The sequence below is a fragment of the Carya illinoinensis genome, chromosome 14 (assembly GCF_018687715.1).
Source record: "Carya illinoinensis cultivar Pawnee chromosome 14, C.illinoinensisPawnee_v1, whole genome shotgun sequence".
Lineage (NCBI taxonomy): Eukaryota > Viridiplantae > Streptophyta > Magnoliopsida > Fagales > Juglandaceae > Carya > Carya illinoinensis.
In genome coordinates, this window is record NC_056765.1 from 7,624,030 (window position 1) to 7,696,118 (window position 72,089).

The 72,089-nt window shown below is 33.4% G+C and overlaps 4 protein-coding genes across 18 annotated transcripts in view; 1 reads left to right on the forward strand and 3 right to left on the reverse strand.

The window, feature by feature from the left end:
- The window catches only part of LOC122294733 (DEAD-box ATP-dependent RNA helicase 52A-like), an 8,454-nt gene extending 7,233 nt beyond the window's left edge, over positions 1-1,221 (reverse strand). The window contains exons 1-3 of the mRNA XM_043103657.1: positions 878-1,221; positions 289-381; positions 36-200 (exon numbers count right to left, since the gene is read on the reverse strand). Coding sequence (XP_042959591.1) covers positions 36-200; positions 289-381; positions 878-1,090 — 471 coding nt within the window. The 5' untranslated portion in view covers positions 1,091-1,221. The remainder of the gene's footprint in view (positions 1-35; positions 201-288; positions 382-877) is intronic.
- A 10,428-nt stretch (positions 1,222-11,649) lies between these two features.
- Positions 11,650-15,830, forward strand: LOC122294360 (trans-cinnamate 4-monooxygenase). The gene is made up of 3 exons (XM_043103026.1): positions 11,650-12,569; positions 13,506-13,639; positions 15,033-15,830. Exons 1-3 carry the CDS (start codon positions 11,785-11,787, stop codon positions 15,629-15,631), a joined length of 1,518 nt encoding a protein of 505 aa, XP_042958960.1. The 5' UTR covers positions 11,650-11,784; the 3' UTR covers positions 15,632-15,830.
- Positions 15,831-39,378: 23,548 nt separating this feature from the next.
- Positions 39,379-46,352, reverse strand: LOC122294064 (putative disease resistance protein RGA4). 11 transcript variants are annotated; one of them, XR_006237471.1, is made up of 7 exons: positions 45,955-46,097; positions 42,890-45,869; positions 42,679-42,759; positions 42,299-42,596; positions 42,107-42,231; positions 40,013-40,929; positions 39,379-39,920 (listed from the first exon to the last, which is right to left on the reverse strand). XR_006237471.1 is itself a non-coding variant. In XM_043102521.1 (2 exons), the coding sequence occupies exons 1-2, from the start codon at positions 46,258-46,260 to the stop codon at positions 42,744-42,746; spliced, it is 3,387 nt and encodes a 1,128-aa protein (XP_042958455.1). In that variant the 5' UTR covers positions 46,261-46,352; the 3' UTR covers positions 42,678-42,743. The 11 variants fall into 11 exon arrangements, 1 of the variants encoding a protein (XP_042958455.1); XR_006237468.1 differs by having other exon boundaries at positions 40,013-40,091; positions 42,890-46,351; XR_006237470.1 differs by having other exon boundaries at positions 39,379-39,927; positions 40,013-40,091; positions 42,890-46,351.
- Positions 46,353-51,964: 5,612 nt separating this feature from the next.
- LOC122294066 (disease resistance protein RGA2-like) lies at positions 51,965-57,720 on the reverse strand. Of its 5 annotated transcripts, none has more exons than XR_006237476.1 (4): positions 54,211-57,719; positions 53,924-54,004; positions 53,526-53,841; positions 51,988-52,498 (listed from the first exon to the last, which is right to left on the reverse strand). XR_006237476.1 is itself a non-coding variant. In XM_043102522.1 (3 exons), exons 1-3 carry the CDS (start codon positions 57,628-57,630, stop codon positions 53,697-53,699), a joined length of 3,597 nt encoding a protein of 1,198 aa, XP_042958456.1. In that variant the 5' UTR covers positions 57,631-57,720; the 3' UTR covers positions 53,526-53,696. The 5 variants fall into 5 exon arrangements, 2 of the variants coding, with proteins under 2 accessions (XP_042958456.1, XP_042958457.1); XR_006237478.1 differs by having other exon boundaries at positions 51,988-52,505; XR_006237479.1 differs by lacking the exon at positions 53,924-54,004 and having other exon boundaries at positions 51,965-52,498; positions 54,211-57,720.
- Positions 57,721-72,089: the final 14,369 nt, after the last annotated feature.

Sequence of the window (72,089 nt, forward strand, 5' to 3'; positions counted from 1 at the left end):
ATCATATGAGCATATCAAATGTCATGACCTAAGACCTGTATCATCGGAATGGAAAATGCAGCTGTTTTGCCACTTCCTGTTTCAGCACAACCCAACAAATCCCTTCCACTGAGAGCAACTGGCATGGCCTGAGCTTGAATCGAAGTAGGCGTGGTGTATTCATGAAATGCTATATCCTTCATGATGCTAGGATCCAAACACTGAAAATATAGAAACACATATAATTTCTTAAACTCCACGTGCACTAACTAGACCGGTTGGAGTGAGATGTAAAAACACAAATATTACCATATCCGTAAAAGACTCAACGGGTGCAGGAGCGGGAGAGGAGTCCAAAGCGACAGTAACATCAACGTTGAGCCGCAAACGGACGTTTTCGACCTGTATATGTAAAAACGGTTTCAGCAATCAACTTGAGCCATTTGTGAACATTTCAAAAACCAAAAAGATTAGAAAGAAGTATCAACGTATTACTTGCAATGTCGCGCACAAAAATGGAAAAAATACATTTATTCAAACAAATAAATACGAATCAATTGAATATAAGAAATTTCGAACAGTTTATCATTATATTTCGAAGCCATTACACATATGATATTTAATAATGATGAACCTAAAGTTCGACGCTTTAGAATGAATAAAGTACATTGATAACATGCACATTGTCTATACCTCAACCAAAACAGTGACACAAGTGTTGGAAAAATAAACAACCAAACAAATGAATTACAAAGGGAAACACTAAACAAATTAACGCCGATTCGAAGCGTTTCCAGCTAAAAGATAGACTCGGAAACAGCAATTCACTATAAAAGCTACGGAAGAAGCACCAAATTCCAAAAAGGTTAGGGAAAATGAAGCAAGAAAAGCAGAGAACCTGTTCCGGCTTCATGCGTAGAACACGTTCGGAGGGATTCCAGTGAGGGAAAACGGGTTCGGGAACGGCGAGACGGAGAGAACGTGAGCTTTGACGAAAGTCAGTGGAGGACTTGGAGAGCTTGCTCCGGTCAGCGTCTAGGGTAAGAGACGAAGTTCCGGTGGTACTGGCGGTCGAGCCCAAGCTCCTGAGGTGAGGAGGCACGTACGACATCGTTCTTCTCTGTTGCCTGTACGGAAGGTTTCTCTCAGAGAGAGAGAGAGAGAGAGAGGAGAGAGGGAGAGACGGTAGAGTGAAGTCTCAGGTTACGGTAGTGTGAGGTGTATGTCAACGAGAGGTTCGTCTCAGCAACAAAAAAGAGATATACCGATTTGAACTTTGTCTCTGAACTTGGGCCAAGGCGGACTTCAGATTCATTTTGGTCTTAACGGGCTTTAAGCAAAGGCCCGACTATGTGGCCCAAAATAGCTAACTATCTCTCTTTTCTGATCCAGCAAACGAATTCCGTTAAAGGATTTAGGCTTGCATCCTCATTTGAATTTGAAAAATATTTTATCTTATTTTATTTTATCTTATTATTAAAAAAATTTTAAATTTTCACATAAAATATAATAAATAATTAAATTTTTTCAAATCTTAATTCAACTTTTTTAAATCCCAAAACGATAATAATATTTTTTTAAAAATTTTAATAATATTTTATTCAATTTTTATCTTTTATCTAAAATTATTTCATCTTATCTCTAAATCCAAACCAATCCTTAAAAATGTAATATTACTATATTTATCATCTCAAAGTCTCGCGATTGACACGTTACATTTGAAGTAGTTTCTGATATTAATAAATTAAAGAAAAACAACTTAGAATTTCATTTAAATTAGTATGATTAGAATAATAAAATTCATATACAAATAACATTTATCAATTAGGGAAAATGTGAATGGTATTCCTCACCACTATCAGTCTATTTAAAATTGAGTCGAAAAGGGAGATGGAAATGAATGCGTATGCAACTATAATGAATATACTACTTATAAATAGTGATTTATTGGGAATGGCTACATTATGTTTGTGCTTGTTTTGGTTGTTACCAAATATGCAATGAGAAAGATGGCTCCCTACCTTGGTTGCTGCATGGAATCAAAAGGTAGGTTTCACCTTCATGGACAGGGAAAGGATGTCCCATTGAAAAGGGACATGAATTTCAAAGGATGAAGTTAGTATTTCTATTTAGGGGTTGAATTATTGTTAATATTTGAGTAAGAAAAATGATATTTGTAATTATAAGGCGTGTAAATTTCGTGTATTTTTTTAAAAAAAAGATGGGTCTACTCTTTATCAAAAGTAATGCACGCATTACAAGAAAAACGACCTTTTGAAATTGGTTGTTAATAGTCTTTTCATCGCTATAAATTAGCCGTAAAATGCCATTTTTCTTGTAGTGACGGGATTTGCATATTCTAAAACTAAATTTAACATTACTCTTTAAGTAATGATATAATCTTTTCTCAAAAACTATATATCCAAAAGAATGAAAAAGAAATTATGCTAATTATACTCGACGCTCTTGTAGCGAATGTAAATAATTAATTATCATATTTACAATCACAACTCGAAATAAAAATTTTAATTATGATTAGATGACATAGCTTCATATGTCAATTACATAATATCTAAAAATTTAACATAATCTTCATAACTCAAAAATAATGTTAAAAAAAAAATCTTTTTTTAGTTATTATATGATAATCAAAATATTAATTACCAACAATACAACAAAACGAGTTGTACTAATTCTGGAATAATAATAAGTAAAATTAAATATAAGAATTAAGCAAGTAAAGAAATAATAGAAAAGTCCAAAGATATTAAAAGGAAAATCCATAGTTTTATTCATTTTTCTTTCTTATGTCTTTTTAGGCTGTTACTGCTTTCAGCTTTACTTGGGTACCTAAGTATTTTTTTTTTTATAATTCTTTTATTAAGAAGAAAAATTCTATTCATCATCCATATATCACACATTATTTTTAAATTTTTAATTTTTTTTCCTATTAAATGTATAGTGTATGGATGACGAGTAGAATAACTCAATTAGCTTAGGATCAATAAAAAAAAAAGTGCGGTGTGTAGTGTGATGAGTAGCAAAACTCTATTAAGAATAACTGGTGGCCGGCCAGTAAAAGTAGATTTAAAAAAAAATGATAAAATTGGTTTTTAAAAGTTATATACAAACTCTTTATAATGCGAAATATTTTAAATATAAAGAAATTCGATAAAAGTAAATTTATAAATTGACGTAGTTTGATATGATACGTTGGTTTGTAAAATTGCTTTTATTATAAAATAGACCTAACATGTTATGTATTATATAAAGTCATATTAATTGGTAAGTTTATTTTTGTATAATTTCTATATAGTTATAGTACTTTTCATTTAGAATAATCATTCCTTTTATCTATGGAAGTAATATCTATTCCTCATGTTGAAGGTCAATATTTATTTCCATAAAATGATTATTCCTTATCTTAAAAAATAACCAAACAAAGACAGAAGGGTACTCTATTTTAGTGGGAAATATTGATTATGGTACGATTTAAATTAAGTAGAATTGGGACTTTAGTTGACGGGTCCTCTCTCTTTTGGGGTAAGGTTGTTTCTCTCTAGACAGAGGAGAGTCTACTAGCTTGAAGAGGGTATCATGGCGGATGACTTGACAAGGCAATGGGAAAGTTTCAAGCTTACATAATATGAGAGTAAAGAGATGGTTCTACCATTTGTTACCATGGAGAAGGCAAGTACTGCTTACTAGCCATGATCATAGCAGAGAAATCTATTAACAAAGAGGCTTTCAAAAATACTATGATCAAAGTTTGGAGGAGTGAGAGTTGGATTCAATTCTCTGAAGTTGGTGATAACAGATTTTTGATCGAGTTCAATAAGGATAAGGTAGACAACAAGTGATCAAAGGAAAGCTTGGTCCTTTGATAGATGGCTTTTGTGCCTACATGCTTTTGAAGGTAATATGTCCATCACTGATATCTAGTTCACTAGGGAGGAATTTTGGCTTCAAGTGCATAACATGCCTCTGGGCACTATGACAGAAGATATAGGTAATCAGATTGGCAGAAATGTGGGTAAGGTGGTGAAAGTTCATTCTGATGAAAGAGGCATTGGATGAGGTAAGTTCCTGAGAATTAGATTCGAAATGGACATTATCAAGGCCCTTATGAGTGGTATGTTCCTTTCTGTTGATGGAATGAAGACTTGGGTGAAGTTTAAATATGAAAGGCTCTCGACTTTTTGTTTAGAGTGTGGAGTTATTAAGCATAGTGGTAAGTCATATCCGTCCACATCGAATGAGACCTCACAGAACCAATATGGGGTTTGGTTAAGGCACTTGCTACAAAAGAGGGTGAAATAAACCAGAAAAGATATGGTTCATATCCCTTTCAATAGTCGAGTAATGAAGATCATGCATGGAGGAAAGGTGGAGAGGTCAGCGATGAAGTTATTTAGGAAAGGCAGAATCTCAGGAAGGAATTATGGAAGCTATCAATGCAAGTGAGCCAATTCAAAAAGATTTTACGTTTATGGCAGGAGTGCAACCTTCTTTGGTAACTGACGCACATTTAGTGGAGTCCATATGGCAACCATTGTTAAGTCTCAAAAGGAATATGTCATGCTTATTGCATTGGAAGGAGGCATGTGTCATCCAAAATCAACGGCAGATTCTGTCTCTACAAGGAAAGGCCAACATAGAAGTCCACCTAGACCTAGTCGACCCAAAAGATACAGCTCACCTAAGATTCTTGAGTCTAATTCTGATTTGATGGACCAGATTAGTTCTCTTGATCAATTCCTCATATAGATCAGGCCCAAGCTTTGGCAACTTCAAAGAAGAGGGCCTCTTGGAAAAGAAGAGCTCAAGAGAAGTGCTAGGATGCTCTTGTTGAAGACTGAGGGAAGGGAGGCAGCTCCTAATATCAGTAAAAAGAGAGGCAGTCTTTGTTTAAAGGAAAATGAAGGCATTTCCCAAGGAATTGGGACTTTAGTTATATAATCAATATCTAATAGTTTAGATCGTACCATTCTACTTATTTTCCAGTCATATTAGTGTCAACCAGTGCAACATCAAGAGCACAAAGTGATTGATAACTTAAAAGAAAAATTATTCGTATAAACCCTAAACAGACAAATTTCGTGCAATCTATTTTATAAAAAAATTGGATACTATTCTGCAAAAGTGAAAAATATTTTCTTTTTTAGTGGGATTTACATTTTTACAAACAGCCATTGTGTGACTTGTCTATTTATAATTTGTACCTAGTATTACTAAATCTAAAAAGACCACGTGTGATTTCAAAGAAATTGATATAATCCAAAGTAATTGTTTTAATTAAGGTTTATCTAATGTCCAACATAGAAAAAGAAATCATGAATGTCCAATATATATCCCCTAGCACATACAATTTGGTGAGGCAATAAAAGGGAACAATTGACACAAAGGTGACGTGGAGAAATGTGGACGAAAGAAGTTGGGGGAGGTGGAGGTAGCTTTAACGTTAAAAATCAGGCTAGTTGTGGTGGCTTTGTTTGAGGGAAGGTTGGTAAGTGGTGGTGCCATGTGTTCCACGTCCCTTTTCATGGTAGTAGGTAAGGAAGGTTAGCCTTTTGAACTCGTCTTTCCCTTTCATGTTCCATATCCCTATCCCTAGGATATTTTGAATCTTTTACGTACCTTGATTATATTATTATTTATTTATAAATATTTTATTCACAAAAATAATTATATAAAAATAATTTTATAAATAAAAATAATTTTATGTAATTTATCAGATTATAAAATTATTTTTATTATAAAATGGATCTAACAGATCACATGAAATCATAGTATTTATAAATTTATTTTTATAAAATCTTTTTGTGTATGTAGTCATCCTCTATTTTTATTTTTTTTTAAGAACTTAATTTATTTCAGCCTTTTGGCTTGTACTGTTCATCTCTCTAAAGAGAAACAGTCATGAAATGGCAAAAAGTAGACATTTTAGTGATGTCATGGATTTTGGACGACATGGTTCCCTATTTAAGATTTGGCTTTAAAGGATTTATTGGATATAAAACCTTAGCGAGATGTAAGCTTTACTATTCTTTTTCTTTTAATTTGTAATTATTAAAATTATAATAATATTCCAATGAAGATTTGGCAATAAGTCAGTGTCATGTTATTTTTTTTATTATATATAAGAAATGATAATGTGCTGTCCCAAGTGTACCGCTCAATTCTTTTGTTCATTAATTTAATTTTTTTACTTAATGATTAAAGAAGTGAATTTTAATATATTGGTGTATTTGTTTTATTTTTTAAAAATATTTAAATTTATTAAAAAATAGAAAAAAAAAATTTAAATTGTATTAAGCGATCAGTTGTCATTACTAAATGGTAGCCTAGCATGACCCTTTTTTTATATCTTAAAAAGTAAGACTAACTAATAATGCCACGCATAAGGAAAATAATAATTGAATAGTATAGTGGGCTGATTTTAATGATTAGGATGTAAAATATAAAATTGAAAAATATTGGAAATGCTCATTCTATATCTTGTAATTTTCAGTCAAATTTGTTGATGCAGCAGCACACGTTAAGTGGTTTCATATATCAATTTTAAGTAAAAAAAATAAAAAATCACTTAAAATATATCTTAAGAAATAATAAAATTGAAGATGAAAAATAATATTATTTTTTTATTTACCGAATGCGACATTTATTATATATAAATTTAAAAGAAATTCATATTGTTAGATACATGAGTTTTGTAGGGCACATCTAACATGAGTTTAGATATATTTAGATATTAAGATGAGTTTAATATTATTTATGAAAATTTGAAAAAATGTTGTAAGTCTCAAATGTAAGGAAGTTTTGAATTGAAATGAGTTTACTAATTTGAGAGTTGTATGTTTTGATGTTAGACTCAATTTAAAATTAGACTGAACTCAATTAATCTTAGTGTATTCCAACAACTAACTAATCCTAAATCTTATTTTTTTTAAAAAAATATGTGATACTTGTATATTATAGGAATATAAATGTTATTTCTAAAAAGAAATTCTTCCCTAATTTTAAAACCAATTTGTTTTTTAATATTTAGTGTGGGACCAATAAAATTATTAGGAAAATTAATATAAAAAATAATAGTTACAGTCATGATTGTACAAGTATAATGTAATATTTTTAAAAAAATAAATTAATACAAGACTTATATAAAAAAATAATTTTTTAATTATAAACTTAACTCTTTTTTAAAATAATTATATGATATTTATATATTTCATGACTATATAAGGTTCTGCTTGGCCCCAAAAAATTTTCATCTCAAACATAAAATTCTCATCTCATCATTACAACTTTCTCAAATCTCTATATAATATATAATAAATAATTTAACTTTTTTTTAACTTTTTCAAATCTCAATACAATAATAATATTAAAATATAATATTTTAATATTTAATTTTAAAACTTAAAATTTTTATCTGAAAATTCTCAGTGGCGGAACATAACCTTAATATTATTCAATTAATATATGCAATGATACGGTGGTCGATGGTCCGAGTGTGTAAGGTGGAACCAACACGTAGGACGACTGATACCGGGATTATTGCGGGGTAGGTAGCATGTGAGAGATCTAACTCCAGAAGACTCTAACGACGCCGTCAGACATAACGGTATTTTAAGCCGGCGAGCTGAAGCTAAAGCTACCCATTCCTTTATAAAGCTCAAGCCACCCTGCAGAATTTGAGAATATCTAGGATTTGACTTTTCTCTATTTTTTTTTTCATTTTTTATGATGCAACCTTTTTATTTTTAAATATTATCAATTAAAAAATATTACGACTGCGGAATTTACGGGCTGAATTATCCACCACGTTCATGAAAATTTGACTTTTATGTTTTTTTATGTTGTCCTGATCGATGTACTTTGAAAATAGCCATAGGATCCGGTGATAAAGTAGAATAATACTGATATAGTTATAAAATAGGATAATATTATATATAATTATACAGTGCGTAATTATCATATAATTTATTTTAAAAAGAATAAATTTATTATTAAAAAAATTAATTTTTTTGTGTTATTATTGTATTTATTCATTTTTTAAATGATTACGTAGTATTTATACACTTATAATTATAACTATTATTTCTCTTTAAAATATGTATATCTCGTATATCTTTTAAAAAAAATAAAATCTATTATTAAAAAAAATAATTTTTTTATATAAAATTTATATTAATTTAAACTTTTTTAAAGAGATGACGTGTAAAAAAAAAATTGCTTTGTATATTTATTTCTCTTACATTAAACTATAGAGTTTAGAATCTTCAAACCTCTTAAAATCCGTTAAAGTTGCACTAATCTTTTGATTTTTCTTATTGGCTCGTATTTAGTCATATTTACTTCTTTGACATTAAATTTTTAGAGAATTGTTTTACAATATTTTGTTTTTACCGAATTCTCCTTAATATTTAGGAGTAATATCTAATATTCTTTATAATTTTTTAAATTCGATGGATCTTCCATGTCATGACCAAAATGAGAATGAAAATCTAATTACAAGTATAATTGTACACTAATATGTGTACCAATCTATTGTGATTGATTAAAAAGTAAATTTTATTGAAAATAATGCTAATTTATATTTTGAGTATGAAAAAATTAATATTAATATGCATATTATTACGCGACTTTGTTTATATATAGTAAAACTTAAAAGAAAATGATTTGACATCTTATAATTCTTTATTTTATTGTTGCATATATGAAGTTATGTTACGTTATGTATATTTTCCGGTAATTCAAGACTCTATTAACAAAATTTATGCGTTCAGTTATTTTTTTATATTTTTAATGCATTTTATTATTTTGATTGGGTGTATTATTTTTTTATTATAAAATAATTATTTTGATCAATCACATTAATAAAATATATAAAAATTATACAAAAATAATTATATGTAATAAAACTTAAATTGAGTTTTACAATATATAAATTCATACGAATAACAATTAATATAATACAACCCAATTTATATAACATCTATTTCTTTTCAAAAAAATCTTGGTCAGTAAGACTTTTGCCTTCTCTTCTTTTTCTTTTTCCCAGTTGTCCGTTAGATTAGGAGGATAGTACGGACTAGAGTTCCTTCATCTACGATTTTCTTGTATCTTTAATTCTTTCATTTGAGTCAAGATCCGATCATAAGCGCTTACGTACTCTCTTTAATTTATAAATTAAATAATATTATATATAATCATAGAATGTGTAAATATAGCGTAATTATTTTAAAAAAAATAGAGCTTACGATTAAAGATTTAATTTTTTTATATGAGTCTTATATTAATTTTTTTTTTTTAAAAAAATTACGTAACGCTTCCACAACCACGATTATAAATATCATTTCTCTCATAAATTAGAGTAATGTAAAACTTGAAATACTTGAGACATGGGAAAAAATATAATAATCCTGCAGGAAGCTTAGTCGGCAGTACCGTGCCCCAGCTCGTGGCCAAGTTGCAGATACAAGAACATTAACGGGTCATTAAATATATATAATAAAGTAATGTTATATATGAGTTTTAAATAAAGAAGCTTAAAGTAGGCTCATTGTGAAAATGTGAATTCAAGAATTCATTTATATATTTAGAATTTTGTACAAATAATTTATCTTATATATGAGAACAAGTAGTACATTCTCTACCACCAACAGCTTCAACCTCAAACACAACAATCGTTAGATAATTAAGGATGATTTTATCGTTGTTACATACATATATATATATATATTATATGATAAGATCAAAATTGCTACAACTTTAAAGAAATTTGTTAAAAATAAATTTAAAAATTGATATAATTTCATATAATACGTTAGATTTATTTTTTCTTTAAAATAATTTTACAATTTAACATACAACATCATTTTATTTTTATAAAATTTTTTATAATAAAGAAAACATTTAGATAATATGTATATATCTATCATTATCAATGAGTAGTTTTCACTTCTCAAACTGAAAAACCAATAAACAAGAAAAATTTCTGCAAGGAACGTCATCTATTCGATAATTAGTGGCTAGCTAGTGCTCGCACGTACGTTGATCTAGCAAGTTGACCAGTACCGCAAGTTAACATGTTTGACAGACGTTTATGCTGGAAATTAGTGGTCTTAAGAAAGGAAACTTGCACGTGAAGAAACAAGAAACAGCAAAAGAGACAGCTTTGTGGGTATTTGAACTTTGATATAAACGATTCTTTGAGAGGTTCAAAATTCTGAAAAAATGGGGTTTGTTTTAGCAGCAGCTGGGATGAAATTAATAGCATGAATGCAACGGGCGTGCCTGGTTTTCCAACCTCTATGGAAACTTAAATTTTATTAAAAATATTGGGGTTTTCTTCTAAGAAAAAATATAATTATAAGCATAATTATGTATTAATTTGTATACCAATATGATGTGGTTGGTCAAAAATTAAATTTTATTAAAAATAATATTAATTTAAATTTTAAATATAAATAAATCAATATTAATACATATATTAATATGCGATTGTGTTTATATATAGTACAACTCTTCTTCTAAATTAAGAAAGTGACGTTACGATCCGTTTGACAAAATATAAGGGCTAGCTAGCAATATATATCTCTCTGTACGTACTGTGATTAACTAAACTGATCAGTACCCATCATGCATAAGTACAGACAACATTATACGAATAGTCAACATCAATCGGTCTGAATTTTTCTTCGACGTCGAGAGACGTTTGGTATACATACGAATTAACTATGGTTGGTTTGGCTGAGCAGATCAACTAACGATTGGTTCGAGTACTGTCGTGGAAAGAAGATCAGGATGTATTTAATTTCAGTAATTTATAATAAACTAATATTGGGATTTTGAACTTTTCTTCGTGAGTTGAAACGATCAATTACTGAATTGGTTTGGCTAGCTGATCAACTGAATTTAAACGATCGATTGGCTCCCTTTTTTTGGAGTTGGATATATTATATCGATCTAGCTACTCTTTCAGAAACGAAGTAATTAGAATCTGAGCTAAATTTTCATTGGTCTTGAGTTTTATTTTTTTATGGGATTTTGTATAAAGTGCGTTTTGCATAGTAAAGTTGAGATAAATTAAATTAAGATAAAAATTAAATAAAATATTATTAAAATATGATTTTTTAATATTATTATTATTTTAAAATTTTAAAAAAATTGAATTACTTATTATATTTTATATAAGAATTTAAAAAAATTATAATAATGAGATTGTACATTTCTTATATTCAAACAAGATCTAAGACTAACATATACTATATGTGTATTTAGCGTTATTTAAAAGATGGCGAACTTGTTTATTTGAATGGAAGGCATTTACATCACATATTACCTATGTAAGATAATTTAATTTATAAGATTTAATTTCTAAAGTTTATTTTTTAAATTAAATTATACTGGTAGGTCATCTTGTGTGATGGAAAGACGAATTCAAATGAAATTATTTATCTGAACATGATACGTATGGAGAATCAGGACGCATTTGACATTTTCTCATCTCACCCAACCCACACTCACCTACTACGCAAAGTGCCTTCTGCGTTTGTAGTTATACCAGTTCCGAGCTGACGTTACATCTGACTCACGCCGTTAACTCCCATAATCCTTCGTCCACTTCCCCTTCTCGCACATGCTCACCAGACATTTAAACTCTGTTCCATAGAAGAGCTGCTCGCCTCGCCTGCTTATAAATTACACCCTTCAACCACCTCCACCTCAGCCTCAGCACCATCTCCACCTCAACACTCCTGCTCTCTGCCCTCTAACTTCCCTTCTTTCTTCATCACGAAAATGGATCTCCTCCTCTTGGAGAAGACCCTGTTAGCCCTGTTTCTAGCCGCTGTTGTGGCTATAACCATTTCTAAACTCCGTGGGAAGCGTTTTAAGCTGCCTCCGGGTCCCATACCGGTGCCGGTTTTCGGAAACTGGCTCCAAGTCGGCGATGACTTGAACCACAGGAACCTCACCGACATGGCCAAGAAATTCGGTGACATATTCTTGCTCCGGATGGGCCAGCGTAACCTCGTGGTGGTGTCGTCGCCGGACCTGGCCAGAGAGGTCCTGCACACACAGGGGGTGGAGTTCGGGTCCAGGACCCGGAACGTGGTGTTCGACATATTCACCGGGAAGGGCCAGGACATGGTGTTCACGGTTTACGGCGAGCATTGGAGGAAGATGCGGCGGATCATGACCGTCCCTTTCTTCACCAACAAGGTGGTCCAGCAGCACAGGTTCGGGTGGGAAGACGAGGCGGCGAGCGTGGTGGAGGAGTTGAAGAAGACTCCAGAAGCTTCGACGACTGGGATCGTCATTAGGAGGCGGTTGCAGCTGATGATGTACAACAACATGTACAGGATCATGTTCCACAGACGGTTCGAGAGCGTGGACGACCCTTTGTTCGTGAAACTCAGGGCTTTGAACGGAGAGAGGAGTAGATTGGCCCAGAGCTTTGAATACAACTATGGCGACTTCATTCCCATTTTGAGACCCTTCTTGAGAGGCTACCTCAAGATCTGCAAGGAAGTCAAGGAGAGGAGGTTGCAGCTTTTCAAGGATTATTTCATTAATGAGAGGAAGTAAGTTCACTCGTTAATTACTCTAAAATTCCTTTTCTTTTCATTTTTTTTTCCTTTTACTTCTGATTAGTCTTAATTAGCCTTTAAGTTTAGTTCGATGGTGCCCTATTTTTTTTTGATATTGGGGGTTGGGGAGGAGGATCGAACTCAATACCTTTCTTATAGAGGTTGAGTCTCATGCCATCTGAGCCACATATTCTTGACATCGATAGTACTCTATTGGTTGTCATGATAATGTATAAAATTCTAAATAAACAAGTTTTTTTTTTTTTTTTTTGTAGTTTATTTGTAAAAAATTTATTTTTTTAATGAAATTTTTTATATATGTATATATGTATAAAAGACAAAATTTATCTATTTAAAATTTATACTTAAAATTAATTATGGGTTATATATGTGTGATATTATCGAGTGACGTGGATTTCTTTGTAATTATCGAAGTCAATATTTTATAACACATATGATGTTATCATTCGTGTATATGTCATATTATATATTAGAAGAAAAATAGTATTTACAGTTGTGATTGTGCAAGTAGTGTGTAGTCATTTTGAAAAAGATGAATTAATATGGACTACAAGAAAAACAGGCAATTGCGACCAATTTATAGCAACGAAAAGAGTATTAGCAACTAATTTAAAATTAACTTTTTAATCGTGAACTCTACTCTTTTTCAAAGCGATTGTGCAGTATTTATAATTCCACAACTGTACGTAGCATTGCTCATATTATAATAAGTGATAAATAAAAAAATTAAAAAAAATACGTAAACTTGTAGTTTAGATGTTTACTTTGGCTAATTTAATAAAATTTTAAAGAGTTATTCTGATTATTAAATAGATATTTTCGATGTAGCAAGTGGTTTTGTAAATAGATATTTTTAAAATAGAAGGATTAATATAAAGAAATTAATATGGTAATTGAACTGCGTGGCAGGAATCTGTCGAGCACAAAGGCTACGGACAACGAAGGATTGAAATGTGCGATGGACCATATTCTGGATGCTGAGAAGAAAGGGGAAATCAATGAAGACAACGTACTTTACATTGTTGAGAACATTAACGTTGCTGGTAAGTTCTGTTCTTTGATCTGTCCATATTTACTCATAAATATTTAGAAAGGCTAATTATTACCAATTTACCATCCCTTTCTATATATATTTGCATGTTCTGGTAAGTCTCATGCTATTGATTATGCTGAATCCAGCTGGGAAAATAAATTAACTTAAAAGTCTATGATTTGAATTCAAGAAATTATAAGTTTTGATATTTATAATTTTAAAATGTACGAGTCTTGTATATTTTATTTAAAAAAATAGATAAATTTGGAACATAGATAAAAAATATATATATATATATATTTTAATTACAAATTCTATTTTTTTAAAAGGAATACCGGAGAGATATATAGCCTAAGACTATATTTAATATTATTCATCTTACTATTCATCGTATTTTCGTTTGCTTCCAATTTTCTGTGTATTAGAAAATGAAAACAAAAATCATATTTTATTCTCCTTGATTATTGCTTATTTGTATATATTATGATTATTAAATTATTAAAATCAAAATATAATCAATCATAAAGATTGAAGATTTAGATAATTAATAGGATTTTAAGTATTCGAAGTAAATGGAAATACGAATTGTTAAAAAAAAAATAATTTGAGATATAAAGTGATTGATCTTTTGAATTAAAAGACAAACAAAGTGTAGAACTTTCGACAGTATTTATATTATTATATAAAAAGGTAACCGCCTGAAGTTTTGTCTTCAAAGAATTCTCTATTCTGTACGACCTGATCTTATCCAAACTTAACATGACGAGGGCTGAGTTAATCGAATTGTCATCTTCCCTTGGAATTAACTGGTTTTAGTCTAATGTCAAAGTTCTGGCCGACTTTATGGACACCTCAGCCCACCAAATCACACCTTCCACTGATTACTATTCTCTGTGTTTGATAATTTTCACTCCTCTCTCTTAACTCTTCCATTATTAAATAAGTTTAGGTCCAAAATTACAGTATGTATAAAGGATTAGGTCCTCAGTTTGTGAACTAGTAGTTTTCAAGAACTTCTGGAATTGAAGGGCCTAAAGTGAATTAGGTACTTTTGTAGTCATTTATCAGCAAGTCCTAGGAGTAGGTAAGATTGGGACACCCAAGTAAATTGGTTGAACCCCACCAATCATTACTCACCTGCTGTGGTTGGTGGCACCTCATGACACCTTGCCAAGGAGGTTCGGTAATTTGGATGAACAAATCTTGAGTTTGAATCCTTTTGCATGTACTGCACACGCTAATTTTGAGAAAAATACTCTTGATTGACATGGTTTATATTGGATATTTTTCCTTTTTCCTACAGTTTAACACTTTCATTTCTTCAAATTTTCCTTTTGCATGGGTTACTTGTACCAGATACACAATTTTATTAACATTAAAAAATCTTTATTGTTGTGGAACAGCTATTGAAACAACACTATGGTCTATTGAGTGGGGGCTTGCAGAACTTGTGAACCATCCTAGAGTCCAAAAGAAGCTTCAGCAAGAGCTTGATAAGGTGCTTGGACCTGGTGTGCAGGTCACGGAGCCTGACATCCAGAATCTCCCTTACCTTCAGGCTGTGGTCAAAGAGGTTCTCAGGCTCAGGATGGCAATCCCTCTTCTTGTTCCACACATGAACCTCAATGATGCAAAGCTCGGTGGTTATGATATCCCTGCAGAAAGCAAAATCTTGGTGAATGCATGGTGGCTCGCCAACAACCCAGCCCATTGGAAAAACCCAGAAGAGTTTCGCCCAGAGAGGTTCTTGGAAGAGGAGTCCAAGGTTGAGGCCAATGGAAATGACTTTAGGTTCCTACCTTTTGGTGTTGGAAGGAGGAGTTGCCCAGGAATTATTCTTGCGTTGCCAATTCTTGGAATCACTTTGGGGCGTATGGTACAGAATTTTGAGCTGTCACCTCCTCCAGGACAGTCCAAGCTTGATACCACAGAGAAGGGTGGGCAATTCAGTTTGCACATTTTGAAACACTCCACCATTGTTGCAAAGCCAAGATCATCTTAACTCTAGGCCTCTCCTTGTGTTTTCTTGGTTTAATTTTCAATGTGATCAGATTGTTAAAGATGGCCAAGGTTCTGACTGTCGGATTGAACTGAAAAATGTCTGAATACGCTGTGTGGTGGGCACGGAAATGTGTAAATCTGTGAACTTTTGAAGTTGTTTTAAGAATATATTTGCAAAATAAGTTTTTATTGTCATATAACTTAAATGTGTCCTAAACAAACTTACATTCCCAAAAGAGGATGGTCAAGGAAATTTTTTCTTGGGGGGCATAAAGAGGGCTCTAATTTGCTAGAATCTAGAAATGAATAACATTTTCCACCAATTTATTTATTATTAAATCATCAATTTCTTATATAAGAATTATACCTTCCAAACTAAACTTTTGATATAATATTCAAGAGAAATGCTGGATTTATTAAGGGTTCTGGCAATTTTTTTTTTTAATAAAGTAACATGACTTGATATGATGAGTAATGTCATATATAGTCGTAAAATGTACAAACGTCGCGTAATTACTTTGAAAAAGAATAGGGTCCACGATTAAAAATTTAATTTTTTTTTATGTGAGTCCCGTATTAATTCATTTTTTTAAAAAAACTGCATGGTACTTGCATAACCAAGACTACCAATATCATTTCTTTGATATGATACATCATACAAATCTCTATAAAAAAAAAAAAATTTATAGATGAAAAGGCTCTTATACATGCTTTTCGGCACTAGATTTTTTATAAATAAATAATGCTAAATATATTCGTATAGTATGTAAACGTCATATAATTTTTATAATAAAAATATAAAATTTACGATTAAAAATTTAATTTTTTATTTCATATAAATTCTATATTTACTCGTATAAAAGAAATTTTGTAAAATTTGCATATTTTACTAATGTAAATATTATTGCTATTTACAAATTTTAGATGCACACGATACTCAAGTTGGCCATCTCACGTCTGCACCATCCAGTTGCTGGAATTCTCTTGAAAGACAACCATCTATATTTGCTTTTTAAAAATATAGGTACGAGGAAGTGGACCAGTTTTATCTTTCATTAAACGTCTGATCCAAGCAACTTTGAGGTAATAAATGCCAACTTGCTTATAATGCTGGAATTGCCAACTGCATTTTTTGGCCAATAATTTCCATCGACCCAACCAAAAAACAGACAAAAAGGACTAAAAGATGAGTTTGATATCTGTCAAACACCATTTAATTAGGTCACGTAAGAGTAGTGGTAAGCAGCTTTAAGGACAAAAAGCTTTCTAATTTGATTTTAAAGCAATAAAAAAAAAAAAAAAAAAAACTCCTTTTAAGATAAATGAAAATAGTGTGCCACCAAACGAATGTCACCCATCAACTGGCAATACAATTCTTATCATTAAAATTGTTTCATGATAAGTGTAACGTCTCGTTGATTATAATTTGGGCACTTATATTCCAGAAAAGATGTGCACATTTTAGCTATTGCATTAATATTTATACAAGTCTCGTACAGAAAAATGGTATTTATAATTTAAGATATATAAGTCTTGTATATTTTATTTTAAAAAAATAGATAAATTTGATACTCATATAAAAAAAAATTATTATTTTTAATTTTGGACTCTGTTTTTTCCTAAAAAAAAAATTATGTAAAACTTAAACATCCTATAACAAGACAGCAAGTGAGCTAGAAGTCTAAGCACCAAAGAAAATTTGTTTAGTGATAGACGTACGTGTGCATCGTCACCTCAACCACTCATACTGTGACGGCTCGACCTAAAAAAATTATGAATTACGACTCGTATACATTAAACTTTAGACAAAGTGTTTCTCTAATTTTATTTTATTTTATATCTTATTTGTGAGGGTATTTAGATCATGCTACCGGGGTTGTTATTATTGTCACTAATTTTAGGAATAGTAGTTGTGCTGAATTATAATGTAATATTATATATAGTTTTAGAATGTGCAAGTCCATTGAAAAGTATATAATCTATTATTAAAAAATTAAAATTTTTTAATTTGATTCCACATTTAATCACTTTTTTCAAAGGAATTATAAGTGTCTTGCATACTTAAGACTGTAAATATTATTTTTCTAAATTATAGGAGATTTTCTCTATAAAAAGTAAACATTGTAACAGATCTATAAAAATCCTTGCAAAATTCTATAGCAAATAATTTAGAGTATTACTTCGTACAAGTAAAGTTGTGTACTAATCTGCGTATTAATATTGATTTCTTCATATCTAAAATTTAAATTAGTAATGTTTTCAATAAAATTTATTTTTTGACTAATCACATTAGATTGATGCACATATTAATGCATAATTATCAATTAAAATTTTCTAATAATTTAATTTCTTTCAACTTTTGGAGTCAGCGTTTATGTTACCTGTTTAATTTGGATCACTAAAGAAAATGCTAGAAACTACATCACTATCCTTCTATTATTCTGTTATGTCGATGCGATAATGTTTAATATCTCTTAGATCAATCATTTTAAAAAAAAAAAAAAAAATTCATTAATTCTTAAATGGTACCATGTCATCAATATAGAATAATGGTAGAAAATTGAAGTAGTTAGTATCCAGCAATATCATTCCATTATAGTTAGGGTCAAATGGAAGAAACTAAGCCAAATGCTACCAACCCTTTGAAACAAATTAATGTTTAGAAGAAAATAATCTTAGAAGTTAATAATGCATTGGACAATTGTCTATGGGAGGGTGAGACTGTGGGAGGTGCCGTCTATTGACTTGCGAACAAGATTGCTTGAAGGAAAGGGAAGGGAAGGGATGGGAAGTTTTCTTCTGCTTCAATAAAAATAATAAAGGAATTGTAAGCAAATGCATGGGTTTCTATAAGGTTGGATCCAGTACCAAGACAACTTTTTTTTTTTTTTTTTTTTTTTTTTTTCAGGAAATAATGCCAGCTACCACTCTAGGGGTTTGGGGTATCATGTCCTACGAGTAAAGTGCCATTTGACAAGTGCCCCCTAGAAGGGCAGTCTCATGTCCAGCTCAATATCGAGTTGAAGCCTGATGCCATTCTTTTCTAGCTGTATGGTATGGAAATGGATCTTGAGTTCCAATAATACCATGGACTGCATTAACTAAATGGAACTAACTCTTGAAGAAAATTAAAGTCTGCAGAAACCTAGATTCAGTTAAGTTACTATGTCAACTCCCCAAATAGTATAACCTCCTTTAATTTAAGAACCAATAAAACAACATCAATGGTAGAATCCACTTGAACCGGTCCAGCATTTCAGGATTACATACCCTTGTGGCATTTATGTATTGCTCTCTATTTTCCTAGACACTAAATTTGAGCAGAAAGTAAAGAATCATTATTCATCTAATTTAGCAACACAAGTTTCTTAACTCACAAACCAAGTTAACGATTACAATATTTTATATTACTGTCTGGTAGGAACAAGCATGATCTTAAAAGACCCATTCCCCTGTTCCCCATCGATCTTGGGTAGGCAATAGTTGTTACTCCCATTAGAAGAGAATAAGCACCATAAAACGTTTTGCATCTCAATCACTTCTTTTTTTGACCGGAGTTTATACAAATCTTTGAAGTAAACCAAACAATCTTTCCTGCCTTCCTAGTTGAAAAACTTCATTTTCTGTACAACAGCCTACTCCAAGATCATTGGTGGCAGATAAATCTCATGTTGGTAGATATCAACTTCGTATATGCTCCACCGTGTGCTCTAAATGACTAAATCTTTCCTGCAAGTTTGGGCATATGAGGTAGTATTGAGAGAAGTTTCACTTTTATAGAAGCAGTAATCTGGAAGGAACCATTAGTTGACAGTCTAAGTTGTGTACCACTCACCTTCTTATGAGAATTAATTAGATTTGCAATATTTCAACATGAACAACATGAAGCTATGCTTCAGTAGCAGTAAAAATTCTCATAACTATGGTTTTTATCCAAATATTGAGCCATACCTCTTTTTTAGGGAGAGGTCCCAAGCCAATCATTTTCATGATATAGCCTTCACTTGTAGTGGATGAATACTATATGAGAAAACATTTGCTTTCCTTGATCTATTTTATATTAAAAAAATACAAATCTGTCTCCAAACAGTGCTAGCTAAGATGTTACATGCCTCTCTCTTCAGCTAAACAAAACCATGGAAACAACTTCCACATTACTTTGGAAGGGGTGAAAGATGAAAAGGGAAAATGCAATGTTAGACTAAGAAGCAAATGCTATTGGGAGAAGCACAAATTGCAAATCTCAGATTCTGTAAATAGAATTGGATTGACTGGGAAAAATCAATTTTATATTGCAATTTTATTTGGTGGGCTTAGAAAATCAAAACGATGTTGAAACAAAACAATTGTCTCCATCCAATAACAGCTTCTACTTGTTGCCTTACACAAGAAAATAAGAGTACTGTTAGGTACAACCCCAAATAGACAAGTCTTGCACATGCTTTTTGTAAAAATGTGTCCCACTGAAAAAGGAGTTTTTTTGTACTTTTCATGGTAGGGTCCAATTTTTACAAAGGGACTACGTGGGGCTTGTCTACGTTAATGGAAGAACATTTTTTTTAATCAATTTCTCAACTCAGAAACATGGTGTGGTATACCACTAATCAAGGTCACAAGTTACTAGGAGTGAGCCAACAGAAGCCCTGCACCTTTCCACCCAAGTTGTCGCTCCCACTACCAACTCTGCAGCAAAGAAATGAAAACAGGTGACAAAATGGAATGTATCACATGCTATTGGCAACCAAATAAGACCAAAATTTATAAAGAATTGAGCAATTACCTTCCCATTCTCAGTGGATTCCGGAACCTAGCAGGAATCAAGTGTAAGCTTGGACAACGACATTCCTCGTAATAGCGACTGTGCAGAAATCAAACATCAAAACACAAAATGATCTTCCAATACAAATGCAACAATGCAATTTCATTAAAAAAAAAAAAAAGTCAAAAGAAAAACTTACTATAGCATCCCTGTACTTATATCCAATTGTCTTCAAACAGTGGCGGCTTGCCTTTTGAACAAATGGGCACCCTTTGTCCTGGCATCTTGTGCTTGTGGAAATCATTCTTGATGTCCTTTCTCACCAATGAAGCCTTTATTTAACCCTCTCCTTCTACTCCTCAACCTCAGTGACTAGGATTGTAAATGAACCAGTCTGTTCGATAGCCCGCTCGGTACTCATTTAGTTAAACTCGAATCGAACTCGACTTATGAAAAACAAAGCTTGCTCGTGAAAGCAGATACCCACTCAATTTGTAAATGACACATACCCGGCAAAACTTGACTCGACTCGGCTAAAGCTCGCTCGTTTATACTTGAGTCGACTCGTTAGCTCGACTCGATTAAAACTCATTCATATATTGATAAATATATGCCTACACCTATGCATGTATATATGTATTAGCTAATAATATAAGCATATTACTTTTATAATTAAATATATAATATGTATTCTAATTACTTATGTCTATATGGTGAATATACTTTATAGGTATTTTTATAATTTGTATAATAATTAGTCGATAAAATTTAATAATTTCATATAATAGTATGTGAGAACTATATATGAAATAGATATATGCTATCATATTAAGTGTATGTATTTATAATATATGTAGGCATATAATATATTGTTATTTTGGATAAATATTAACTAGTTAGATATTAATTATTTATAAATTTTTTAAAATTTTATATTTTAATAGAGGTTCTACTTGTTAGTTGTATAAATTCGATATTATTTATTTATTTATTTATTTAATTTATTAATTATTAAATCTTATTCCAAAAAAAAAAAATTCAAGCTCGAGCTCGAACTCGTTTGTAGTTCGAGTCGAGTCGAGCTTGAGCTCGAGTTGAGATTTTAACTTATCAAGTCGAGTTCGAACAAAGATTTTAAAAAAATCTCGAGCTCGAGCTCGAATATTTTGAGTCGAGCCGAGCTCGGCAAACCAAAAACCGGATCGGCTCGGTTCGATTACAGCCCTATCAGTAACTACACATCAGTGTTCTCACTCCTTAGGAACAAGTATTCACCTTTTCTCTTCCTCAATTTATGTTTCCGTTTGCACCTCCTAAGCCAACATGTAGCCTTACACAAGGTCCTCCTTGTCCTCAAATCCCAAAACCATGTGGCCTCTGCCACTGAAGTCCGTTCCTTCCTCTCCTCCTACATTTTCTCTTTTTCTTCTTCCCCCTGTTTACTATTTCTCATAATATGAGAAGTATAGTGTAAGAGATGAAGCTTCTTTGAATATGGAAGAATAAGACAAGAAAAGATATAATCACTGCTAAGTTCTTTTGCAAAATTTTCACGCCATTGATTTAGCTTTTTAATGTACTTTGAGCCAAATTCTGCAATCAAAATTTAACAACAAATAAATATTGAGCAAAAAGAGAAAAAAGAAGGTGAAGGTGAAGAAGATGGATACCATGAAGCATTGAGATAAAGTGGTGAGTAAAATACCCAGGATGACATAAATCCATCCATAAGCAATCTTGGACAAATCCCCACCCCTCTCTCTCTTGCATCATGGTAGTAAGATGAGGCAAAGCTCTCTAATTTACAGCATCTGCAAAAACTTCAACAGACACACAGACAACAATATCAAACTAGGGCAATCCAAAATCTGAAACCGTTTAAGTGATGTCCAGTTGCAGATCCATTCCGGTATGACCGTTGTTATAAAACACTCAGTTTTATAGTTATAAATCTTAATGTTATTATGAAAGAAATACTCTATGTTTTAGTTCATAAAACCTTTTTTGTTTGCTAAAAATAAAACCTCTCTGTTTTAGAGCCAAACGGAAACGAAAGCATCACAATAACCAAAGTTTGATATCAACCACAACCTTAGACATAACAGTATACCAAGATATGACCAGATTACCAATATACAGCAAGATATCGAACAGTATGATGCACAGATCAACAAGATAATGAATAGTTATAAAAGGAATCACAAGAATCAAATTTAAGCGATAAAGAAATATGAAAACAAGGAAAGAACACACCGATATACGTGGTTCGACCTTAATGGTCTACATCCACGGTAGGAATGGGTCTCAGAGATTTTTATTGATAAATCAATACATCATAGAGAAGCCTTAGGATATAGAGTTACAAAACCCTCTCAGAAATCACAAAGAAATCGCACAGATTTCTTCTCTCAAGAGCAAACCCTAGAAAAAACCCTAAATCGTCCCCTCTCTGCTCTCTCTCTCTCTCTCTCTCTCTCTCTCTCTCTCTCTCTCTCTCTCTCTCTCTCTCTCTCTCTCTGCCTCTTTTTCTCTCTGCTTATACAAATGACTTCACACCCTTAGGGTTACACCGCATAAGAGGTATATATAAGGTACAACAGATTGTAACACATGTAGCAAATCCAATGGCTAAACATATCTCTTCAGATTCAAGTCACGGACTCTTCACATGCCTGTTAAATCTATCTTAATAGCTTCAAGGAACCAGATCATGCCACATGTTCAACATCCCTTTAATTACACAATAAAATTCATTAGTAATTAAAGGCTGCAAATAAACTGTATTGACATACATATTACAAATCTCCACCTTGGCAAAACATTTATTTGCCAAATGTTTAATTAATCCTCATCATTGGCTCATTCTTGCATTGTCCCCTCTAATGGGGACTTATTCTAGACTCCATACCAACTAAGTTTAGACAGTGTGTCTGAACTTAGACCAAGAGATTGACTTGGTCATCATATCTGAGGGGTTATCCTCAGTTGAGACCTTTTCTACACCTACTACCTTAGATTCTATAACATCCCTTACAAAGTGAAGCCTTACATTAATATGTTTTGATCTTTCATGAAAAACTTGGTTTTTTGCTAAGTGCAGTGTGCTTTGATTGTCACAGTGTACTGTGATATTACCATTAAAAATATTTAACTCACTAGCAATTCCTTTTAGCCATATGGCCTCTTTAATGGCTTCTGTGAATGCTATATATTCAGCTTCTATGGTGGACAAAGCCACTGCAGATTGTAAGTGTGATTTCCAGCTAACAGCTCCCCCAAAAACAATAAATACATAACCAGTTAATGATTTCCTAGTGTCTATGCTCCCTGCAAAATTAGAGTCTACAAAACTAGCCAATTCACAACCCTTTTCAACATTTTTTCCAAAACTAAGACCCAAGTTAGTAGTGCCTACTAGGTACCTTAACACCCATTTGATAGCTTGCCAATGGGGTTTGCCAAGGTTACCCATAAACCTGCTAACTATGCTAACTGCATAGGTCTGACCAGGCCTGGAGCAAACCATCGCATACATTATACTTCCAATCATGCTAGCATAAGGAATTTGTTGCATAAAGCTAATATCCAAGTCTGTTTTAAGAGCCTGATCTAAAGACAATTTGAAATGCTGTCCTAATGGTAAAACCCATACCAAATCTATTGAGAATTTTAGAAATGTAATTTTTCTGAGATAAATATAGCATTCTAGCACTTCTATCTCTTTCAATTTCCATTCCTAAAATTTTCTTAGCAGGGCCCAGTTTCTTCATTTCAAATTCTGATTTCAACATGCTTTTAACTTGATCAATTAAAACAGTGTCTTTACAAGCTATCAACATGTCATCAGTATACAAAAGGAGATAAACAAATATTCCTTTTTCTTCCTTGTAACAGACACAACTATCATAGCAGCTTCTTTTAAAATTATTGTTAATCATGTGTGTATCAAATCTTTTATACCACTGCCTGGGTGATTGTTTAAGACCATATAAAGATTTTTTAAGAAGACACACTTGATTACTTTTAATTTTACTAGTAAAACCTTCAAGAGGCTGCATATAAATTTATTCTTCAAGTTCTCCATGCAGAAAAGCAGTTTTAACATCTAATTGTTCCAGATGCAAGTTTTCAAAAGCTGTATAAGCTAGCGGTAGCCTAATTGAGTTATGTTTAACCACATGAGAGAATATCTCATTGAAATCAATTCTTTCTCTCTGTGTAAAATATTTGGCTACAAGTCTAGCCTTATACCTAGTCCCTTCTACCCCTGGTATGCCTTCCTTTTTCTTATAGATCCACTTGGATCCAATGAGTTTTACCCTCTTAGGTTTAGGTACTAACACCCAGGTTTTATTTTTATTAAGAGATTTCATTTCCTCATGCATAGCAAGAATCCATTTTGGGGAATCCTTGCTAGTTACTGCCTCTTTATAGGTTCTAGGTTCTTGGTAAACCACTTCATCAGCTACTGTTAGGGCAAAGATAGTGAGTTTTGCTTGCCCATACCTTATAGTTGGTTTTATAACTCTCTTTTGCCTATCTCTTATTAGGTTATAGGAGTTAGCACCACCTTGATTAGTGTCCCCTGAGTCTTCTTCCTCAGGTTTGCTACTTTCCCCAATTTCAGGTTCAGATTGGGCACTTACTTGCTCCACCTCAATCTGAGATCCCCTTGGGGACTGGTCAGTTTTAGGATCACCCTTTTCCTCCTGTAGCTGAGCCATTGTGACTCATTGAAGGTCACATCCCTGCTCACAATGTAGTTATACCTACCAGGTTCATCTACCCAAAGTTTGTCGCCCTTAACTCCTTTAGGATACCCTATAAAGATGCACTTGAGTGTCCTAGGTTCCAACTTGTCAGTTTTTGAGTGTGCATAATCAACACACCCAAAAATTCTTAGGTAGTCATAGCTGGGAGGTTTCCCACACCACAACTCGTGTGGAGTTTTAAACTTTATGGCAGATAATGGGCATCTATTTATGAGATGTACAGCAGTAGTGGCAGCCTCTGCCCAAAATGTTTTGGGCAGCTCTGAATTTGACAACATACACCTTACCCTTTCTAAGATGGTTCTGTTCATCCTTTCATCTAAGCCATTCTGTTGGGGTGTTTCCCTCACTGTCTTATGTCTAAGAATTCATTCTTTTTGACAGTACATATTAAACTCATTAGACAGAAACTCTAGACCATTATTTGTCCTAAGTATCTTGAGTTTTCTACCTACTTGGTTTTCCATTAGAGTCTTCCACTCCTTGAATTTTTCAAAAGTGTCACTCTTATTTTTAAGGATGTATATCCTGACCTTTCTAGAGTAATCATCCACTGAGGAGAGAAAATAACTCCCTCCACTATGTGAATTCACTCTTACTGGTCCCCATAGGTCAGAATGAACATAATCTAGGGTTTGTTTAGTGTTGTGGGTTGCTGACTTAAAACTAACCCTCTTAACCTTTCCATAGATACAATCTTCACAGAAGGTAAGTTGCCTAGGTTTTGGTCACTCAGCAGCTATTGTTTTTGTAGTTCTAAAAGTTCCCCTTAACTTACATGTCCAAACCTCCTATGCCATAGTACAGCTTTGTTTTCTACTATGTTTTGAGTTGGGAATGCTTCCTCAACTACTGTTTTCCCAAGTAGTGTATACAACCCATTTTTAATTACCCCTTTCATAATGACTAGAGAGCCTTTAGTAACTTTAAGAATCCCTCCCTCAGATTTAAAGGTGTAGCCTGCCAGATCAAGCATATCAAGAGAAATTAAATTTCTCTTTAGTTCATGTATGAACTTGACATCCCTCAAAACCTTTTCAATCCCATCATGCAGTTTGAGTCTCACTGACCCTATTCCCATGACTTTACAGGACTTATTATTTCCTAAAATTACTTGCCCCCCATCCAACTTTGTGAATGTCTCAAACCAATCTCTAATTGGACACATGTGAAAGGAACAACTAGAGTCCATTATCCACTGTGTTTTGGAATCAACCTCACTCACAGTAAGTACCTCGGCACTCTCATACCCCTCTAAGACCATAGAGGCATCCCCTGTCTCTTTGGTCTTGTTCCCAAGATTTTCTTTCCTATCAGGGCAGTCTTTCTTAAAGTGCCCTTCCTTGTGACAGTGAAAACATTTGAATTGTTTTCCCTTTGACTTAGACCTAGATTTCTTATTCTCATTCTTGCCCCTTTTCTCTATTTTTTCTGTTCTACCCCTTATAGACAAGCCTTCCCCATGATTCTGTTTGGTGTCTCCTCTATGTTGTAGTTCACTAGTGTGAAGTACAAATTATACTTCATCAAGAGTCAAAGAATCTCTACCATACATCATGGTTTCTTTTAGACTTAGGTATTATGAGTCCAAGGAACTCATCAGGAGGATGGCTTGATCCTCATTCTCCACCTTAATGTCTATGTTTGCTAAATCTAATATGATCTTGTTGAACTCATCAAGGTGCTGTCCTATTGGTGTTCCAGGGGTTATCGTGAAGGTATACAATTCGATTTTCTTGTGTAGTCTGTTAGCTAGGGATTTGGTCATGTACAAATTTTCTAATTTTAGCCATATGCTTGCAGCAGTACCCTCATTGGCTACCTCTCTCAGGACTTTATTCCCAAGAGAGAGGATTAAGGCACTATGAGCCTTTTGGAGGATATCCATGTGGACAGCTCCTTTTTCTTCCTCTTTAGAGGAAGAGCCCTTTTCTTTCTCACCAAGGAGGGCATCTTGCAGTCCATGTTGGACTAGCAATGCCCTCATTTTTATTCTCCATAAGCCAAAATCATTTTCACCAGTAAACTTTTCTATATCAAACCTTATAGTCCCCATGAACCTAGGCTCTTGATACCAGTTGTAATAAAACACTCAGTTTAATAGTTATAAATCCTTATGTTATTATGAAAGAAATACTCTATGCTTTAGTTCATAAAACCTTGTCTGTTTGCTAGAAATAAAACCTCTCTGTTTTAGAGCCAAACAGAAACCCAAGAATCACAATAACCAGAGTTTGATATCAACCACAACCTTAGACATGACAGTATACCAAGATATGACCAGATTACCAATATACAGCAAGATATCGAACAATATGATGCACAAATCAACAAGATAATGAACAGCTATCAAAGAAATCACAAGAATCAAATATAAGCGATAAAAAAATATGAAAGCAAGGAAAGAACACACCGATATACCTGTCGACCCTAATGGTCTACATCCACTGTAGGAATGGGCCTCAGAGATCTTTATTGATAAATCAACACATCACAGAGAAGCCTCAAGATATAGAGTTACAAAACCCTCTAAAAAATCACAAAGAAATCGCACATATTTCGTCTCTCAAGAGCAAACTCTAGAAAAAATCCTAAATTGCCCCCTCTCCGTCTCTCTCTCTCTCTCTCTCTCTCTCTCTCTCTCTCTCTCTCTCTCTCTCTCTCTCTCTCTCTCTCTCTCTCTCTCTCTCTGCCGATACAAACGACTTCACACCCTTAGGGTTACATCGCATAAGAGGTACATATAAGGTACAACAGATTGTAACACGTGTAGCAAATCCAGCGACTAAGCATATCTCTTCAGATTCAAGTCACAAACTCTTCACGTGCCTGTTAAATCTGTCTTAATAGTTTCAAGGAACCAGATCATGCCACATGTTCAACATCCCTTTAATCACACAATAAAATTCATTATTAATTAAAGGCTGCAAATAAACTATATTGACATACATATTACAACCATGAACCTACGACAATTTGAAATCTAGAGTGTTTGTAGAGTGGTAACATGTTGGAGACCGGACTCTAGAGACACCAATTTTGGAATTCCTTTAAATTGCAAAGATTGGAGGCTCTTAAGGCCTTGCAATTGGATCTCATCCTCATTATTGTTTCCTATATCAAGCTCCAAACAATTTTCAAGCACCAATTCTTGAAGTGCAGTGAGATATCGAATACCTTGGGAGAGTCTCTAATCCATTACACCGACTTATTCACAAAGACTCAAGGGAAACGAGGTTTCGTAGCCCCTCCTCAAGGTGAATTTGTAGATCTGATATCTCGTATAGTTATAGATGCTTGAATTTTGAGGTTGAGCTTTCTAGTGTACCCATATTCATCATCATTGCCTGTTGCACTAGCTTCCAGTTGACATTCCATAGGTTCAACTCTTCTTCAAGACACAGAAACATCGGCAAGGAAGACAACAAAGAGCAAAACTCGACTGACAGTTTTGAAAGGCAAGGAAATGAAAGGAGTAAACGAAGTTCCCTCCTCCACCACCCTTTAAGATTAGGGCAATCAAAGAGATAGAGTTCCTTTAGGGATGGGAAGAATGCTATTGGTGCCAATAAAGAAAAAGAAGAAGAAGAAGAAGAAGAAGAGTCATTACTATCACCACTATCTAATGATATGTACTATATATTGGTGAAGAAGTTCATAGAAAGACGCTTAAGTGAAGCGAAGGCAGTTGATAATGGCGGAAAACTTTGTAGTTTATTACACTACAATAATTTAAGTTCAATAAGATTTGTGAGTGACAAAAGCCAACTAGGAAATCTCACTACTTGTAGCCTCTTAAGGCAAGTTTTCTAAGATTGTGGTGCGGTTGCAAGCCTTCCAATTTCATTTCATCGATGACAATGTCTGTATCCTTGATATATGTATGATATTTGGCATGCCATGTTAATTCTAGAGCACAAACATGTTATTTCTCTTTTAAATTTGCAGCCTTGTAATCGAATCCAGCAACACCATCCTTCGTTCCAAATTGCCAATCACTAAATTCTATTTTAGGCAGTTTAATCCATTTAATTTGTTTAGTCCACCACTATGCATGTTGGGGAAGCTGAGGAGACCACAAATTTTGATAATGACCAAAGATTAGTCAATTGTCCCAATCCACAAGTGATATAAGTCAGATTAAAGCATCCACCAATATCAAGATGCCTGAGGTTGACTAATCTTTTAAACTCTCGCGGCCATTCTTCAAGTGAACTACAACCATCGAGTATTAATGTCTGCAAATTTTGCAATCTAGTTACAGAATCCGACAGCTTTTTCATACCGTATATTTCAGAAAGATCAAGATATGTTATATGCTTCAGCTTACAAAAATGATTTGATGTTAAGAAATAACATGGGATTCTATGCAAGTCTATTGCGCGCAACGACTTGAGACTTGAATAAATTGCATCATATTCTAACCTGTTCGAAAGCTTGTAGCCACTTGATAATAGAAATGTTTGTATCCCACTTGCTCTGAATACTGAAGTTAAGAGAGAGGAAAAATCCCCAAAGTAACCAGCTGGTACATGCTGGGTTCTCTTGTCAACTTTGTCTACTTTATACTCTAATTTGGCGACTAAGGGTCCTGCCACTGAGATAGCAAGATCAAGCAAGAGATCATGCATTTTGCAGCTAGTGACGTCACCCAATCAATCTATTTAAGCTTCTTGAAAGAATGATCTCCAAAGTAAATCCATGAAGTATTCCTAACCAACATCTTCAAGGCATTGATTTAGGTCTGATAACTTGATATATCCTTGTGATATCCAAAGATTAATCAATATTGATTTAACGATCTCATGATCTTTTGGAAATAAACTGCAATAAGCAAACCACTGTTTCAAATGTGGTCGAAGTTGATTATAACTCAACTTAAGAGTTGGTAATATGTCATTTTCATTTTGAGATATTCTTGAAAGCTCATTATCCTTAAAAGACAACCACTTTGTTTCTGGGTTTCTCAAGTACAATAGCCTTCCAATCGTCTTGATGGCAAGAGGAACACCTGCACACTTTTCAACAATCTCATTTCTGTCTGACACGATTCCTAAATTTTCTAATTGATCATTTCCAAATGCCTTTTGTTTAAATAGAGATCATGAATAATGTTTGTCTAGACCCTCTAATAGATATGGTTTACCTCCTGTGTGCATTATCTTGGCAACCATTTTACTGCGTGTGGTTACTAATATTTTGCTACATCTAGCACCACCCATTAGCAGTTGTTTCAACTTAAACCATTCTTTAAGATCCTCATTCCACACATCATCCAAGACAAGTAAGTGTTTTTTACCATCGATTTCTTTTAGAAGAAAACTGATCAATGTACTCATTTCAACATCTTTTGGTTTCTTGTTTGTTGTAGATTCCAAGATTTTTCCACCTATTTATTTTTTACATCAAAAACACACACCCACATTTTTAGTTGAAAACCTTTTTCGATTGTCTCGTGATTGAATGTGAGCTGAGCTAATGTTGTCTTTCCCAATCCTCCAATTCCAACAATAGGATGAATTGAAACATTCTCTTCATCGTTGGATTCCATCAAAAGTTCAATAACTACCTTTTGACTAACATCTCTACCGATAACTTCTTCGGCATGCACAAAAAAATGAGTATTATCTCTCCTCTCCTATTCCGTACTGGTATCTCTATATGGCATTCCTTTAAGTGAAATTTCTTAATGTTCGCAAGCGCATCTAACTTGGACTCGTTTTAAGGAAATATGCAATCTAATTTGATTTGGAAAAGAAGATGCTTACCTTTTTTGCCTTCTTACCTCGAGTCATGATTTCTTGTTGTGGAACTTCACTGGATAAATCATTCAACAAGTCATCTGCTTCTTAAAAAGCATCTGCTGGATTTTTGAGCCACAATTTAATTGCGTTGTTTGAGCTTTTCAAGATCTTTTGCACTCCAGAGAAGCCCTAACGTTTTCACAGCCCTGACACCCAAATGCTTAATGATTCCCGTAGCAAGGCCATAGAGAAGACCTTCTGCCATTTCTTGATGGTAAATGGAGAAGCGAATTAGAAGACTGTGTAAAAGTTGTGTGGTCATTGTGATTGTACTTCGATATTGATCTATTTATTCTTGTCATCTTTCGATACCAATGGATTCCCATCTCAACTTCACAAGTGGGAAAAAAGCAGAAACTGGTGGTTTGAGAACTAACCTTTGTCCTTTCAGCATCAATGTTCCCTTTTTCGCTTTGCTATCCATTATTTTATTTTGCACTCTATCCATTTAGCAGCACTTGAAGCTTTTTCTCGATCGCTTTGTGTTTTACTTTTCCTTTTGTTCTTTCACTTTAATTTCGACCATCACTCCACGTTTATTCTTTTTGTTGATTTCTCGATAGAATCATGATCAAGTCAAAGAAAAATAGTCATATCTGTTAGAACTTAGAAGTCATGATTTCATTGATTTGATTCAAATCATGCCAGGAAAGATATTGATTTGATTTAAAAGAAAAAAAATATAAAACTTGAATATTAAGAATTGATGAAAAACATGATTTGATTAAAAAAATATATAAAATTTAAATATCACGAATTAAATCTTATCATTTAAATAATTTAAGTCGTGCATTTTACATACTAATTTGTAAACAAAGTAACTCAACATTTAAATGAAGAAAATTTCTATTTATAACCCAATATGTAAGACACATAATCCATACCGATGAGATGCCAAGACTTAATTTACAAAATAAATTTAAAATTTAAATCTCTTACAAATTAAGTCTTGCCATGTCATTGACATTGAAGGAATTGTCGAAATTGTCAACATAATCTATCTTTTGTATTATATATTGGTATTCATCTTATATGCATGTGATTTATTATTATAATTAAGCTTCTTATGTTACTATGAATAGTTAAATAAACAGTTCTCTCAAATACTTTGTTTCTCAACATTGTACGCCTTGCTAGAATAATTTCAAATATGGGCTTCTTTTGATTGCATGTTTTATAAAAACGGATTAGATATAAATAGCTCACAATGGTACTTTGGTTAAACCCATTAAGTTGAGTGATCATTTGGGATTTATTGCACCTTAGTAATATAGGATTATATCCTATTTAAATGTGGTAAATTACGTATGTAGGCCTAAAAGTTTAAGAGTTTTATTTTGGAGATTTCTTAAACCCATTGGGATTTGAGTTCTTAATGGGAGGACTCCAAAAGGTTTCAATATATATGGCTAGGTCCCCTCACCTCTCCATACGTCCATTAGTTTGCCCCAATGAGAACTAATATTTTGAAGGAGCAAGGAGATGAAGATTTAGTCTACATTTCTTGACAATGAATTCTGCAGGTAAACTGCTTTCCGTCTATTGAGATTCTATTTTCTAGCATGCTTCCTATTTTTACATTTGGTATCAGAGCTACCATGGTAGGATTAGAATATGTTGAATAAAAAGGGTGTTCGTGAGTTTGTAATTTCAGTTTTGTTTTCTTATACAAACCAAATACTCAAAATTCTTTTTGTTGAAACTCGCTTATTGTAAATCTTGAAAACGTCGGGGCTTTTGTTTCTCTCAATCTCCTTGTTCTTTTGATATATTTATCGGGCGTTATAGTTGTGTTTTATGGATTCAATTTTTTTTAAAATTTTTCGGAACCCTTTTATTGAAAATAAAATCGAATTCCATAAACGATTGATCAAATTCATCAAAAGTATATCAAAATATTTTCTGGGATGTTTATTTGTTTTAGATACTCCAACTTCATTGCTTGTTGCGGGTTTTGAGTTTTACAAAACTAGGGTTCATACCCATTTCAAAGTTTGATTAATCTACATCAAACATGGATACCCATTGTTTTAAAACACCATATATGTGTTTTTCGGGTACTCAATATTATTTCCCCTAAATAAATTTTATTTTTTGACTCAAAAATTGCAAGAAATTGAGAAAAACCCATTTGAAAACCCATTGACTTGGTAAGCAAACCCTCGACCTTTTTTCTGACCCGGCTGGAGGTTGAAGATGAATTCTCCTCCAGCCAAGATGTTGCCCACGCGCATCAGGTGGCGCGTGTAGCTATAGTGACAATGTTTTTTACTCCCTTCTTTTTTCCAGTATTTATTTACTCGTCCAATTAAATTTTTATATATTTTTTAGAAAATTTTTGTACCATTATAAGACACTGTTTTATAATTTTGAATATTATTTACACATTTTTTGAAGGGCTACAGTGTACTAAATATTATGATAAATTTTCTAGTGAATATTCAATGTCTTATAAAATCTATGCATATATGTACTCTCTCTAAGCATGTATGTGGATGTATATTAATTTTGTAACTTCTTATAAGCATTCTTTTGTAAATATATGCTTTTCAAGTTCATATTTAATTTTAGACATATCTCTTCTCTTATGCTTGATCTATTTATACTGTTTGTGTCATTCAATCACATTTGAACTCTGACTTTGATTGTGTCAAGTTGATGATTATAATTGCTATTTTGTGATTGATTTTTTATGGGCATTATGACTATCCTTATTTTCCCATTAAGAGAAATCTTTTGAAATATTAGTGGGTGGTAGCCGCCAAAGTGGCACACTCATTGATATTTATTTATAAAAAAAAGGATATCTCTGTTTTCTAATTTATTGCATATAATATTTTTCCCAAAGGTGTTGTTGTGTGTGATATTTTAGAAAATGGTGATAAGTAGTTAATGAGATTGCATTAGTCAAATTTTCTCATGCCTAAAGGTGATGGTATTTCGAAAACTGATATAATTTTATTAATTTGCTTCATGATATGTTTTAAAAGTACCTTATAGCATGTTGTTTAGTCAGCCCAAATGTGACTTTACAATGATGCACCAAGACTCTTACCGTAATGAAGCTCATATGGTTTTGAGCTTAATTACTGATTGTCTAATTAATAGCCCATATTAGTTAGATGGATATGTTATCATCCATTGACTGCATGCATTATGTTTGGATGATAATTAAATAAAATGTATTATTTTATGTTTCCACAGTTTTGAGTGCCTCCTTTATTTCAAGTCAATTATCTGCTATTGAAATTTTGACTGGAAATAATTAGGTGAGATGGAAACGAGATGTAGAAATAGCACTTGATCTTTTGGGTTTGGATTTTACCTTGGAGGAGTAGCCTTCAAAACCTACTGATAAGAGCACTGCTGAATATGCGGCCGAGTATCAAAAGTGGGATAGGGAAAACATGCTTTGTTTAAAGATTATCTAACGATCGATATTTGATTCCATTATGGGAGCTATTCTGGACAATGACAATGCTAAAAAAATTTTGGATGCCATAGGACAAAGGTTTGTTGAATTCGATAAAACTGAAATTGGAGACCTGATGGATAGATTGATGAGCATGAAATATGATGGTTCAAGTGGAGTTGTGGAGTACATTATGAAAATGATTCATATATCCTTTACGTTAGAAGCTCTTAAAATTTTCATTGCAGAGCCTTTTCTAGTTTATCATGTTCTCAATAGCCTTCCTAGTCAATTTAATAAGCTAAAGGTTGCTTATAATACTAGGCGGGATAAATGAGATTTAAATGATTTAATTGTAGTATGTGCCCAAGAGGAGTATATGATGCATCGTGAGACTGTTGAAACTGTGCAATTGACTTTTCAGCCACAACATAACAAGGTGTCTTCTCATAATCATAAGTCTAAGTTCTATAAAGGTAATAAATCACACCACAATCAGGACAATAAAAGGTTTGGAGGTCAGACTTCTGGTGGTCCTAAAGAAACTATAATGAAAAATGATCAATGTAAGTTTTGTAAAAAGAAGGTTCATTGGCAAAATGATTGTTTTAAGTTTAAGGCTTGGCTAGAGAAGAAGAAGAAGAAGAACTTGGTAGGTACCTCCTTGGCCTTAGTTTGCTTTGAGTCTTCTTTAGTAGATGTACCTTTAAATTCTTGGTGGATAGACTCAAGTGCAAGTATTCATATTGCAAATTCCTTACAGGGGTTCATAAGCAAACGAGGGCTAAGTGAGAATGAAATGAGCTTGTGCGTTGGGAATGAAGTTCAAGTGAAGGTCGAGTTTATAGGAGTAGTAAAGTTATCTTTGGATTCTAGTTTTTCTCTTGTTTTGGAGAATACAGTTTTTGTACCGACAATGAGATGGAATTTAATTTCTATATCAAAACTTGATGATTCTGATTTTTCCTTTAAGTTTGGTAATATAAAGGTTGAATTGTTTTATGATTCTCGTTTGGTTGGAAATGGTCTCTTATGTGATGGTTAATATAGAATGTCTTTGACTTCTTTTGGTGAAGTCTCTTGTGTTACCAATATAGTGAAGAAAAGGTCTTCAATTCATGAATCATCTTCTATGTTGTGGCACAAGAGATTAGGGTACATTTCAAAGGAAAGAAGGGAGAGATTAATAAAAGTTGAGATACTTTCATCCCTAGATTTTTTAGTTTTTAACACCTGTGTGGACTGTATAATAGGCAAGCTGACTAAATCCACAAAAAAGGGTTCTACTAGGAGCGACGGCATTTTGGACTTAATACATACCGACATTAGTGGACCTTTATCTTCTACCATATGTGAAAACAAGTACTTTATAACTTTTATTGATGATTTCTCACACTATGGATATGTTTATTTGATTAATGATAAATCTCTTGATCTTGAGAAATTTAAGATATTCAAAATGGAAGTAGAGAAACAATGTGAAAAAAGTATTAAAGTTGTAAGATCTGACCGTGGTGGTGAGTATTATGGGAAATATGATGAATCTGGTCAAAACATAGGCCATTTTGTAAAATTTTTACAAGGATGTGGAATAGTGCCTCAATACACTATGCCTGGGACACCCAAGCAGAATGGTGTTTCTTAAAGATGAAATCGGACTCTAAAGGATATGGTTAGGAGTATGATGAGTAGAACAAATTTGCCAGAATATTTATGGGATGAAGCTTTGAAAACTGCTCTGTACATTTTAAACAGGGTTCCCAGTAAAGCTGTTTCAAAAATTTATTTTCAATTGTGGACAGGTCGTAAGTTAAGTTTGGCTCATTTCAGAGTTTGGAGATGTCTAGCTGAGGTTATGATTTATAATCCTCTTGAAAAGAAATTAGACCAAAATCTACTCCTGGTTATTTTATTGGGTACCTAGATAGATCAAAATGATATAAGTTCTATTGTCCTAATTGTGGCTCCAGAATTGTTGAGTCCATTACTGCTAAATTTTTGGAGAATGATGTTGGTGACAGTGGGAGTTCTATATTGAAGAAACCTTTTGTTAAATCTAATCCAGTTATTGTTCCAATTCCTGTTATACAAGAAAGAGTTGTTTCTCAACCAATTGAAATTGTTAGTGAAGAACTTGGGCAATAAGAAGAAATTCCAACAGTGATTGAATCAGTTTCTGAGCCACAAGTCATAAGATCACAAAGGGAAAGAAGATCTATTTTGCCAAATGATTACATTGTCTATTTATTAGAGAGTGATTTTAATATTGGGTATATAGTTGATAGTGTTACTTTTAAGCAAGCCTTGACATGTCTTGAGTCAGATAAATGGTTAAGTGCTATAGAACTTGACATGTCTATGAAAAAGAATAAAGTATGGGAACTTGTTGAACTTCCTCCAAATACTAAGGCTATTGACAACAAGTGGATTTTCAAAAATAAATTAGACTCAAAAGGGAATGTTGAATGAAAGAAGGCAAAATTAGTTGCAAAAGGGTTTACTCAGCTAGAGGGCATTGATTATAATGAAACTTTTTCACCAGTTTCTTCAAAGGATTCTTTTAGAATTGTCATGGCACTTGTGGCACACTATGATTTGGAGATTCACCAGATGGATGTGAAGACGGCTTTTTTGAATGAAGATCTTTATGAAAAGGTTTATATTAGACAATCTGAAGGTTTTATTGTGAAGGAAAAAGAAAACTGGGTGTGTAAGCTAAATAAATCCTTATATTGCTTGAAGCAAGCATCTCGACAGTGGTATTTGAAGTTTGATGAGGTTGTAACTTCTCTTGGTTTTGTTGAAAATACAATTGACCAGTGCATATATCGAAAGACCAGTGGAAGAAACTTTATTTTTCTTATTCTGTATGTTGATGATATTTTGCTTGCTAGCAATGACTCGGGATTACTTCATAAAATGAAGAAAATGTTATTTGCTAATTTTGAGATGAAAGATCTTGGAGAAGCTTCTTTTGTGCTTGGCATTGAAATATGTTGTGATAGAGCTCATAGTTTGTTGGGACTTTCTCCGAAAGCTTATATACGGAGTGTGCTACAAATGTTTGAAATGTAGAATTGTGCACTTGGTGATGTACCCATCATAAAAGGAGATAAGTTTAACAAAACTCAATGTCCTAGAAATGAGCTCGAAAGGAAATCTGTGAAGAATATTCCATATGCTAGTGCTGTGGGGAGTTTGATGTATGTTCAAGTTTGCACTATATCAGATATTGCCTATGCAGTTAGTGTTCTTAGTAGGTTTCAGTCGAATCCAGGGAAAGAGCATTGGAAAGCAGCTAAGAAAGTTATGAGATACTTGAAAAAGACTAAAGGATACATGTTCACTTTCTAGCATTCAAATCACCTTGAGGTGGTAGGCTACTCAGATTCTGATTTTGCTGGATGTTAAGATGATTTGAAATCAACTTTAGGTTATGTTTTTATGCTGGTTGGGGGTGCTATTTTTTAGAAAAGTGTTACAAACTTTGGTGGCATATTCTACTATGCAAGCTGAATTTGTGGCGTGTTATGGAGCTACTATCCAAGCTGTTTGGTTAAGAAATTTTATTTTTAGACTGAAAGTTGTTGATTCCATCTTGAGGCCAATTACTATTTATTGTGATAATAGCGCAGCGGTGCTCTTTTCAAAGAATAATAAGAGTTCTAGTGGGTCCAAGCAAATTGACATCAAGTATTTGGTGGTTAGAGACAGAGTGAAATAAGGATTGACAAAGATAGAGCATATAAATACAGAAGCGATGATTGTAGATCCTTTGACTGAGGGACTCGCTCCTAAAGGTTTTAAAACACATGTTGCTAATATGGGTATTGTGGAAACTTTTGATGTTTTTGGTCAGTAGGAATTACTTATGTAAAAAGAACTACGTTTTGGCTTAATCCCTTTACAGGGTACGTAGGCAACCCATATGTTTTTTGGGTTAAGCTTCTTTGAATAATAATATATATCTCCCCTATCCATAAACTATGTTTTGAGCATGCATCTGGCTTATGTCTTTGATTATGATATATATATATATTTTTTAAATCTCGAGATACTATGGATAAAGACTTAAGATGAGTCTCTTTTAGAGACATGTGGCTTCTTTTTGAATTATTATGAGGACTGATATGAATTAGCACAGCTTTTGATCACATTGGTGCTAAGTTCATACTACATACTACCACATTGGTCGGAGGATGAGGATCCATGTCGATGAGGATATTAGCATTTGTAGCTGTGGAGTGGTTTTACATCGTTTAAATGGTATAACGACTTCCATGTTCGATATTGATATTCTTGTTGGACCAGATCGTGTTTTCTAAGGTGCTATCATTTGAGCTATTTTTTGTGTGGCCACCTATGTGGTCTAATCCGAGAGTTATTTTCAAAACAATTCTTTTTTGCAATCAATGTTCGCCCAAGTGAGAGAATGTTAGAATAATTTCAAATATGAGTTTCTTTTGATTGCATGTTTTATAAAAACAAGTTAGATATAAATATCTTATAATGGTACTTTACTTACCCATTAAGTTGAGTGCTCATTTGAGATTTACTGCACCTTAGTAATATGAGATTATATCCTCTTTAAATATGGTATATTGTGTATGTAGGCCTGGAAGCTTAAGGGTTTTATTATGAAAATTTCTTAAACCCATTGAGATTTGAGTCTTTAATGGAAGAACTCCAAAAGGTTTCCATAATATGGCTAGGTCCCCTCTCCTCCCCTTAGTTTGCCCAATTGAGAACTAATATTTTGGAAGAGCAAGGAGAGGAAGATTTAGTCTGCATTTCTTAACAATGACTTCCGCAGGTACGCTGCTCTCCATCTATTGAGATTGTCTTTTCTAGCATGCTTCCTGTTTTCACATTTATCAGCGACTTAAAAGGATTGTATTTCATGGGAGAAGTACGTGATACAAGATATTGTTTCATATGCAAACTATCGAACGGAGAAACCAGCATTATAGAGGGAGGTAAAGGGACTATGAATCGGAGGGATTGAAGAAATCTGCAAATATGAAGTAATATCATTCAAGAAATCTTGTGCCCTGTGGAATTCGAATACAGCATTTGCATCAAGTATGGATAGATTTCCTGTTCATGATCATATCGAACAATGCAAAGTGAAGATAATTCTTGGAGGTATCTATGAATTCAACACACCACAAATCTTGGGAACAGAACTAAGAGAAAAATATTCGAATTGCAAATTCATGTTCTGATGAATTTGAAATTTCTTAAACTTGGGTAGGCAAATGTTGTTACTCCCACCAGCAGGAATCAACACTCTTATCATTTTGTATCTCCATCGTTATTTTTGTCACAAGCATTTATATGAATCTTTGAAGCAAACCAAAAAGATTTTCCTCCATTTTTTAGTTGGAAATCCTTTCTTTTCTGTACAACATCCAACTGCAAAATCCTTGATGGCAAATGACGTTCATGGAATGCAGTAATACAGAAGTCTCAAACACTTGGTTGCATCATCATGTTGTAGTCATCATCTTCATATATGCTCCACCATGTGAACCAAATCTTTCCTGCAAGCTTGGACATATGAGGTACACTCGAGAGAATTGTATGTTTTATAGAATTAGTAATCTGGAAAGAACCACAAGCATAATCCAATTACCGTAAGATTTGTCATGCTAACAGCAATGCAAGCACTCACGAAATTGAAGTGGTTGATTCACAGATATTGGTGGCATATCCTGGGAAAGTGAGTCACCAAGCATCAGTTAGGGTAAAACTCCATTAGAAATATTATGGAACATCAATACCACAAGAAATTGGATTGTATATATTTTGAAAGTACTGAAGATAAGAAAAGTCGCCAATTGGTTTTACAAGCAAAACAACTGCGATGAGATAAAACGAGCAATTAATTAGATATGCAATATTTCAATGTGAACCCATGCTTCATAATGAGTCAAAAATCTCAAAGAGTGCTAGGGAAGATGTTACATGCCTATCTCGTTTTCCTCTTTATCTGTTCATATTTAAAAAATATATACAAATCTGTCTTCTAGCAATGCTAGCTAAGATGTTACTTGCCTATCTCTTCAGTCATCTAAAACTGCGCAAACAACTTCGACAGTACCTTGGAAGGAATAAAAGATGAAAAGGAAAATGCAATATCATGGCTAGAAGCAAATGCCATTGGAAGAAGCATAAACTGCAAATCTCAAATTTTATAAATACAATTGGATGGAGTGGAAACAATCCATTTTATCAAGTGTGCTAAAACAAGTAACAAAACAGTTGTCTTCATCCAATAACAGTCAGCTGATCTTTACCTTTGCATAAGACTATTGAGAGAAATAGAAAGAAATTGGACAATTTGCTTTTAAAAGCAACTGAACCTCCACCATAAGTTAATGAAACATTAACATCTCTTGATTTCTCAACCTAATAAGATGTTGTGTTATACCACAATCAAGGTCACAAATTACCAACAGTCACCCAGCATAACCCCTGCACCTTTCCACAAAGGTTGTCACTTCCATTATCACCTCTGCAAGAGGTAAAAATGGAATCCCTCGCATTTTCCTAGCAACAAAACAAGACCAAGTTTAACAAAGAATTGTGCAATTACCGTTCGATTCTCAGTAGATTCATGAAGTAGTACAAATCAAGTGTAAGATGTAACAGCCACAACATTGGGAATAACGACCACGCAGAACTCAATCATCGAATATACCTAATGATATTCCCACGCAACTGCAGCAATGGAATTTCATCAAGGTAATAATAAAAAAAAAAAAAAAAGTTTATTTTGGGATTTAAATACTTACATCTAATTATCTTCAAAGAGTGATGGCCGCAGTTTGCAGCCATGGGCACGCACCCTTTGTACCGGCAACTCATGGAAATCATTTTAGATACCCATCCTTGACAACGACACCCTTAGCTTGACCCCTCTCCTCCTCCTCGATTTCTCAACGACATTTTTGCCTCCGTCCAGATCACTCCCTTCCGCCCTTTTCTCCTAAATTTTCTCTTTTTTTTTTTTTTTTTTTTTTTTTTTTTTTTTTTTTTTTTCCTTTCACCTTCTTGTTAAACAGTGTAATGAACAGTAAAAAAATATGCGAGAAGTGAGAAAAGTTAAATAAAAATATTATAAATGATATTATTTTTATTTTAAAATTTAAAAAATTCACATTATTTTTTATATTTTGTTTGAAAGTTATTTAAGAATATTAAACTGATTTAAAAACCAAACAGTTGTTTTCATCCAATAATAGTCACCATCTTTCCCTTCGCATAAGTTTATTGAGAGAAATAGAAAGAAATTGGACAATTTGCATTTAAAAGCAATTGAGCATCCACCATAAATTCCAGAAAATCAACTCGCAAAGATGCTTTGCCATGCGACAATCAAGGTCACAAATACCAACAGTCGCCCAACTTTGGAAGAGATAAAAATGGAAGAATAATACTCTTTCATTTTGGTTTTTCTCATTTTAACCATTCATATATTTAATTTTTTTTAAGTATTTTTTTATTTATTGATTAAGAAAATGACTATTAGTATATTATATTTTTTTATTTTTTAAAAATGTTTAAACATATTCAAAAATTGTTTGAAAAAAAAAAAGTACAATTTACATTAGAGGCATAACAAGTAAACAAATTGAGGGGTATAATAGCACTACCCAAAATGGAATCTCTCGCATTTTTCTAGCGACCAAACAAGACTAAATTTAACAAAGAATAGAGCAATTACCGTCTAATTCTCAGCGGATTCATGAAGTAGTACGAATCAAGTGTAAGCTCTAACAGCCATAACATCGGTAACAACGACCATGCAGAACTCAAACGTCAAAGACACCAGATGATATTCCCACGCAACTGCAGCAATGAAATTTCATCAGGATATATAATAAAAAAAAGTTTATTTTGTGATTATATTACTTACGCCTAATTGTCTTCAGACGGTGACTGCTGCAGTTTGGGGCCATGGGAACCCTTTTTTTTGGACAACTCAAGGAAATCATTTTAGATGTCCATCAAGACGCCCTTAACTTGACCCCTCTCCTCCTCCTCGATTTCTCAACAACCTTTTTGCCTCCGTCCAGATCACTCCCTTCCTCCCTCTCCCCCTTCACTAGTCTTCTTTCACCTTCTTGTTGAACAGTGTAATTATTAGTAACAAATGTGCGAGGAGTCCTTTTTTTATCCGTATTTTTGGCCGTACCTGTGGCATGACTCTTTTCCTAATAGATGTGAAGAATATCGTAAGTGATGAAACTTCATCTTCTGTGAATAGGAAGAAGAAATCAGGAAGAAGAAAATTACCACTGAATTGTTGACTTCGGAATTAGGATAATTATGATAAGCATTGAACCTCTTTGTAACGTTCTTCACTTCTTCCTGCAACTAAAATTTTAAGAACGAAGAAATTCCATGAGATAAAATCCTCAAACAGAGAGAGAGAGAGAGAGAGAGGCGAAGAATTAAAAATTTTAAAGTACTACGAGGCATTAAGATGAAGTGGCGAGTTAAATACCTCGGAGGGCCGATCCAGGTCCAATTTATCGATGTGTTTAATCTTGGACCAATCCTCTCCCGTCTCGGGCTCGCACCTGGCAACAATTTGGGACACTGCTTTCTAATTGTCAACACTTTCAAAGACTTCAACAAACGCATTTCTTTGGGCAGCGAAATCAAACTAGGACAATTAGAAATTTCGAACTGTTGAAGCGATGTCCATTTGCAAATCCAAACTGGTAAGGCCCTCAGCATGCAACAACTCGAAATCTGGAACTTATGTAGAGTGGTAACATGTTGAAGACCTAACGGCAGATGCACCAATTTTGGAAGCCCAACGAAATCCAGAGACAGGAGGCTCTTAAGGCCTTGCCATCCCATTCCAGCCTCATCATGGCAGCCTAGATCAAGCTTATCACAATGATTAATCTCCAGCTCTTGAAGTCCAGTGAGATATTGTATACCTTGAGACAAAGACTTTAATCTATGGCAGTGGAAAATCTGCAGAGACACAAGAGAAGTCAGGTTTTGCAGTCCCTTCTCTGGGAGAATCTGTAGATCTTCTATCCTACGTAGTCGTAGACGCTTCAATTTTGAGAGAGGAACGAATGAAGAAGAGGCAAATATAGACATATTCATCAACGTCTGTTGCATTGGCTTCCAGCTGGCATTAGACAGGACTAACTCTTTTTCAAGATGTGGAAACATCGGCATGGAATCCAGAACAGTGCAACCCGCGACAGATAGCTCTGAAAGGCAAGGAAATAATGAAGCGAGTAAAGGCTCTTTCCTCCACCACCCCTTGAGATTAGGGCAATAATAGACTTGAAGTTCCTCCAAGGATGGGAAGATTTTCAACCCATGCCCAAAAATGGTATAATCTCTATCTGACATAATGTACTCACTATCGTCCATAATGTACTCAATATCGTCCAAGTATTTAAGAAACAGACGCTTAAGAGAGGGCAGTTTACTCAATGGTGGCAAATGTTTCAGTTTTTCACACTTCGATAATTGAAATTCAACAAGATTTGAGAGTGACGAAAGCCAACTGGGAAACTCCGCACCTTTGTAACCTATTAATTCAAGCCTTCTAAGATTGGGGGGAGGTTTAAAGCCTTTCAATTTTATTTCAGCATCGGCATCATCTCTCAACCCAAACGAATCATCCCAATATAATTTTAGAGAGCGAATCTTTTGTTTCGCCTTCAAATTTGCAGCCTTGTAATCTTTAGCATCATCTTTCCCACATCCCAAATTTCTAATCTGTAAATCTCCTCTTAGGTAATTTAGTCCATTTAATTCATTCAGTCCAGCACTATGCATGTTGAGATCAGAATCCAGGGGGGATACCAGGAAGTCTGATAATGACCGAAGTTTAGTCAATTGCCCCAATCCACGTGGCATATAAGTGAGTTTCCAACATCCATTGATGTCAAGAAGCCTGAGGTTGAATAATCTTGAAAAGTCTCTGGGCCATTCTTCAAGCCAATGACAATTGCACAATTTTAACGTCTGCAAATTCTGCAAGCTGGTTATAGAATCTGGTAACTTTTTCATCGAGTACATTCCAGAAAGATCAAGATATCTTAAACTATTTAACTTCCAAAACGAGCTTGACGGTAAAATTACTGTATCTCTACCCTGAAATTTCAATGCGCGCAACGTTTTGAAGCTTGAAATAAATGCATCACATTCGAATTCTGTCATGCCCCAAGGCTCACAGATACTGTCACTTGCTGAAAGAATTAATGTTCGTAGGGGATTGAAGGGAATATTGAAATGACGAGTGCCCCTATGAGGAGTGCCCCATATATGACGAGTGCCCATCTTAAGTCTCACTGCAATAAAGATAGCAAGATCATACATGAGGTCATTCATTTTGAAGCTAGTGACTTCACCCGACCAATCTGTTGTGACTTTTTCAAAGAAAAATCTCGAAATTAAATCCACGAAGTATTCATGACCAGCATCTTCAAGGCATTCATCTTCATTTGACGGCTTTATAAATCCTTGTGCTATCCAAAGATTAATCAATGTTGATTTATCAATCTCGTAATTCTTAGGAAATAAACTAGTATAAGCAAAACATAGTTTCAAATGCCCCGGAAGTTGATCGTAAATCAACTTTAGAGTTGCTATGCTGGCTTCTTCATTTAGACGTATTCTTGAAAGTTCATTATTCACAAAAGGCAACAACTTTGTTTCTGAATTTTTGAAATACGATAATCTTCCAATTGTTCTTATGATGAGAGGGACACCTTCACATTTTCTCACAATCTCCTTAATTCCAATATTCACAATTCCCTTATTGTTTGGCTCTTGGCCATTTTTAAACGCCATCCGTTTAAATAAATACCATGAGTGACGTTCATCTAAACCTCTCAAGTAATATGGTTTAACTGTGCACATAGTAGTAATATCAGCAACCAGCTCTTCACTACGTGTAGTTACTAAAATTTTGCTGCCTCTTGCACCATCCTGTAGATAGTGTAGAACTCGTCGCAAGTCAAACCAACTTTCAGGATCCATGATGCGCAAATTATCCAAGACAAGTAGGTACTTCTTACCATAAATTTCTTTTCTAATATCGTCAAGCAAGAGATCCATTTTAACATAAAATGGTACTTTCTTATTTCTGGCAGATTCGAGGATTTTTCTAACGATTGCTTTTTCCATATCTACCTCATCATGAGAGACACACACATGCACCCACATTTTTAGCAGAAAATATTTTTGGATTTTCTCGTGATTGAATGCGAACTGAGCTAGTGTTGTCTTTCCCATACCTCTGATTCCAACAATCGGAAGTATTGAAACTTTGTCCTCAACGTTGGAGTCCATTAAAAGTTCAACAACTGCCTTTTTATCCTCATCTCTACCAATAAGTAGTTCTTCGGGACAAAAAGCATTATTATCCCTCTCCCAATTAATCTCTTCTACCGGTATCTTTCCATGGCGCTCAAAATGAAACTTCCTCAGGTCGTTTGCAATGTGATCTAAATCATTTAGAACAGTCTTAATCTTAAGACCCATTCTACGGTTAAATACAAGTTGATTCGATTTGGAAAAGAAGATGCACACCTGTTTTGCCTTCATATTTCGGGTCATGAGTTCTTTCCAAAGAGCTTTGTTCGATAAATCATCCAGCAAGCCGTCCACTTCATATAAGATATCTGTTAGCATCCGGAGCAAGCCACTGATTTCAAGGTCTCCGGCTTGTTTCTCCTCGGCATCCAGAAGCACAGGTTGTAATTCTAAAACAATAATGTTCTTCAGCTTTTCAAAATCTTCGACACAGGACCATAATAATCCCAACTTTTTCGCCGTCCACGCGTTCAAATGCTCAATGATTCCAGGAACAAGAATGGAGGGAAAAAATTCTGCCATTTCTTAGATGTTTAGTGTGCCAATGACTGATAAAAGATTATATCTTTTCATTTTCTAGAGCGGAAAAGTTAAAAGGACAAAGGAAGAACAAAACAAAATAGAAAAGCAGGGGAAACACGATAAGATATTTCCCGCAAAGGGTGGGTCTACACCCACCGTTGGGGGCTCCCGGAGCTCCCGCTAAGCAAATTTTTTTATTTTTTTATTTTTAAATATCATTTTTTTAATATTTTTAAAAAGGAATTTACAATATTATTAATTAATATTTTTTTAATCACTAAATCAAAATAAAAATTAGAGCGAGAGCACGGATCCCCAGCGATCCCTAGCTTTTACCTTCCCCACAAATCAAATCATAGAAGCAGTAGATACTGAAAAGATTCGCACATAATGGATGGTGACTTGATCTCCACTTATACCGTATAATTGATGGGTTGATGGGTAGTGATAGGTTACCACTGTATTACTACCGATCTATCATTCAAGTGTATTTTAAATTTTTTATTTTTATTTTATTTTTTTAAATATTTTTTTAATATCTTTAATCATTAAAAAAATTTAAAAAAATATATAATTTTACTAATATTTAATTTTTTAATAATTAAGTAAAATAAAAAAAATCAAATACAAAAAAAATAATAGATAAGTTGTAATTAAACAGTAAGAGTATCATTTTCCATAATTGATTACATTTGTGAAAAGCCAGTGTCCGAAATATTGAAAGGACCGTACCAGATCCACCGCGCTGGTGACTGGTGTTACCCTTCATATAAAGGACAATGAATTCATCACCGACTATTCTACCGTTTATTATTTTTTACTTTAATTCAAAAATGATTGTCCTAAGTTTAAAGTACAATAAAAAATTATTTAATACACAGTTATAAACCAATTGTAATATAGTTAGAATTATATCATTTTCTTAGTATAAATAGAGATTCTTTTTGGTTGTGTTTTTTACATATATTTTTTTAATATTTTTAAATTTTCTTTTTAAAAAATTTACAATATCATTAAAAAATACTTTTTTAATTATTTACTAAGTTAAAAAAAAAAAAAAAAAACTTTCGGGATACTTTTTGAGTCCCAAATTTGAGACCCAAAGTATTTTTATTCAAAGAAATGTGCTATTTTGGTTAGTAGAAATTAAATTAAATTATTTTATCTTATATAATTATTATAATATAAATTTTTACGTAAAACATAATAAGTAATTCAATTATTTTAAATTTTAAAACAAAATTAATATTAAAAAGTTATATTATAAAAATATTTATTTAATTTTTAATAAAATATTTTATCTTATTTTATTTAAACTGTATAACTAAATGAAACTTAAAGTCTAAAATAAAGTCATCCTCGCGTAGTTAAAGAATTTGCCAAAAAATGAAGTTTGGTCCTACTGAGTTGTTTTTGTATTTCTCTTCTGGAGTTTAATTAGCTTATACATATCCAAATTTCTACTTTCTCTATAATGATATATGGATTTTGTGGATAAGCCGAAAAGAAAAATTAAATATTAATTTTATAAAAAAATAATAATACATTTTCGAAATATTAAGGCTTTTTATTAGGCATCTCCGAAATATAATAAAGTTGTGTTTGTTCTTGGACAGTCGAACCAAGTTTGTGACATTGGCTGTATATTGAGAAAAATATTTATAGTAGTGGTGGCCGGCACGTTGTGCGACTTTGCAGATTGAGGATGCAGCTTACAGATGGATAATCTTGAAGTGGTGGTGACAATGTTGCAAAATTGGATTAGAAGCGGTGAACTGAGGCACAAGTTGCAGTGACAATTAGATACTTAATAGGATTTTAAAGGGCAATACGAATTGTTAAAAAGAAATAATAATAATTTGAGACATACAGTTATCGATCTTTTGAATTAAAATACTTGCTTTAAGTGTTGAACTTTCGACAATATTTATATTATATAAAAAAGTGAGATCCTGAAGTTTTTTCTTTAAATAATTATCTATTCCGTACCATCTTATCCAAACTTAACATGACGAGAGCTGAATTAATTGAATTGTCGTAGTCCCTTAGATCAGTTACATCCGGTGTCTTAAAAGTACCGAATTTTCTATAATTTGAGGTTAATTATATGGTTTTAATCAAAATATTTTCTACATCTAGATTTCTATATTAGGAAAAAAGTTTAAAAAATAAATAGTAATTCTTCATATTTAAAAAAATACTATTTATTCCCTAAACCATTTTGTATCAATATTTTATTCTAATACATAAAATAAATTATTCTTTTAATCATCAACATTTTCTATCATACTCATGTTTGTTATAGTTTTAAATAATAATTTAAATAATTAAAAATATATATATAAAAATAATTTTAAAAATATTATCATACCCACAAAAAAATAATTTAAATTTTTGTTTAAAATATTTACTAGAGTAATAGTTCAAAACATATCAAAAAAATATTGAGTAGTTAAGTTTGTAAATAAAAGTGAGAAAAAAGTAATAAAAAAATAATAGAGAAAGTATAAGGAATTGGATGTAAGAGATTTTTGAAAGATGAGTAAAATTTAGAGAAAAATTTTAGGAATGTCATTTTTAGCTAAATTATAGAGAAGTTTATGGGGAACCCAACGTGAATGTTCTTAAAATTAATTGGTTTATGTTAAATCAAAGCCCTAGAGTTTTACTTTTTAGATAATTAAATACTTTAAAAAATATCCTATGATAAATATATATGTAGAATAAATAAAGAAGAGATTTGTTATTCATCATTCTCACACACTACACTTATTTTTATTTTATTATTATTTTTTATTTTATTTTTCTTAAACTAATTGGCACCACTCATTAGCAGTTGAAACAACTTAAACCATTCTTCAAGATCCTCTTTCCACACATCATCCAAGACAAGTAAGTATTTCTTACTATCGATTTCTTTTAGAATAAAACTGATCAATGTACTCATTTCAACATCTTCTGGTTTATTGTTTGTTGCAGATTCCAAGATTTTTCCAACTATTTTTTTTTACATCAAAGACATCAAAAACACACACCCACATTTTTAGCTGAAAACCTTTTTCGATTGTCTTATGATTGAATGTGAGCTGAGCTAATGTTGTCTTTCCCAATCCTCCGATTCCAACAATAGGAAGAATTGAAACGTCTCTTCATTGTTGGAGTCCATCAAAAGTTCAATAATTGCCTTTTGATCACCATCTCTATCGATAACTTCTTCGGCATGCACAAAAAATTGAGTATTATCTCTCCTCCTATTCCGTAGTGGTATCTCTGTATGACATTCCTTTAAGTGAAATTTCTTAATGTCCACAAGCGCATCTAACTTCTCTATAATTATCTTAATCTTAGCACCCGTTTTAAGGAGATATGCAATCTGATTTGATTTCGAAAAGAAGATGCTTACCTTTTTTGCTTTCTTATCTCAAGTCATGATTTTTTGTTGTAAAACTTCAATAGAGAAATCATTCAACAAGTCATCCACTTTATAAAAAGCATATGTTAGATTTTCGAGCCACACTTTAATTGCATTGTTTTGAAACTGCTGCTCCTCTACATCTAGAAGCATAGCTTGGATTATTGTAATCATATTTTGAGCTTTTCAAGATCTTTTGCACTCCAGAGAAGCCCTAACTTTTTCACACCCCCTACAACCAAATGCTCAATGATTCCCGTAGCAAGGCCGTAGAGAAGACCTTCCACCATTTCTTGATGGAAAATGCAAAAGTGAATTATAAAACTCTGTAGAAGTTGTGTGGTCACTATGATTGTACTTCAATATTGATCTCTTGATCAGTATGATTTACTCTTGTCATCTTTCGATACCAATGGATTCCCATCTCAACTTCACAAGTGGGAAGAAAGCAAAAACTAGTGGGGTGAGAGCTAACCTTTGTCCTTTCAGCATCAATTTCCTTTTTTCGCTTTACTATCCATTATTTTTCTCCCAGTCTATCCATTCAGCAGCACTTGAAACTTTTTTGGATCGCTTTGTGTTTTACTTTTCCTTTTGTTCTTTCACTTTATTTTCAGTCATCACTCCGCATTTCTTCTTTCTGTTCTTCTCAAAAGAATCATGACCAAGTCGAAGAAAAATAGTCATATCGGTTAGAAGTTAGAAGCCATGATTTGATTCAAAAGAAAAAATTATAAAACTTGAATATTAAGAATTGATGTCAAACATGATTTGATTAAAAATATATATAAAATTTAAATATTACAAATTAAATCTTATTATTTATCTGACGTAAGTGGTGTATTTTACATATTAATTTGTAAACAGAGTAACTCAACATTTATATGAACAAAAATTCCATTTATAAGTCGAGATTTAAGACACATAATCCATACCGATGAGATGGCAATACTTAATTTACAAAATAAATTTAAAATTTAAATCTTTTACAAATCAAATTTTTCCATGTCATTGACATTGAAGGAATTGTTAAAATTGTCAAAATCTTTAATTGCATTGTTTTGAAACTGCTGCTCCTCTACATCTAGAAGCATAGCTTGGATTATTGTAGTCATATTTTGAGCTTTTCAAGATTTTTTGCACTCCAGAGAAGCCCTAACTTTTTCACACCCCCTACAACCAAATGCTCAATGATTCCCGTAGCAAGGCCGTAGAGAAGACCTTCCACCATTTCTTGATGGAAAATACAAAAGTGAATTATAAAACTCTGTAGAAGTTGTGTGGTCACTATGATTGTACTTCAATATTGATCTCTTGATCAGTATGATTTACTCTTGTCATCTTTCGATACCAATGGATTCCCATCTCAACTTCACAAGTGGGAAGAAAGCAAAAACTAGTGGGGTGAGAGCTAACCTTTGTCCTTTCAGCATCAATGTTCATTTTTTTGCTTTACTATCCATTATTTTTCTCCCATTCTATCCATTCAGCAGCACTTGAAACTTTTTTGGATCGCTTTGTGTTTTACTTTTCCTTTTGTTCTTTCACTTTATTTTCGGCCATCACTCCGCATTTCTTCTTTCTGTTCTTCTCAAAAGAATCATGACCAAGTTGAAGAAAAATAGTCATATCGGTTAGAAGTTAGAAGCCATGATTTGATTCAAAAGAAAAAATTATAAAACTTGAATATTAAGAATTGATGTCAAACATGATTTGATTAAAAATATATATAAAATTTAAATATTACAAATTAAATCTTATTATTTATCTGACGTAAGTGGTGTATTTTACATATTAATTTGTAAACAGAGTAACTCAACATTTATATGAACAAAAATTCCATTTATAAGTCGAGATTTAAGACATATAATCCATACCGATGAGATGGCAAGACTTAATTTACAAAATAAATTTAAAATTTAAATCTTTTACAAATCAAATTTTTCCATGTCATTGAGATTAAAGGAATTGTCAAAATTGTCAAAATAATCTATCTTGTGTATTATATATTGGTATTAATCTTATATGCATATGATTTATTATTATAATTAAGCTTCTTATGTTACTATGAATAGTTAAAATTATTTTCTAAACTGCAAAAACAACTTTGTATAAACAGTTCTCTCAAATACTTTGTTTCTCAACATTGTATGCCCATCAGTGACTCAAATGGTTGTGTTTCATGGGAGAAGTACGTGATACAAGATACTGTTTCATATGCAAACTATCAAACGGAGAAACCAGCATTCTAGAGGGAGGTAAAGGAACTATGAATAGGAGGGATTGTAGAAATCTGCAAACATGAAGTAATAACATTCAAGAAAGCTTGTGCCCTGTGGAATTCGAATACAGCATTTGCATCAAGTATGGATAGATTTCTTGTTCATGATTACATCAAACAATGCAAAGTGAAGATAATTCTTGAAGGTATCTATGAATTCAACACACCACAAAACTTGGGAACAGAACTAAGAGAAAAATATTCGAATTGCATATTCATGTTCTGATGAATTTGAAATTTCTTAAATTTGTGTAGGCAATTGTTGTTACTCCCACCAGCAGGAATCAGCACTCAATATCATTTTGTATCTCCATCATTCTTTTTGTCACAAGCATTTATATGAATCTTTGAAGCAAACGAAGAAGATTTTCCTCCATTTTTTAGTTGGAAGTCCTTTCTTTTCTGTACAACATCCAACTGCAAAATCCTTGATGGCAGATGACGTTCATGGAATGCAGTAATACAGAAGTCTCAAGCACTTGGTTGCATCATCATGTTGTAGTCATCATCTTCATATATGCTCCACCATGTGAACCAAATCTTTCCTGCAAGCTTGGACATATGAGGTACACTTGAGAGAAATTGTATGTTTTATAGAATTAGTAATCTGGAAAGAACCACAAGCATAATCCAATTACCTTAAAATTTGTCATGCTAACAGAAATGCAAGCACTTATGAAATTGAAGTGGTTGATTCACAGTTCTAACAAAAGATATTGGTGGCATATCATGAGAAAGTGAGTCAACCAGCATCAGTTAGGGTAAAACTCCATTAGAAATATTATGGAACATCAATACTACAAGAAGCTGGATTGTATATATTTTGAAAATATTGAAGATAAGAAAAGTTGCCAATTGGTTTTACAAGCAAAACAACTATGACGAGATAAAACGGGCAATTAATTAGATATGAAATATTGCAATGTGAACCCATGCTTCATAAGGAGTCAAAAATCTCAAACAGTGCTAGGGAAGATGTTACATGCCTATCTCGTTTTCCTCTTTATCTGTTCATATTTAAAAAATAAATACAAATCTGTCTTCAAGCAGTGCCAGCTAAGATGTTACTTGCCTATCTCTTCAGTCATCCAAAACTGCGCAAACAACTTCCACAGTACCTTGGAAGCAATAAAAGATGAAAAGGAAAATGCAATATCATAGCTAGAAGCAAATGCCATTGGAAGAAGCATAAACTGTAAATCTTAGATTTTATAAATACAATTGGATGGAGTGGAAACAATCCATTTTATCAAGTGTGCTAAAAAAATTAACAAAACAGTTGTCTTCAACCAATAACAGTCAGCTCATCTTTCCCTTTGCATAAGACTATTGAGAGAAATAGATAGAAATTGGAAAATTAGCATTTAAAAGCAACTGAACCTCCACCATAAGTTTAACAATGAATAGTACAAATCAAGTGTAAGTTGTAACAGCCACAACATTGGGAATAACGACCACGCAGAACTCAAACATCAAAGATACCAACTGATATTCCCACGCAACTGCAGCAATGGAATTTCATCAAGGTAATAATCAGAATAAAAAAGTTTATTTTGGGATCGTATTACTTACATCTAATTATATTCAAAGAGTGATGGCTGCAGTTTGTAGCCATGGGCGCGCACCCTTTGTCCCGGCAACTCATGGAAATCATTTTAGATATCCATCCTTGACAACGACACCCTTAACTTGACCCCCCTCCTCCTCCTCGATTTCTCAACAACCTTTTTGCCTCCGTCCAGATCACCCCCTTCCGCCCTTTTCTCCTAAATTTCCTCTGTATTTTTCTTTCACCTTCTTGTTGAACAGTGTAATTAATAGTAACAAATGTGCGAGGAGTCCTTTTTTTATCCGTATTTTGGTCCGTACCTGTAGTATGACTCTTTTCCTAATACATGTGAAGAATATCGTAAGTGACGAAACTTCATCTTCTGTGAATAGGAAGAAGAAATAATAAAGAAGAAAATTAACGCTGAATTGTTGACTTGTGAATTAGGATAATTATGATAAGCATTGAACCTCTTTCTAACGTTCTTCACTTCTTCCTGCAACTAAAATTTTAAGAACGAAGAAAGTTCTGTGAGATAAAATCATAAAACGGGGGGGGAGAGAGAGAGAGAGAGAGAGAGGCGAAGAATTAAAAATTGAAAAGTACTACGAGGCCTTAAGATGAAGTGGTGACTTAAATACCTCGGAGGGAAGAATTAAAAATTGAAAAGTACTACGAGGCCTTAAGATGAAGTGGTGACTTAAATACCTCGGAGGGCCGATCCAAGTACAATTTAGGGATGTGAGTAATCTTGGACCAATCCTCTCCCGTCTCGCGCTCGCATCTTGGCAACAATTTGGGACAGTGGTTTCTAATTGTCAACACTTCCAAAGACTTCAACAAACGCATTTCTTCGGGCAGCGAAGTCAAACTAGGACAATTAGAAATTTCGAACTGTTGAAGCGATGTCCATTTGCAAATCCAATCTGGTAAGGCCCTCAACATGCAACAACTCGAAATTTGGAACTTATGTAGAGTGGTAACATGTTGAAGACCTGACGGCAGATGCACCAATTTTGGAAGCCCGACGAAATCCAGATACAGGAGGCTCTTAAGGCCTTGCCATCCCATCCCAGCCTCATCATTGCCGCCTAGATCAAGCTTATCACAGTCATTAATCTTCAGTTGTTGAAGTCCAGTGAGATATTGTATACCTTGAGACAAAGACTTTAATCTATGGCATCGGAAAATCTGCAAAGACTCGAGAGAATTCAGGTTTTGCAGTCCCTTCTCTGGGAGAATCTGTAGATCTTCTATGCTATTTAGTAGTAGACGCTTCAATTTTGAGAGAGGAACGAAAGAAGAAGAGGCAAATATAGAGGAGTCTACTGTTGTTGAAGTTGAGCAAACTGGCGTACCCATATTCATCATCAATGTCTGTTGCATTGGCTTCCAGCAGGCATTAGACAGGACCAACTCTTTTTCAAGTCGTGGAAAAATCGGCATGGAATCCAGAACAGTGCAACCCAAGACGGATAGCTCTGAAAGGTAAGGAAATGAAGGGAGTAAAGGAGGCTCTTTCCTCCACCACCCCTTGAGATTAGGGCAATAATGGAGTTGAAGTTCCTCTAAGGATGGGAAGAATATTGCTACGTCTGGCGCTGATAAAGAAGAAGACTCGTTCCCATAATCACCATCTGACATGTACTCAATAGCGTCCAAGTATTTAAGAAACAGGCGCTTAAGAGAGGGCAGTTTACTCGATAGTGTCCAAGTATTAAACAAACCTTTCAGTTTTTCACAGTTTGATAATTGAAGTTCAACAAGATTTGTGAGATTCGAAAGCCAAATGGGAAACTTCGCACCTTTGTAACCTATTAATTCAAGCCTTTTAAGATTGCTGTGAGGTTCTAGGCTGAACAATTTTTTTTCAGCATCGGCATCATCCCTCCACCCAAATGAATCGCCCCAATGTAATTTTAGAGAACCAATCTTTTGTTTCTCCTTCAAATTTGCAGCCGAGAAATCTTTAGCATCATCTTTCCCACACCCCAAATTGCTAATCTGTAAATCTCCTCTTAGGTAATTTAGTCCATTTAATTCATTTAATCCGGCACTACGCATGTTGAGATCAGATTCCAGGGGGGATACCAGGAAGTATGATAGTGACCGAAGTTTTGTCAATTGCCCCAATCCACGTGGCATATAAGTCAGTTTCCAGCATCCATTGATGTCAAGATGCCTGAGGTTGACTAATCTTGAAAAGTCTCTGGGCCATTCTTCAAGCCAACTACAATTGCATAGTTTTAACGTCTGCAAATTCTGCAAGCTGGTTATAGAATCTGGTAACTTCTTCATCAAGTACATTCCTGAAAGATCAAGATATCTTAAACTATTCAACTTACAAAACCAGCTTGACGCTTTACCATATAGGATTCTACTACCCAATTGCAATGCGCGCAACCGCAATGTTTTGAAGCTTCCAAAGAGTTTATCAAATTCTTTCATGCGCCAAGGCTTAATGTCACTTGGTGAAAGAAATGTTCGCATTCTACAATAATTTGCCTCAGAAACTGAATTGATCCCCATAGAGTAATCAAGCCATACATGACGAGTACTCTCGTTTATAACTCTCGCTTGTCCAGGGTCGTATAATCTGGTTACCGACGGTCCTGCAATCAACATAGCAAGATCATGCATGAGGTCATTCATTTCGAAGCTAGTGACTTCGCCCGACCAATCTGTTGTGACTTTTTCAAAGAAAAATCTCGAAATTAAATCCATCAAGTATTCATGACCAGCATCTTCAAGGCCTTCAGCTTCTTTTGACGACTTTATAAATCCTTGTGCTATCCAAAGATTAATCAATGTTGATTTATCAATCTTGTAATTCTTTGGAAATAAACTACAATAAGCAAAACATTGTTTCAAATGCTGCGGAAGTTCATTGTAAATCAACTTCAGAGTTGCTAAGATATTTTCTTTTTCATCTAGACGTATTCTTGAAAGTACATTATTCAGAAAAGACAACCACTCTGTTTCTGAATTTTTGAAATACAATAACCTTCCAATTGTTATTATGATGAAAGGGAGACCTTCACATTTACTCACAATCTCCTTTCCCATATTCACAATCGTCTCATTGTAATTTGGCTCTTGGCCACTTTCAAACGCCATCAGTTTAAATAAATACCATGCGTCATCTTCATCTAAACCTCTCAAGTTATATGGTTTAACTGTGCACATACTAATATTGGCAACCAGCTCTTCACTACGTGTAGTTATTAAAATTTTGCTGCCTCTTGCACCATTCCCTAGACCTGGTTTCAAGTTATCAAACCATTCTCCAGGATTCTTGATCCCCACATTATCCAAGACAAGTAGGTACTTCTTACCATAAATTTCTCGTCCAAGACGGTCCACTGAAACATAAAATGGTACTTTCTTATTTGTGGCAGATTCTAGGATTTTTTTAGCGACTGTTTCAATATCAAGGTCATCAGAGAGCTGCACCCACATTTTTAGCGGAAAATACTTTTGGATTTTCTCGTGATTGAATGCGAACTGAGCTAGTGTTGTCTTTCCCATACCTCCGATTCCAACAATCGGAAGTATTGAAACGTTCTCCTCAACATTGGAGTCCATTAAAAAATCAACAACTGCGTTTTTATCCTCATCTCTACCAATCAGTACTTCTTCGGGACAAAAAGCATTACGAACCCTGTTCCTATTCTCTTCTACTGGCATGTTTACATGGTGTTCCTCAAAATGAAACTTTCTCATGACGTTTGCAATGTGATCTAAATTATTTAGAATAGTCTTAATCTTAGGACCCATTCTACGGTTAAATGCAAGTTGATTCGATTTGGAAAAGAAGATGCACACCTGTTTTGCCTTCTTATTTCGGGTCACGAGTTCTTTCCGAAGAGCTTTGTTGGATAAATCATCCAGCAAGTCGTCAACTTCATATAAGATATCTGTTAGCTTCTCGAGCCAGTCTTTGATTTCATGGTTCTCGGCTTGTTGCTCCTCGGCATCCAGAAGCACAGGTTGTAATTCTAAAACAATGTGCTTAAGCTTTTCAAAATCTTTGACGCAGGACCATAATAATCCCAACTTTTTTGCCGTCCGCGCGTCCAAATGCTCAATGCTTCCACGAACAAGAATGGAGGGAAAAACTTGTGCCATTTTTCAGATAATAAGCGAATAAGCAAATTTAGAGAAGTTAGATGTTTGCTGTGAATGGAACGGACAGGGTGTGGCCAATGTGTGTGTGTATATATATATAGAAGGCATCGCTTTAGCAGAGAGAATACTGCGTTTTCCATTTCTTATTTGTCAATGACGAATAAAAGAGAATTTAGAGCGCATGTGCCAATGACAGATAAAAGATGATATCTTTTCATTTTTCAGAGACCAAAAAGTAAGAAGGACAAAAGATTAACAAAACAAAAGCAGAAAAGCAGGGGAAAAGATTTTCAGTAGGAAAATGCTAGGAGCCTGTTTTGGGTTCTCGTATAGTATTTCCTTTTGACGTGTAAAGGACACTTGGCATTTAGGGGTGAGTTCGGTCCGGTCCGGTCCGGTCCGGGGAGGTTTTGTGGAACGGACCGGACCTATTCGGTCCAGGGTTTTCCAACCCTGGACCGGACCGAACTCCATCAAGACCGGTCCGGTCCTATTCGGTCCGGTCGGTCCATTCGGTCCAAGGTTGACTTTTTTTTTTTTTTTTTTTTATTTTTTTTTATCTAATGACATTTTTTTTAATATTTATGTAATTATATTGTAATATATTTAATATATATACATATAGTATTATATATATATATTAGTAATATGCTAATACTATTAGTCTATTAGTAATAATACTATAACTAATAAATATATGTAATAATAACTATACTATAACTAATAACTATATGTAATAATAGTAATAGTGATAACTATATATTTATATAATATATTAATATTTAATGACATTTTTTTTAATATTTATGTAATTATATTGTAATATATTTAATATATATACATATAGTATACTATTATATATATTAGTAATATGCTAATACTATTATATAAATAATATATATAAATAATATTTATTTATTTTTATTTCTATTCGGTCCGGTCCGGGGTGAAAAACTCCCGGACCGAGACCGGACCGAACCGGACCCAATTCGGTCCGGTCCAAACAAGCCGGTCCAGACCGGCCGATGCTCACCCCTACTTGGCATCTGACCTTTTTTCGTTTTCCCCTCACACTTGCTTAAACCAGAGCATTAGTTCCACTGTATCCCACCTAGATGAACCACCGAGCAACCTCTTCAAATCATCTATGAGTAACTATTTAATATTAAATTATTATTTTTTTATTATTTTTTCATTATTATTCAAAACATTTTTCACTATTCAAACCCAATCATGTATCTAACAAACTTGGATTCTAGGATGTACGTTTGGCTGACGAGACCAAAATGTTTTTAGATTTTTCATAATTTTATTTTTAAATGTTTAAATTTAAATATTTTTTAATTTTAAATATGCTAAAGAAAGTGCTAGAAAGTTAAAAACTATATCACTACCGTATCATTATTGTGTTTTGTCGACGCGACAATGTATAATAACTCTTAGATCAATCATTTTTAAAAAGTAAAATTAATTAATTCTTAAATGGCACGAATAGAATAAGAGTAATATTATGTATAGTCGTGAAATATGTCAATACTGTAAAGTCATTTTAAAAAATAATGAAGTCTATTATTAAAAAATTAGTTTTTTTTTTTTTTAAATATGGATCCTGTATTTATTTTTTTTTTTTTTAAAATAATTGAATAATATTTATATTCACAACTGTAATTATCATTTCTCATTGAATAATAGTAAAAAATTGAAGGTTTGTATCTAGCAATATCATTCCATTATAGTTAGGGTCAAATGGAAGAAATTAAGCCAAATGCTAGCAACCCTTTGAAACAAATTAATGTTTAGAAGAAAATACTCGTAAAAATTAAAAATCCATTGGACAATTGTCCATGGGAGGGTGAGACCGTGGGAGGTGCCGTCTATTGACTTGCAAACAAAGATTCCTTGAAGGGAAGGGAAGTTTTCTGCTTCAATAAAAATAATAAAGGAATTGTAAGCAAACGCATGGGTTTCTATAAGGTTGGATCCGCTTCCAAGACAACTTTTTCAGGAAATAATGCCAGCTACTACTCTAGGGTTTTGAGGTATCATGTCCCACGAGTAAAATGCCATTTGACAAGTGCCCCCCAGGAGGGCAGTCTCATGTCTACCTCAATATCGAGTTGAAGCCGGATATATGCCATTCTTTTCTAGCTGTATGATATGAAAATGGATCTTGAGTTTCAATAGTACTATGAACTGCAGGAAGTAAATGGAACAGCTCTTGAAGAAAATTAAAATCTGCAGAATCCTAGATTCAGCATTTCAGAACTAAATACACTTGTGGCATTTATGTATCGCGCTGTATTATCCTAGACAAATTTGAGCAGAAAGTAAAGAATCATTATTCATCTAAGATAACAACACAAGTTTCTTAACTCACAAACCAAGTTATCCATTACAATATTTTATATTACCGTCTGGTAGGAACAAGCAAGATCTTAAAAGACCCATTCCCCTGTTCCCCATAGATCTTGGGTAGGCAATAGTCGTTACTCCGATTAGAAGAGAATAAGCACTATAAAACATTCTGTATCTCAATCACTTCTTTTTTTACGGGAATTTATAAAAATCTTTGAAGCAAACCAAACAAGCTTTCCTGCCTTCCTAGTTGAAAAACTTCATTTTCTGTACAATAGTCTACTGCAAGATCATTGGTGGCAGATGAATCTCATGTTTGTAGATATCAACTTCGTATGTGCTCCACCGTGTGCTCTAAATAACGAATATTTCCTACAAGTTTGGGCATCTGAAGTAGTATTGAAAGAAGTTGCATGTTTTATAGAAGCAGTAATCTGGAAAGAACATTAAGTTGACAGTATAAGTTGTATACCACTCACATTCTTAATCCATGAATTGAAGTCCTTCTAAGTTCCAACTAACATAAAATGGTACTCTCTTATTTCTGGCAGATTCTAGGATTTTTGTAGCGACTGTTTCAATATCAAGGTCATCAGAGAGCTACACTCACATTTTTAGCTGAACATACTTTTGGATTTTCTCGTGATTGAATGCGAACTGAGCTAGTGTTGTCTTTCCCATACCTCCGATTCCAACAATCGGAAGTATTGAAACGTTCTCCTCAACATTGGAGTCCATTAAAAAATCAACAACTGCGTTTTTATCCTCATCTCTGCCAATAAGTACTTCTTCGGGACAAAAAGCATTACGAACCCTGTTCCTATTCTCTTCTACTGGTGTCTTTCCATGGCGTTTCTCAAAATGAAACTTCCTCATGTCGTTTGCAATGTGATCTAAATTATTTAGAATAGTCTTAATCTTAGGACCCATTCTACGGTTAAATGCAAGTTGATTCGATTTGGAAAAGAAGATGCGCACCTGTTTTGCCTTCTTATTTCGGGTCACGAGTTCTTTCCTAAGAGCTTTGGTGGATAAGTCGTCCACTTCATACAAGATATCTGTTAGCTCCTCGAGCCAGAGTCGCCAGACTTTGATTTCATCGTACAAGCCTTGTTGCTCCTCGGCATCTAGAAGCAGAGATTGTAATTCTAAAACAATGTGCTTAAGCTTTTCAAAATCTTTGACACTGAACCATAATAATCCCAACTTTTTCGCCGTCCGCGCATCCAAATGCTCAGTGATTCCACGAACAAGAATGGAGGGAAAAACTTGCGCCATTTCTTAGATGATAAGCGAATAAGTTAATTTAGAATTAGATGTCTGCTGTGTATAGAATCGACGAGGGGCGGCATATATATATATATATTAATATATGAAAAAGTTTAGATGCAGTCGGCGTGTGCAAGCGCGGGGCAGTCGTGCAGACGTGGAAAAATCAAAACGACGTCGTTTTGTTTTAGACAGTATCACTTCATCTCGTGCCGATCAGATCCCCCCTTTTCTCTATTTTCTTCCCGAATACCCTCTTTGTGTTTATCACTCTCATAGCTTTCTTCCTTCCTCTGTGTTTATCTCCTTTGATCGTGCCTCTCTGTGTTTATTGTGACGCCCCCAAATTCCGTTTGGGATCGGACGAACATTTGAAGCGTCAAGACATGCAACACAAGGTTACCTGCCCCCGTTCATGACATATAAGATGCAATAATCCTAACATGCATCTAACATTATGCAATATTCGCAGCGGATAATTTTTTTCTTTAGCAATACTATGCACTAAACTGAAATTATCTCAATACTTAAAACATACTTCATACATAAAGATCCATTGAATAACTAAGATCACAGCACTATTCCAAAATAGTTATGATCCAATAGTACTGGAGATGCAACTCCATCGTACAAGTAGTAATTTAACTACTATATTAACACTAACGACGCACCGTCGTTCAGTCGACTGTATCTAGTTGGTCAGCTCCTGATCCTCCTTCAGGTCCTGTAACAAGATCTACCATTCGGGGGGAATGGTAGTTGGGACTACCACAGTGAGATTTGATTACAAATCTCAGCAAGTTAACAAAAAACTTCCATACAGACTAATGATGCATAGATGACAGTAAAAGCATAAATGCATAATCAAATTCATAAGTAATTAAAGAATAACTTAGCATACAACATAGCATAATTGACATAACTTAAATTGAAACATGAACTGAACTTGACTTAGCATGAACTTGCTCTGAAACTTGAATTAACATGAAAAATACATACTCCACAGTTGTTGTGACCCCATGTATTCTACACAAACTTGACTTAACATTAAAAATACATACTCCACAGTTGTTGTGGCCCCATGTATTCTACACAAACTTGACTTAACATAAAAAATACATACTCCACAGTTGTTGTGGCCCCATGTATTTTACGTATCACAATTGTAGTTAAATACATACTCCACAGTTGTTGTGGCCCCATGTATTCTACACAAACTTGACTTAACATTTAAAAATACATACTCCACAGTTGTTGTGGCCCCATGTATTCTACACAAACTTGACTTAACATGAAAAATACATACTTCACAGTTGTTGTGGCCCCATGTATTTTACGCATCACAATTATAGTTAAATACATACTCCACAGTTGTTGTGGCCCCATGTATTCTACACATCATAATGTACTCAAAATGAAATGTGACTGGAATACGAAAGGACTGAAGTCCTGACGTAACATAACTTGACTTACATGTTAAAATGTTAAAATGTTAACATAACTTGACTTGATTAAATATGTATTTAAAATGTTAAATACATATTTAACATGACATATTTGCAACAGTGAATATTACATGACTTGACTTACATGTAATAGATGACATACTTAGCATGACGTACTTGTAATGTACAGTAATACATAACAGAATATATTATGTAACAGATAAAAATTGATGACAGAATAAATTCTGTATAATAGACAATTACATGATAACTTGACATGGCATGACACATATGATAACATACATACATACACTGTAGTTCTTTTACTTAGCACACATACACAATAGACTGCTAGTAAGTTAAAAGCTAATTTACCTCGATCTCCGCGTTTCTTATAAAACTTCAAGTGCGATCACGAGGAACTGTAATTAGTGATTCTAAAAGTTAGAACTAAATCACTAATAATTTGAAATATGAAAAATACTAACTTAAAGAGTAAAATTTTCATTTTACTCTCTACATGTGGGAAAATGACCGTTTTACCCATAACTTAAGGATTTTGTATATTAATTCCAAAAGTTTCCAAAATTTACATTCCTCATGTAAATTTTGTTCTAAACTTAAATATCAACTCAGAAAAATTTAAAACAAAACACAACTATGGAAAACACACTATGGCCGAAACATCCATAGGCCATTTCCCTTGATTTTTGTTGCAATTCCTTCCAACTTCAAAACTCATGCTTAAACCAAAATTTTACAACAAACATCTTCCAATTCTAAGTTCAAAACCATACTTAAAACATCCATTTAGAAAAAGCTAATAATTAATACCAAACTTTTTTTTGTAAAAAGTTTCAAGCACTTGAATCACAAGTTTTGACCTTAAATCAAAACATCTCCAAGAATTTCAAAAATCAAATCTTACTTCTAACATATTCATAATATCATCCTAACATCAACCATGCTTTAAATCATCAAACTAAAGTCACCAAAATCACAAAATAAAATTTGGAGTTTTTTGGTTTTACACTTAGTCCAAAAACAGAAACTTTTTCCTCAACTAGTTTTGATAAATCTCTTGATCTATGACTTATAAATATATGATCTTCAAACCAAACCATTACATGGTTTAAAAAGATGTCCTAAAACATATACAAGCTTCTAATTCAAGATCACATGGTTAGAAATTAATCAAAACATAAATTTAGCCAAGAATATCCACACTTTAGCTTATCTAAATATCTCTTTGCATAAAATTTCATATCTTTGAAACTAACATCAAATATCTTCAAAATAATAATATAACATGTATATAAGATACTTAGGATCCTCCAATAAAATTATTAAAGTCATTAGAATAGGTTTAGACCACCAAAGAGTTAAACTTTCTCAAAACAGAAACTGTTTTTCCTCTTCCAGTTTCTAAGTTTCTAAATCTAAGAAAATCTTTCATCAAAACCTTTAATCATGCAAAATCCTCAACCAATAGTCATATATACATGTTAACAATACTCCATAAAAATTTCGGACCAATATCTATCCATTAGCTTGGTCAAAAACTCCAAACTATAACATACTCTCCAGATTCACGCCCAGAATGACCTTTCCATGGTTAAAAATACTTTTGACTGACCAAATGACCATGGAATGATACGAAAAATACATCTACGGAAACTAGACTCAAAGAGGAACAACTTATATGAAGGAGACTTTATGATAAAACACTTACAACAGCTTCGAAATTGGCATGAAAAATAACTCCAAAAAGCTGTCCGAGAGAGAGTGTTTGGTATTCTTTCAATGGAAAGTGTAAATGAAGATAATTTCGTGGGGAGAGGTGGCTGGAGATAATTATGGATGAGATATGGAAGAGATGAGACTGGAGTTGAGAGTTGAGTGTAGTTTTCTCTTACCCAAAATATCTATAAAAGATTATCTCATAATATTCTATCCAATAGTATCTATAAAAAATCAACTTAAGATATTTTTATCTAATAATATCTATAAAAATCAACTCAAAATATTTTTACCCAATAATATTCATGAAAATTACCTCAAGATATTTCTTTTTATCCAATAATATCTACAGTTTTGAACATACGTTTTGTCCAAAAAATATGAAAAAATGTTATTGCGCCCATAAGACTTTAAATAGCCCTCCGAGTCTAATGGCACAAACCATAATACATTTTGACACTTCTAACTATCTCCAATAATCAAAAACACATTTCTAATACCATAGTAAATAATAACACTAACTATGTAGTTAGACAAAAACCTATACGATTAATGGATTCGTGAAAACTTATGGGGTTTTCACGAGGTTCTTAAAGTTAATAGAAATTCCACAATTGAATTTCTAGCGGGCTGTTACATTTATCACTCTCGAAACTTACAAACCTAGAAGATTCTTTCCTTCCTCTCTGTGTTTCAAAATACGAAGCCCCAATCTGTATTTATCTCTGTCAAAACCCCTTCCTTCCTTCGGTTAGGGTTTCGAAGACGGTCTCTGTTCTTGATAGGCTGTGTTTATCTCTGTCAAAACCCCAATTTGTGTTTATCTCTGTTCTTGATAGGTTGGGTTTCGAAGCCCCAATATGTGTTTATCTCCGTCAAAACCCTCCCGAACACCCTCTCTTTGTTCGAGCAATTTCTCTCCCTCGATCTCCTTCCATTTCCCTTCCTCCCGAGTTCTCACCTCCCTCGAAGATGAGCTAGTAGAACTGCCGCCCTCATAACCCTAACCCAGCCCATTTCCCTTCATCCCGAAACCCTATACCTAACCCCAACCCCAACCCTAACCCTAACCCTAACCTTAACCCTAACCCCAACCCCAAAACCCTAACCGAAATCATTGTTCTTCCACTTATCGTCATCCCGAAACTCTAATCGTAGGAAAAGGTGATCAATGCACTTTGGAAGAAACTCACCCCTGTCCAATCCAGGTGGAAGGATAATATTTTTTTTATTATTTTTGTATTATGCATTAGTTTCTCGTAGTCTATTATTGTTGAACCCAAGATTTTAAGTTTTGTGTAATTATATATTTACACGTGGATTTTGATGATAACAAATGAATTCAAAGAATAAAGAAGTTTCAAGCTCAAGTTGTCTACACAATGAAGTCAAGCACATCAAGGAAACAAGCATGAGCAAGAAGGGAACAAGTTCACATTAAAATTATAGAGTAATGTTGTAAATCTCTTCAAAATTCGAAATTAGGATTAATGCTCAAAATTAATATTTTATCATAAAGCATTAAAATACATTTTCCACATGTGCATGAATATTTTTGAAAATTAAATTTGAAAATTTTGAAAGATGATTGATTGTCATTTTTTGCATGTGCATGCCTTGATTAAAGGGTTGAACTTTGAAAATATTAAAGATGATTGATTGTCATCTTTCACATGTGCATGTTTTATTTGAATATTTTCAAAAGTGATTGATGCTTTTTTAGACTTATACAAAAAGTAAAAGATTAGGTTTGAATTTTTTGAAAATGAAAGTGTGCTCATTTTATCATATGCCAAAAGTAAAATATTAGGTTTGATTTTTTTGAAAAAGTGAATGATGTTGTCTTTGACAATTAAAAAAGAAGAACCTTTTATTTGAATTCTTTGAAAAAGTGAGTGATGTTGTCTTTGACAATTGAAAAAGAAGAACCTTTTATTTGAATTCTTTGAAAAAGTGAATGATGTTGTCTTTGACAATTGAAAAAGAAGAACCTTTTATTTGAATTTTTTGAAAAAGCGAATGATGTTGTTTTTGACATGTGAATCTTTTTAAATTTGAATATGAAGTCTCATATGCCTATAAATAGATCATTTGAGAGCTTCACATTCACAACACCAAGAGCATACAACATTCATTCAAAGCTTTCATTCTCTCTTCTCTAAGCATTAAGCCTTAATCCTTGTTCATTTTGAGAGATATAGTTTGCACTGTATTGTTCTTATTTCACTCATTGATGAGTGTTTTCTGATAACCTACCCACTATCAGCTTTTGTATCAGAAAAAGGATGTGTATAACCCTTGTGTGTGTAGAAAGTATTCTACACGGAGAATAGTTGAATCACCACGTGTAAGGTGATTGCAAGTGTAGAGGGTGTTCTACACGGATCCTTTGTAGCGGTGTTGTTCAAAGGTGTAATAGGTTTCTATCTCCACCTGAAGGAGGTTGAATAGTGAATTTGGGAATCCTCAAGGGGTAGCTTGAGGCGAGGACGTAGGCAGTGGGGCCGAACCTCGTTAACATACTGAGTTTGCTTCTCTCTTACCCTTACTCTTTATATTTATTGTTATTTCATATTTTGTTTATATTTTATATTATATATTTAATTTATAATTGTTATTTTTTTTAATACAACTCAATTCACCCCCCCTCTTGTGTTAGTCATTTGGGCAACAATTGGTATCAGAGCTAGTTGACCTGTACTGTTCATACAGGCAGATCACTCATGGGAACTCTCGCTTGTGACTGTGTCACCGAAGCAAGACTCTCCGACCATGAGTGACGGTGCACCGGTAGAGACGGTGGCCGGCTAGTCTGATAGGTACAATTGTTAGGTGACATAGGTGCGGCCTATGATCAGTAACAATTGGTATCAGAGCTAAGAGCTCTATTATAAGATTAACTATCTTTTGAGTTAAGATCTTATGGTTAACATTGCAGCTTCATTTGGTGAAGGTCAATCTAGTAGTCGGCCTCCACTCTTTTGTGGAGATAATTACTCATTCTGGAAAGTTAGAATGAGAATATTTCTTCAAGCTCAAGGTAGAGAAATATGGAAATATATTGTAAATGGACCTTATATTCCAACAAAAGTGGTTGGTGGAGTAAAGGTCAAAAAGGAAGAAGAAGAGTTTGATCGTGAAGACGATAGACTTTATACTTTAAATTTAACTGCTATGAATTTATTATATAATGCTCTTAATAGAAATGAGTTTAATAGAATAATGAATTGCGCTACGGCAAAGGAAATTTGGGATAACTTGGAAGTAACTTATGAAGGAACTTCGCAAGTCAAGGAATCAAAAATTTATATTCTTACTCATGAATATGAAATGTTTAAGATGAATGATGATGAATCTATTTCTAGTATGCACACTCGTTTTACTAACATCATAAACAGCTTGACAGCTCTTGGCAAAATTTATTCCAAGGTGGAGATAGTAAGAAAAATTCTCAACTCTTTGCCAAAACGTTGGGAATCAAAAGTTACAGCGATTCTTGAAGCTAGAGACCTCAAGAAGCTTGAAGTCAATGAACTCATCGGGTCACTTATCACCCATGAGTACACATTGAAAAGAGGAGAAGAAGAAGGAAAGCCAAAGAAGAGCTTAGCACTTAAAGCTGTTCCTCATGAAAGTGAAAGTGATGAAGATGAGGAAAATGACGATAAAGATGAAGAAGTTGCGATGATAACAAGAAGAATTCAGAGGTTCTTGAAGAAAAATAGAACTCCTCCGAGGAAATCCTTCAACAAGTTTTCCAAGAAAGATTCAGGTAAAAATGACACTTTAATTTGTTATAAATGCAATAAACCTGGTCATATCAAGCCAGATTGTCCTCTACTAAAGAAAGATCGAAACAAGGGCAAGAAAGCAATGAAAGCTACATGGGATGATGATTCAAGTAGCTCAGATAGTGAAGCAAGCAATGAAGAATCAGCAAATCTTTGTCTTATGGCTAAAGATGACATTGAGGTAACAAATCTTGATAATATTGAAAATCCTTCATATGAAGAATTGCAAAATGTTTTATAAGAGGTATATGAGGATTTTGAAAAATGGGTATCAAGTATACTGCTTTGAAAAAGAAAAATTCTTCTTTAACAAACGAAATTGAAATTTTAAGAAAAGAAAGTATCATTTTAAAAGATGAAAATCTTGAATTGAATAAGAAGAAAACCGATTTAGAAAATATTGTTGAAAACTTTACGAATGGAAAAAGAAATTTTGAAAAACTTCTTGGTAGTCAAAGATGTGTTTTTGACAAGGCAGGTTTGGGATATATGCCAAAACAAAAATACAAACCTTATAAAAATTTCTTTGATAAACATTCTACATCAAAGACTAATATTCAAAATTCTTTTCATAAAAATAATTTTGTCAAAAAAGGATATTATTATAATCATTCAAGTTTTTCATATATGTCACATGCTATTTGCAATTTTTGTAATAGAAATGGTCATAATTATCATACTTGTCCTATTAGAAGAAATCATACAATGACTATTAGGGCCATATGGGTACCTAAAAATCTTGTTTCTTCTAATACTAATAAATAAAGGACCCAAAGAACTTGGGTACCAAGAAAAATCATTTTAATTGTTTTTATAGGTATGCATGAAGTCATCCACAAGCAAAAATAAGTGGTTTTTAGATAGTGGATGTTCAAGACACATGACGGGAGACAAGACTAAGTTCTTTGATCTAAAATCTAAAGAAGATGGACATGTGACATTTGGAGACAACTCGAAAGGGAAGATCGTGGGAATAGGTAAAATTGGTAATGAATCTTCTCTCATAATTGAAGATGTTCTACTTGTTGAAGGTTTAAAACATAATCTTTTGAGCATAAGTCAATCATGTGATAAAGGATTTACAGGTACTTTTAAAATGGATAAATGCATTATTTTGAATGATCATGATTGTAATATTTGTTTTATTGCTTTTAGAAACAATAATGTTTATACAATTGATTTTGAAGAAATTACCTCACAAGATGCTATTTGCTTTTCAGCTCAAAATGAAACTAGTTGGTTATGGCATAGAAGATTAGGTCATGCCAACATGGAACTTATTTCCAAACTTTCAAAAAATGATCTTGTGAGAGGTTTACCAAAAACATTTTTTCTTAAAGACAAAATTTGTGATGCATGTCAATTTGGTAAACAAACAAAAGCTTCTTTTAAAACTAAGAAACATATTTCCACTACTAGACCATTGCAACTGATACACATGGATCTTTTTGGACCAAATAGATTTGCAAGTTTAGGAGGAAAATATTATGCATTTGTTATTGTTGATGATTTCTCTAGATATACTTGGGTCATCTTTCTTGCTCATAAAGATGAGGCACATAATGCCTTTACCAAGTTATGCAAGAGAATTCAAAATGAAAAGGGCTATACTATTTCAAGTATCCGAAGTGATAGGGGAAAAGAGTTTGTTAATAAAAATATTGAAATATTTTGTGATGAAAACGGTTTTGTGCATAATTTTTCTGCTCCTCGAACTCCTCAACAAAATGGGGTAGTAGAGAGGAAAAATAGATCTCTTCAAGAGATGGCAAGAACAATGCTCAATGAGAACAACTTGCCTAGTCATTTTTGAGCCGAAGCGGTAAGTACTGCATGTTATGTTATAAATAGAGTTATGCTAAGGTCTAAGTTAGATAAAACCCCCTATGAGCTTTGGAATGAGAAAAAGCCCAACATTGGTTACTTTCATGTATTTGGATGCAAATGTTTTATTTTAAATGACAGGGATAATTTAGGCAAGTTTGATGCAAAATCTGATGAAGGTATCTTTCTCGGGTATTCTACTAATAGTAAAGCTTATAGAGTATTCAATAAAAAGACTTTGACTGTACAAGAATCTATGCATGTAATATTTGATGAATCTAATTCTTCACTCTCTAAGAAATCTATTGATGAAGAAGCAGGAGGTATAAATAATACGGAAAGTCTCAATCTCAACAAAGAGAAAACAATAGAGGAAGTTCAACATGAAGCCATCAGGAAAGATCATCAAAATTTAATACAAGATGCAACCAAACAGTGGAAATTTGTGAAAGATCATCCAGTGGAACAAATTTTGGGAGAACCTTCACAAGGTGTAAGTACTCGATCATCTCTTAGAAATATTTGCAATCATACTGCTTTTCTATCTTAAATTGAACCAAAAAATATTGATGACGCACTTCTTGATGAATCTTGGATTCTAGCTATGCAAGAAGAGTTGAATCAATTTGAAAGAAATGATGTTTGGACACTTGTTCCTAGACCCAAAAATTATACTATTATTGGAACAAAATGGGTTTTTAGAAACAAGAAAGATGAGTCCGGAGTCATTACTAGAAATAAGACTCGACTTGTAGCCTAAGGTTTTAATCAAGAAGAAGGAATCGATTATGATGAGACATATGCACCTGTCGCAAGATTAGAAGCTATTCGAATGCTACTTGCATATGCTTGTTATAAAGATTTCAAACTTTTTCAAATGGATGTTAAAAGTGCTTTCTTAAATGGTTTTATAAATGAAGAGGTATATGTTGAGCAACCTCCAGGTTTTGAAAATCATATTTCTCCAAATCATGTTTTCAAACTCACAAAAGCACTATATGGACTTAAACAAGCTCCTAGAGCTTGGTACGAAAGACTTAGTGGTTTCTTGATTGAAAAAGGTTTTTCAAGAGGAAAAATCAACACAACTCTTTTCATTAAATATGAAAATGATGATATTCTTTTGATTAAGATTTATGTTGATGATATAATATTCGGTGCTACTAATGAAAATATGTGTCAAGTTTTTGCTAAGACTATGCAGGAAGAATTTGAGATGAGCATGATGGGTGAACTTACATACTTTCTCGGATTGCAAATTAAGCAAGCAAAAAGTGGAACATTCATCAATCAATCAAAATATATTAAGGAATTACTGAAAAAGTTTGGGATGGAAAATGCTAAGGAAATTGGAACACCAATGAGCCCATCAACTAAACTTGATAAAGATGAATCCAGTAAGCCAGTTGACTCGAAGATATATCGAGGTATGATTGGTAGCTTATTATATTTAACAGCCAGTAGACCAGATATTATGTTTAGTGTGTGCTTATGTGCACGCTTTCAATCATCTCCAAAAGAATCACATTTAATTGCAGTTAAACGCATTCTTAGATATCTTAGTGGTACAATTAACCTAGGGTTATGGTACCCTAAGCACACATCTTTCGATCTAATCAGCTACACAGATGCAGATTATGCTGGCTGTAAAATAGATCGAAAAAGCACTAGTGGAGCATGCCATTTCTTAGGTCATGCATTAGTTTCCTGGTTCAGTAAAAAACAAAATTCTGTTGCACTATCTACTGCTGAGGCAGAATATGTTACTGCGGGTAGTTGTTGTGCTCAAGTTCTCTACATGAAACAACAACTTGAAGATTTTAAACTCAAGTATAATCACATTTCAATCAAATGAGATAATACAAGTGCTATAAATCTTTCAAAGAACCCAATATAACATTCTAGAACTAAGCATATTGAAATAAGATATCATTTTCTTCGAGATCATGTGCAGAAAGGCGATATAGTACTAGAATTCACAAACACACACGATCAGTTAGCAGATATTTTCACAAAACCTTTACCAGAAGATAGA

Excerpts from the sequence above, each read along its gene's own strand:
- LOC122294066 (XM_043102522.1), bottom strand. The coding sequence starts at position 57,630 with ATGGCACAAGTTTTTCCCTCCATTCTTGTTCGTGGAAGCATTGAGCAT. Across the intron at positions 54,005-54,210 it reads ACTTGGATCGGCCCTCCGAG|TTGCAGGAAGAAGTGAAGAA; the intron begins GTATTTAAGTCA and ends TTAAAATTTTAG. Across the intron at positions 53,842-53,972 it reads GTGAAGAACGTTAGAAAGAG|GAAAAGAGTCATACTACAGG; the intron begins GTTCAATGCTTA and ends CACATGTATTAG.
- LOC122294064 (XM_043102521.1), bottom strand. The coding sequence starts at position 46,260 with ATGGCAGAATTTTTTCCCTCCATTCTTGTTCCTGGAATCATTGAGCAT.
- LOC122294360 (XM_043103026.1), top strand. The coding sequence starts at position 11,785 with ATGGATCTCCTCCTCTTGGAGAAGACCCTGTTAGCCCTGTTTCTAGCC. Across the intron at positions 12,570-13,505 it reads TATTTCATTAATGAGAGGAA|GAATCTGTCGAGCACAAAGG; the intron begins GTAAGTTCACTC and ends ACTGCGTGGCAG. Across the intron at positions 13,640-15,032 it reads TGAGAACATTAACGTTGCTG|CTATTGAAACAACACTATGG; the intron begins GTAAGTTCTGTT and ends GTTGTGGAACAG.